Source organism: Phocoena sinus, chromosome 19 (genome assembly GCF_008692025.1).
Source record: "Phocoena sinus isolate mPhoSin1 chromosome 19, mPhoSin1.pri, whole genome shotgun sequence".
NCBI lineage: Eukaryota > Metazoa > Chordata > Mammalia > Artiodactyla > Phocoenidae > Phocoena > Phocoena sinus.
This window is the reverse complement of record NC_045781.1, coordinates 1,991,298-2,062,854: the sequence shown is the minus strand read 5'-3', so window position 1 is coordinate 2,062,854 and position 71,557 is coordinate 1,991,298. Positions and strand designations below refer to the sequence as shown.

The window sequence follows — 71,557 nt, the reverse complement described above, 5'->3', positions numbered from 1 at the left end:
GGACCCGGGCTCCTTCTCCACTTGTCCTGGACGGAGTCCCCGCCACCCCTACTACTGACACCCCAGCCTCCTCTGTCCCCTCCAGTCTCCTCTCCAGTTAGTGGCCAGAGAAATCCTCGGACCTGGAGTCGCCCCGCGGCTCACGGGGACCTGAGCATCCCGACCGCCCTCAGGGGAGACGCGGGCTCCTCAAGGGGCCCCACCGCGGGCACCACCGGGTCTCAGGGGCTCCTAGGCAGCAGCTCCTGCACCCCACTCCCCAGAATTCACCCGCGCATCCTGCCTGGGAGCGCCGCCCTCCCCGCGGAGACCCCGCGGCGCCATCCCGCCGCCCCCCGCCCCGCGCTGCGACCCCGCCGCATGGCGCAGACCCTTCAGAGCTGCAGCCGCGGGACTGACCTCCGGACCCGGCTTCTGGCTGGGCCGCTGGGCAGGAGCGGGCAGGCTTGCTCAGTGCTTGTCCTTGGCGCCCGCGCAGAGCTGGCTCCGGAGATGCCCGGGGACGCGGTGGACAAACTCGCGCGAATGAACAGGGCTGAGCTGCTCAGCGACACGCACACCCCCCAACCCCCGCCCGCAAACACAAGTCAGGTGGTTAAAACTGTCTCTGACACCAGCACAGGCGCCAGCGTGTTCGCTGCGATTCCGTTAATAGTGGGGAGGGTCGGGGGCCTCTTCGTCCTCGTTCGTTAGGGAAAGCAATTTAGAAGGTCGCCCTGGGCAGGGTTTTAGTGGTTGAGAATTACTTGTGCAGGAAATAAGAGTACGTAGTATTTCTAAACTTGTTCTTCGAATATGAACAAACACACACCACACACGGAGGAACACATGTATGCAGCCTGTGCCCTGGACTCAAACACGAAATATCTTTTACACTGTGCATCACAGTCCCAATAGTTCACCATTTTCCCTCCTTTTTCTAACCATTCTCACACCTCCACCCGTATTGATTTCAGTTTGGCATCTATACGAAGCAAGGTCAGTCACCTTTCTTGTCAAGGATGTCATGGCAAATACTTTAGAATTCTGGGCCATCGGGTCTGTGTAGCAGCTACTCCACTTTGCATGAAAGCAGCCCAGACGTTAGGTAAGGAATGGGTGTACTTGTGGCAACAGCCCTTATTTACACAACAGGCTGCGGGCTGGATGACCAGAGTCTGCCCATCCCTGACCTAGAGAATTTTCTGTACCAGACCCTGCAGTAGATAAAGCCAAGCTGCTCTCTGGCAAAAGGGCAGTTTGAGCAGAAAACTGAACGGGCATGTCTTTAAAAAAAAAGAAATATTTTATGAAAATAATATTGAAAAAATATTGTAATATTGAATCCTGTGAATTGAAAGAGCGTAGTATACAAATAGGCACATAGTCTTGAATTTGGTAGAAAATTTTAAACGATAGTGTTTTGAAAAAGCTCATGAGAGCCTCGCTTTTATCTCCTATAAAATGGGGATCATATTAGTTCCTATTTCCTAGGACTCTGGTGAAGGGTAAATGAGATCATCTAGGTAAAGTGCTCAGCACCACACCTGGCAGGTGGGAAATGCCCAGGAAATGTTAGCATTTATCTACATTATCAGTAACCGACTGGTTAATCTGCCCCAGGCAGAGGGGTTGTCCTGCGGGCAGGGCACTGGCCACCCTGAGACTCAAACTGCCCAGAGGACCGTGCATGGAGCCAGGAGTCTCCAAGAGCCACTGATAAGATGCTCTGTCTGGCTGTGCTTCTTCAGTCTCTCACAGCACCAAGCCCACATCTTCACTTTCTGGGGGATACAGTTTGTGATAATTCTGATAGCCTACGAGATCTAAAGCAGTCCTGAGACAGACCCTTCTGTGCCCATGGAAATGTTCTGTAACTGCAGTGTCCGGTATGGTAGCCCCTGAGCACATTTGGCCACTGAAACTTGCCTGGAGAAGCTGAGAAACTCTGTTCCGAATTTTATTTATGTTTGACTCCTTTACGTTGAAGTAGCCATATGAAGTTCATGATTACTTTGCTGTGGGCAAGAAAATTAAAATGAATTCCTTCTCAAATGCAGTTTCCCATAGTATCGCTATTGACATTTGGGGCCAGAACATTCCTTGTGCAGGGGCTGTGCCTGTGCATTGGGGGAGGTGTAGAGGAACCTTGGCCCCTGCCCATTAGAGCCTAGTAGCACCACCACGTTGGACCAACCATAATATCCCTACATTGTGGAGAAGTTCCAGGAGGGGCAGTGGAGTATCACCCCAAATGAGAACGTCTGATCTACCAGAAAACTTCTGAGGAGAAATGAAGGAAAATTCCACCCACAGAGGTTCCCTCATTTTACCTGCACTGGGGGGGGGTTCGCATGCATTCCAGCTAAAGGCGCTTTCACACTGGGAGAGTTTACAGTCTTTTCCAACATGAGTTTTCTGGTGGTGCGTCAGGGAGGAGACCTGCCCGAAGGACCCCACCTTTGGTGCATGCACACGGCTTCCCTGCCGTGTGGAATTTCCCGTGATTATTAGGAGTTGGGTCTTCGGGGAAAGCTTTCCTACACTCAGGACACCTGTAGCGTTTCTATCTGGGAAGCATTCTCTGATGACTCTGAACACTTGGCATACACAGGAAGTCTTTCCTCATCCCTCACACTGATAACATATCCTCCCAGAGACTTCTGACGCTTGAGAAGGGCCACCTGGCAGGTGGAGGCTCTCTCACATTCCTGGCTTCCCTCCCAGGTGCCTGGCTGGTGAATCCTCTTGTGTTCTGACAGGTGGGAGCCGATGCAACTTGGGGATATGATCACAATCCTGCATTGTGGTAGGTTGCAAACATGGCCCCAGTTTTTTTACCCTCCCCCATGTCCAAACCTGTTGCCCCCTAAGTGCGTAGTGCCCTCCTCTTCTGAATTTGCACTTGGCCATGGAATTGCTTTGGACAAAGGGATGCTGGCAAAATGTGATTCAAGCAGAAGCTTGAAAAGTACTTGTGAAATTGGTATTTGTTTCTCTCTTGCGTCTTTACCCCTGCCATGAGGATGAACATGACCAGGCAAGCCTGCTGGAGGATGAAAGATACTTGGAGCAGGGCCAGGTCTCCCGGTGCCCCAAGAGAAGCCAGCCTGGGTGAGCTGAGGACCAGCATCCACCAGGCACCTGGAGGAGCCCAGAAACCTCAGCAGAGACACCCTCCACGACCCCTTGTGGCTTTGCTCCTGAAGTTTGCCAACTAAAGGATGCTGCCCACCATTCCGTACCACCTACAGTTCACCCCGAAAGGAATTCAGGGTGAAGACCCGGGTGAGGCACTCTATGCTCTGGGGAAAGTGGTGGAAATGGCCCTCAGGTAATTAGATGTTTTTCAGAAAAAAAAATACTATGAACCAAGATTCTTGCATCTTCCCATACTTAGAAAAGCACTAAAATCATTGACTGAGACGCCTGTTCTTCATGACCAACAGGAACCTTGTGCTGAGATGTGTGCTTGACTGCATGGACCCCTTCTCCAAAATCACACAGAAACTGACCTCCTACCTACCGCTTGGAGCAGTTCCTCAGAGCTCTCTGAGAGGCTGCTTCCTGGGCTATAGTCCTCAGTAAGTCCCCAAATACTGAAACTCACAGCTCTCACATTGTGTATTTTTACTTCAATCGACAATTTCTGTGGATTTTGTTGTTGTTGTAGTTAAGTGGCATTATTGTGTCTAAACATAAGTGCTACATGCATATTCCAAGTATTTACGCAATATGTGAAGAGGTAAGTGAATGGATGCTATGAATCTTGGAAGGTATGAATGTTGGAAGATGCCCTTCCACTCACAGTTGTGTGACCATCTGGGAAAGTCCCAGTGTCCACAGTGTGAGGTTATTACCATGATGGTTAAGGGCATAGACTCTGGAGCCAGCCTGCCTGGGTTTGAATCTTGGGTTGGCTACTTATGATCTGTGTGACCTGAAGCAAGTGACATGAGCTCTCTGTGCCTCTGTTCTCTTATCTTGGAAAGATGGATAATAACAGATAATAACAGCCATATGGTTGTGAGAATTAAATGGATCAAAATGTGTAAAGACATTAGCTCAGTGCCTACCACATGGTCAGTGCTCAAGAAATGTTCATCATTCTAAATATTTGTGTAAAAATGGAGGAGATCCTAGTCAATGGGAGAGAGATACAGTATTGAAGAGTACATTTATTCACTCATGTGTTCATCACAGCCTGGTGCCGGGGCTAAATTAACATAAGAGACCTGGTCAGTGGGGACACAATAGCCATTCCCCTTTGCTATAATAATAGAAGCTAGTAGGTGAGCACAGGATTGCCCAGCTAAGGACTGCACTTCCCAGCATCTCTTGCAGCTAGATGTGGTCATGTGACTATGCTCTGGCCAATGAGGTTTGAGGAAAAGTGATCTGGGCATCTTGAAGGAGTTGCCCTTTGAAGGACTAAAGTGTGTCTTTCCCTTCCCTCTTTCCCTCTCCCTTCCCCTGAGGCAGAATGTGGACTGGGTGTGGGGGGGTGAGCCCTCTCCAGCCAGGTGGCACAGAGCACCAAAGTTGAAGGACCCTGGCTGTCCAAATCCACCAGTTTGTAACACTTCCCCCCTGGAAATTTACACACAATCACCATCAGACAGAAATCAACTGTGGCATATTTAAGCAGCTGTATTTTGGAGTTTTACACCAGAGTAGCTCAGGAAGTGTGTTTTGGGAGCGCGGGGTCTAGGGTGGGAAGCAGAGGAACCTCAGGTATTAGGAAAGGTAGAGAATGCTGAGACAGCACAGGGGACATTCCCATGCCTTGATCTCCCGATACTTTGCACGAGGCTTCGAAGGGGAGGTGCACTTTGAACCAGGTTTCGAAGTTTCAGAAGAAGACTGTGATTCAAAGTCAGAGTCGTTCGATTCCATGTAAAAGGTGAAGCAAACACTTGGCTGGAAGGACAGAGAACAGAGACGAAGGAGTAGAATGTTAGTGCCTAGGTAGTGTCCAGTCACCCTTAGTTTGGGGGCTAAGCACGTGCACTCGGGGGCAGCCCACCTAGGGTTGAATTCCTACTTGGCCATGTACAGCTGGGGATCCTGGGTCAAGCATCCTGACCTTCCCTGGCCTCAGTTTACATTTCTATATAATGGAATAAAAATAACTGCTCTCTCATAGAGGAGTGTGAAGACTGAACAAGGTAAGCCTAGAAAAGGATCTTTAAATTTAACAATGTTTGCCACTTACTGAGAGCTGGAAACCCGTTAGCTGTGACAACGTTTGCTTTGCTGCTTTCTTAAAACCATCTGCTTTCCTAAAAAAATTAAACACTTCCTTTCAATATAAAGCATCTCCCACGGTGCTGGCAGTATGTAGCTGCAGTAATTCCTGAGAGGACTATTATTTCTACCCAGTGGTTATTATTTACTCTGCTGCATGAGTGACATGTCAGGTCCCATTTACTCCTCATGAGGTGGCCTCTGTTCTTATTTCTCCATCCTACAGATGAGGTAACGGAGGTAGGGAGGGACCAGTAAGTTTTCTCACTCTTTATGATCAGACATAGAGGCAGGGGATATCAGGCAGTCAGGATTAGAAATGAGTATATAACCTCCTCAGGGGACAGACATCTCCCATCATTCATGTGACAGATACTTATATCCCAGGCACTGTGGTAAGCACAGCACAAATGTGAGCTCACTTAATCCTCGTAGTAACCCTGTGAGGGGGGTGTTCCTACTGCCGTATTTCACAGATGAGGAAACCGAGGCTCCGAGAAGTTCAGGAACTGGTTCCGGGTCCCACAGCTCGTGGTGGCTGAGGCCGGATTTGAAGCCAGCACTGCGGCTCTGGAGTCTGTGCTCTCAGCTTCACTAGGCTGGCACTCCCGGCTGGGAGGCTCAGGGTGGACAGGAAGGCTTTCCCTCCACTCAGTGTCATCACCTGTGCAGAATCGTCCTTTCCCCTATTTCCGGGTTACCTACCCTCCATACTAGTGACACTGTGGGTCCAGATCCTTCTTGCAGGGGTCGGGGGGGACGTCCCGGACGTTGCAGGACGTTGACCAGCATCCCTGGTCTCTACCCACCAGATGCCAGCAGCATCACCCCTTCAATTGTGACAAACCAGAGTGTTTCCAGACACTGAAGGTGTCCCCTGGGGAACACGTTGCCTCTGGTTGAGAATCACTACTGCATCCCATGCTTCTGTTCTCGGGGTTGGCGAAAGGTAGGGACCTTCAACCCCTCACACTGCCATGGGCATGTGACCCAGGCTGGGGCAATTGGGGACCTGAAAGGACCAATCAGAATGGTCTCTGCTTCTAGCTTATTTGGTTCATCTACAAGTGTCTCTCCAATGATTTCTTATTAGTTAGTTACATGGAGAAATAAAATCAGAAATTATTAAGTGGAGAAGTGGGACAAGCATCTTGGCTGAATGGATCAAAATTCATATCACCAGTGATGGCAGACAGACCTAGGGTGCCTCTAGATGTGATGTCATGAGAATGACGCGGCATCACTTAGGTGGTATTCCAGAGATTATAGCTACGCTGGATCTCATTCATGGGGAAATAGTAAAAAATAAACCCAATAAACCATGAATATGGGGCGGGGTGTGACTCTGGACTTCAAAATCTTCAGTGCCATAGAGGCAAAGAAAGGCTGAGGAGATTTTCTAGCTTTAAGAGAAGTAAAGATACATTACTAAGCACAATACCTGCCCTAGACCAGACCTTGTATAGGAGGAAAAAGAACACCAAGCAGACAGCATGTAGCAAATTATCAAAACTGGAATGTGGACAGGGATAAGATGAAAGTGTGTATCAGGGCTGAATGCGCGAAAATAGAAAAAGTGCTAAAAACTGGTGAATCTGGATGACCTTTGTACTGCTTTGCAAAATCTGTGACTCTTACGTTCTCTTCTAATAAGATTTCTAGAGAGTCCTCCCTGGGACTGCTGCAGGCACTAATAGGAAACGTGTTCTTGCGAGCATCCTCACCCTGTGCCTCCCCTGACCTCTCCCCGTGGCACCCCTGGTTCCCCATCAGGGCCGCTCCAAGCTCCCCTCCCACCTGTTAAGAATCCCAGAGGCAGAGCAGACGCCTCATTGGCCAAGGTTGAGCCACGTGCCCAGCCTGGAACCAATCGTAGGGAACCTTGGCATTGCTGGCTCTGACTGGTCAGGGGCATACCTGGAGCTGGTCTGAGGATGGGATCAGATCCATCCATAGTGCATGGAGACAGGTGGTCCCCCAAGAAAAATCAAGGGTGTTAGTAGGAGAAGGAGGAATGGTGTCCAGGTGGACAAAGCCACAGCTGCCTACGCAGGAGGGACCCTTACGTAACTCATTTCCTCACTTAATCAGCCCATGTGTATACAGTGCCTAACGCTGCTTACATCTGTTCTAGGCAGGGGGATATGCCATTGAACAACAGAGGAGGTTGCTGCTCCCCAAGAACCACTCGAGTAGGGAACACAGATGATGAACACACAGATACAGGTGTGCTCTCAGGTAGCAATAATAACGCTGAAGAAACTGAGCAAAAAGCAAGGGGTTAGAGAGAAATGAGGCCAAAGTGAGCAAGGGAGGCTTCATGGAGGAGGTGACATTGGAGCAGAGGCAGGAATTAGGAAAGAAAAGAAGGCAGGAAAGAGGGCAGCATCTCCAAGAAAACCATCCCCCAGAGCTGGGGCTACATCCTCAAGGGTACAAGGGGCACCGAGCCACCCAAGGGTCTCTGCTAGGCAGAGGGGGTGGCAGATGTGCCTGAGCTCAGACCCAAGGGCTTCTGGTGAAAGGGAGGAAGCAAACAGGCTTACCATGGGACAGATCGGCACCCGTCTGGCTGACACTCTTGCATTCTTTCTGGGGGGCTTCTTTGGTGCCTCACCACGGTTCTCAGAAGGCAGGGCTGAGGGAGGAGGAAAGACTCATGAGGCCATCTTGCCCTCTGTGGCTTGAGAAACTCAGTAATAATAAGATCTTCATCATGAAACCATTGACAAGAGCTAATATGTGTGGCGTACTTGCTATGTGTGAAGCATGCTTTTAAGTATTTTACATGGATTATCTTATTTGGTTCTTCATAATAATTCTCTGAGATGGGTAGTATATTAATCCAACATTAGAGAGGAAACGACGGCACAGAGAGGTTAGGACACTTGCTGGAGGTTGCACAGCATTACCTGCAGACATGCATTAAATTACATCCTGAAGGCCCACATGGAACAGAGAGGGCAGGTCAGGGAGTGAAGGGGCTGGCGTAAGACAACAGGGGGCTCTGGAGATAGTGGCACCCTGGGGAGCCCATGTCCAGGAGGAAGGAACAGCTGATATGCAGCTGCCTATGGGGATGCCTCTGCAGGAAATGGTCAGGTATTTTCTGTCTCCTGTATGATTGTTACAGGCCACTACACATGTGACGAAATACATGGAAAAATACACATGGATTGTGCCAATAGCCATGGGCTAGTTTTGATGTTGTACTATCATCATGTAAGATAGAACTACCGGGGGCAGTTCAGGGCCCGCCCGCCCCAAGAGGAGCCAGTGGGAGATATTTGGGGTTGGGATCAGTCTTCAGGGTCAACCCTTCCTCATCAGGTCTCCCCGGGGGGCCCTCCCCACTGACACCTGCCCACAGGTTTCCACCCCATGTGTGTCTCACCTCCTTTCTCCGGCGGCTTGGTCTGCACCTCCTCCGTTTCCTGGTCCTCGATGATGCTGAGAGGTAGCATCGTGACACCACAGGTGCTCCCTATGGACAGGAGACCAGAGCAGTCAGTGCCTGGGCTGGGGACCCAGATGGCCTGGGTGTGAACCCCAGCAGCGCTCTCAGATGTCAGGTGGACTCAGACAGCTTCATCGTCTCCCCAAGTCTCCAGGTCCCCAACATCCAAGGGGAAGTGTTGGCAATGCCTCCCTCCTACAGTGGCTTCCAAGGCCCAGTGTGTGATGTGGGGAGAGTGATTGCCATGGCACCTGGCAAGGGCAAGGGCAGGGATCATGGGTGTGGGGTTTATGCCTCTTTAAGAATAGAAAAATTATGACACAAAGTGCTGGGACCCTGGAGGTGAATGTGTCAGTTAACTGAGTATCAAAAGGGCCTCTGGAGTCTGGCATACAGTAGGCACTAAATAAGTGCATTCATGGTCAGCATTCTCAGTGCCTTATTTCAGCCCTGTCCTAAGGCTACAAGATAGCTTGACCAAGTAGTACATACCAGGAACCCTCTTCCCTGTCCTCGGGGGCCTCTTTTGGTACAGGATGTCTCTCAGGACTGCTGTGAAGACGAGGGGGCCGGTCCACAGACCCCCCACCACAGCCCCTGGGGAGCGGCCAGCACTGCAGCAAGGGTGCCTAGCAGCAGGCTCAGCTGTGGGGTCCTGGGACCCTGCCTCCACCCCAGCTTTACCCTGGGCAGGACTTGGGCCAGTGTGTCTGGAGGGTGCACTGGGGGGTTCCAGCCTTCCAGTCACGAGCTGAGAGACCTCAAGGATCAAGCTCGCCAGATTTAACAACAACAAGATTACAAGAAATACACAGCAAACTGAGATTTGAATTTCAGATACACAAATCATATTTTAGTATAAGTAGCTCCCAAACACTGCATGGGACGTGTCTACATAAAAAAATCACCCTTTATTTATTTTGCCAAGTTATGTTTAAGTATAGGCAAGAAATATCTGGGACACAGTTACCCTGAAAGGTAATTCTTTGTTTGTCTGAAATTCAAATTTAAGTATGCATCCTGTATTTTACCTAACAAGCCCCGATTCAGCGGGTATTTAACCTCTTGTGCTGTCAGGTGTCCCCTCCATAAAAATAAGGACAATGAATGATTAAACAGGAGGGTTGAATACGATTAAACACATGTCAGGTATTGAGAACACAGCCTGACACACAGTCAGGCAGTTTATGTGTTGGATCCAACTCTATTGTTATTGGTGGGGAGGGCGGTTAGGAGGCCTCTTCCTCCTCCTCCTCTCCCACCCCCACCTTCCCTGCATCACTGTCCCTGCTGCCAGGACCTTCCAACCTGGCCTCTGACCTCTGATCTCCCGCAGCGCCCCTCCCCCACCCGTCCAGGCCCTGGTTCTGGGCCAGGTCTTCCAGGGAAGACAGAACCTTATGGAAGAAGATCCCCAGGTCACAGAGCTTCATGCTTCAGGGCAGCTGAGGCACAAGGGCCTGGCTGCCAGTTCAGGTGTGGCTGGGGAGTTAGGGCTGGCCCGGCAGGACCATCAGACACACGAGGACCCCCCAGGAACTTGGTGATCCCCCATCAGGGACTCACACGCACACTCCAACTCCCCATGATGTTCTCTGAAAACCTCTGAGACACCCTTGGAGCCCACAGACCTATTTTTAAAAATTGAGACCCACCAGTAGATACACACACACACACACACACACACACACGGGACACACACAACGGCAGATGCACAACCTGAAAATACAAGTCACCCTCTCCAACACGGTTCCCCTCTGGCTGACACCCTGGGCCCGCGCTACTCTCACGCAGATGCCCCTCTATGCCACCAGGACGCTCCCAGCCCCCACCTGCAGCCAGACATGAGCCCCCAGAATCACTGGAGGCTCAAAAACACTTTTGCATTTGCAATCACCTTATTCATCAGCAAATCATCGTATGTGTCCTCAGCGGACCCCCAAACGCCTCTAAAAGGCTCCCTGCCCCAAGCTGTCCACAAAACTCCCCTCTGGATTCCCCCCAGATAGTTTTCCTATGTTCTCTTTGGCCAATTCTGTACCTGGCCCCCTGACCGCCCCCCGACCATTCCAGTGTCCTTACAGCACCCCCCCCATACCTCCCGCCTCCTCCATCCAACTGCGGAGTCCCCCGTCTGCCCGTCCTACCCCCTAAAACCTCAGGACCAGGACCCGGGCTCCTCCTCCACCTGTCCTGGACGGAGTCCCCGCCACCCCTACTACTGACACCCCAGCCTCCTCTGTACCCTCCAGTCTCCTCTCCAGCTAGTGGCCAGAGAAATCACAGGACCCTGACTTTCCCCGAGGCTCAAAGGGCGTGAGGACCTGGGTTGCCCTCAGGGAGACGCGGGTTCCAGAAGGGGCCCCACCGTGGGCACCATCGGGCCTCAGGGACTCCTAGAAAGCAGCTCCTGCGCCCCATTGCCCTGAACGCACCCGCGCATCCTGGCCTGGTGCCCCACCCTCCCCGCGGAGACCCTGCAGCGCCATCCGGCCGCCACCCTCCCCCCGCAGCCCGCCCCTCGCTGCGCCCCCGCCCTGATGGCGCCGACCCTTCAGAGCTGCGGCCGTGGGACTGACCTCCAGACCCGGGTCTATCTGCGCCCCTTGGCAGGAGCGGGCGGGCTTGCTCAGTGCTTGTCCTTGGCGCCCGAGCAGCGCTGGCTCCGGAGATGCCCAGGGAATCTGTGGACAAACTCACGTGAATGAACGGGGCCGAGTTGCTCAGCGACACGCACAAACCCCCAACCCCCGACCCCGAACACAAGTCAGGTGGTTAAAACAGTCTCTGACACCAGCACAGACATCAGAGTGTTGGCTACAATTGTATTTTTAGGGGGGAGGGTCAGGGGGCCTCTTCCTCCACGAAGGCCCCCAGCCTGCCAGCATCACTATCCTTGTTACTGAGGGGTTCCTACTGGGCCTCAGAATCCGTCCCCTCCCCCAGCGCTCCTCCCCCACTGCCCAGGCCAGGCCTTCCTAGGAAAGGCACAGAGGCTCATGCATCAGAGGCACTGGGGCCTGGGGACCCCTTGGGGGTGGTTGGGGGACAGGGTGGGTCCTGCAGGATCATCAGGCGCACGATGACTCCCTCCCACGAGGTGACCTCCTGCCCAGGACTCACACTCCTACTCACAGTGGGATACTTTCAGAAACTCAGAGACACCCCTTTGGCCTCGGTGTTCTACTTGTACAAATTAAGACCCACTTGTAGATCCTCAAATACACACGAATGGGCAGTAACACAACCTGAGGTTCAGTAACACTCAGGCACGTGCACGCACACACACACACAAATGTGCATATACACACAGCTTCAAATACTGGGCACACCAGGCACACACACACGCAGGACACACATCTGCACACTTAAAGCTCAAAGGGCGCCCTATGGGACACTCAGACCACCTCTGCCTGACACCCCAGGGCCCACCCTCAGTCTCACCTGGGGACCCAACCCCCCAGTAGCCTCTCACCTCAGATGCTCCCTGTCACTCCCCTTTGGACCCCCCCAGCTCCTACTCACAGTGGCTCACTTTAAACCTCAGAATCACTCCTTCAGCCTTGTAGGCTTGAAAACATTGAGCCCTCCTAGCAGATCAGAGAGACAAATATGCAGAAATCCATCCAAAAGCTCAGCAACACCCAGTCGTGCACACACGCAGACACACACACACACACACTGCAGACACACACCCACACTGCAGTCACAGACATTCCTAGAAAATCAGAGACACCCCTTCAGCTTGCAGGCCTTTTAGAAACAATACCACCCACTCACAGATCCACACACACAAACGTGCAGGTTCAGATTCACAGAGCTCGAAACAGCAGACACCCCAGGCAGACATAGACGCGCACACACACACACACACACACACTTGTAGAAACACATATTTTCAAATACTTTGGAAATCAGGGCATAAAGACACAAACACATCTGCAGACACATCTCAAAGCTGAAAATCACTCTCCAGACACATGATCCCCTCTGGTTGACACGCAGGACCGACCCTAGGTCTCACCCAGGGCCCATACCCCAGAGGCTGCCCCTCCGAGATGCACGCCCCCGGCAAGCTCCCAGCCACCACCCTCAGGCAGGCACGGGCGCGCAAAATCGCTGGAGGCTCGAAAACCCTTTTCCAAGCGCCCTTCTCACAAGCTTCCTCTGGCTACCCCAAAAGCTTCTGGAGGGGCTTCACGACCCTCCCCACTCACCAAATGCCCTCTGGACTCCCCCCCACCCAAGTCATTTTCCTACGTTCTATTCAGTCAATTCGGTAACTAGCCCCCGACCCCCAACTGATCTACCAGTGTCCCACTCCCATACCTCCCGCCTCCTCCATCAAACTACGAAGTCCCCAGATCTGACCCTCCTACCTCCTAAAATCTCGGGACCGGAACCCTGTTCCTCTTCCACCTGACCTGGAAGGAGTCCCAGCCATCCCCTAACCCGGACAGCCCAGTCCTCCTCGGTCCCCTCCAGTCTTCTGTCCTCTCAGTGGCCCGAGAAATCCTCGGACCAGGAGTCGCCCCGAGGCTCAGAAGGGTCTGAGGACTCTGGCCGCCCTCAGGGGAGACGCGGGCTCCTCAAGAGGCTCCACAGCGCGCACACCCTCCGGTCTCAGGGGCTCCTAGGCAGCAGCTCCTGCGCCCTATTGCCCAGAACGCACCCGCGCATCCTGGCTGGGCGCCCCCGCCCTCCCCGCGGAGACCCCACAGCGCCACCCCGCCGCCCCCCGCCCCCTACTGCGCACTCGCACTGATGGCGCAGACCCTTCAGAGCGGCAGCGGCGGGACTGCCCTCCCCTCCCGGGTTGTGACTTGGCTCGGGCTTCCCGGGGGGCAGGGGCGGGGCGGGCTAGCCCAGTGCTGGTCCCTGGCATCCTGCAGGGGGTCCAGAAAACGTGCCCGGGGACGCGCAAGACAAAAGCGCGAAAGGAGCCGCTCACGACCACCGCCCCTTTCCTGTCCACATAGATACTCAGGTCCAGTGACTGAAACAGTGCCTGAAACAAAGTATAATGTTGTCAGGGTTTGAGGACTGGAAATCCTGGTCCTGCACCTCCTCTCCGACCCCAGCTTCCCTCCATCACTGTCTCTGTTGCTGGGCTTTCCAATTGGGCCCCAGATAGCCGTCCTCCCCCCAGCGCCCCTCCCCCACGAGTCTAGCCTTCTGTCCTGGACCAGGTCTTCCAGGAGAAGGGAGGTGCGGGTTGACAGGGAAGAGCCTCACGTTATGCTTCTGAGCAGCAGAGACACAAGGGCCTGGATGCTTGGGTCGGGGGAAGCGGTTACTGGGGGCTGGGGGCTGGTCCTGCAGTACCATCAGAAGCACAGTGACCCCCAGGCAAGCGGTGACCCCTCTCCCAGACGCCCACACACTCCCTGCTACTCACGATGGCATACCTTCAAAACCCCCGAGATAACGCCTCAGCCTCCCGGACCTGCTGGTAACAGTTGAGACCCACTTGTGGATGGGCACACAGGTGCAGAAACACACCCCACCTGGGCTGTCTGGTAAGGATGGTCCTTACCCTATGCCTCACTGGCCAGACCTTAATCAAATGGACGACCAGCACAATAGGTGAGAAATGCTGTCCTTCTTTCAGGTAGCAATATCCCAGCTGAGATTCAGGGTTCTGATGTCCTGGAAGAAAGGGGAAGTGGATGTAGAGGAACTTCGGTTTCTGCAAGGGTGGTGAAAACTTCCAACAGGATAAAACATATGGAAAAGAGTATGTCTCCTTCCCCTCCAGCTCTCCCCACCGTGTTCCCTCCTTAGACTAATCCCCACTGGCATTAACGGATTTCTTATCTGTGCTTTCAGAGATAAATATTTATTCATTTATTTGTATGCTTAATTATATGTTAATTTATAGGTTTAATTATACATGTATATGCATGTGTGTATATAAAAAATATATTTCATCTGCCACTAGCCACCTGTTTCTTTTTTTACATAAATGATATCCTACTATACACACTCTTGCTTTTGTTTTCTTTTTTTAGCTAAGGAATATATTTTGGAAATCTTGCCATATCAGTCCATACAGAACTGCCTCATTCTTTTTGATGGTGGTAGACTATTCCCCTGAATGACTTTACCATGATTTGTTTAGTCAAGTCTCCTAAGACTGGATAGTTGGGTGCCTTCTGGTTTTTTCTTACTAGTAACACTACTGGAATGACCTTCCTTGAAAATGTGTCATTGCACACAATTGGAAGCTTCTCAGGATAGGTTTTAGAACTGAAAGAATTGCATCAGCACGTATGTGCATTTCAAATTTGGGGACAGCTATTGCCAAAGTGCTCTATGCAAAGAGTGCCAGATGAGAACCCAACTAACAATGCATTTGGAGAGGCCAAGTCAGTATATGAACACATTTTTTATTATTTTTTTGAACATATTTTTTAATCTTTACCAACTGCTGGGTGAAAACATGGTTCGAAGCAGTTTCATTTCTTTACTATGAATTACCTTTTCATATATCTCACCAATTTTTGATTGGGTCATTGGTCTTTTTCTTATCTATTTGTAAGTGTTCTTTACATATTAAGGATATTGATCTTTCCTCTGTAATGTGTACTGAATGTACTTTTGATCCATTTCTTATTCAAATTTTGACTTTATTTACGGTGTCAGTAAAAGATTTTGGAATAAATGAATGAATAACTTAATTGACTATCAAGTTTCAAGCTTGACCTGCAGATCGGAACTCACTGGGCAGTGCCAGATTCCTGGACAAGAGGGAATGGGTGAATATTAAGGTAATTTGAAAAACCAGACAGACACGAAGGTCAATTAAATATTTGTAGATTTAATGCACACTCCCTGCGCTTGCTAAGGCTTATTTGGCTATAATTCAACTTAACACGTCCAAAATTAAATGAACCCTTATCATCCTACTTCTGTCCCTCCCAAGTCATCCTCAGCTTGGAACCCAGCACCTCCAGTGGCTCAAGCCAGAATTCATGAAGTCATTCAAGACGCCCCCCACAGGGATTTCCCTGGTGGTCCAGTGGTTAAGCCTCTGTGCTCCCAATGCAGGGGGCATGGATTCGACCCTGCATGCTGCACAGTGTGGCCAAAAGGAAAAAAAAAGGACGCCCACCACTCCTTGGTCTTCCACATCCAGTCCCTAGCACACCCTTTGGCTCAATCTTATTTATGTATCCTGAAGGTATTCAGAAGCAGCAGTCAGTTACCTTTTTCTGTCAAAGGTCTCATAGCAAATATTTTAGCCTTTCTGAACCAATAAGTCTCTGTCGCAGCTAAAAGACTTTGCATGAAAACAGCCCAGACTGTAAATAAGGAATGGGCATGGCTGTGCCAGCAAGCCCTTCTTTATACAACAGGCTGTGGGCTGGATGGCCAGAGTCCGCCCACCCTTGACCAAGAGAATTTTCTGTGCCAGCTCCTACAGTAGATAAAGCCAAGCTGCTCCTGGAAAAGGGGCAGTTTGGGCAGAAATGAAAACAGTTATACTTTATTTTTTAAAGATATAGTTTGTGAAAATTTGAACCCCGTGAAGTTGAAAAAGTGTAATATAAAAAAATAGCCATAGAGCCTTGATTTATGTTCAAAACCTGAAATAATGATCTTTTTAAAAAAGCTCTCATGAGCCTTGTTCTTCTCTCCTACAAATTGGGGATCATATTAGTTCCTGTTTCCTAGGACTCTGGTGAAGGGTAAATGAGATCATCTAGGTAAAGTGCTCAGCACCATACCTGACAGGAGGAAAGTGCCCAGGAAACGTTAGCATTTATCCAACATTATCAGCAACCGACTGGTTAATCTGCCCCAGGCAGAGGGGGGTGTCCTGCGGGCAGGGCACTGGCCACCCTGAGACTCAAACTGCCCAGAGGACTGTGCATGGAGCCAGGAGTCTCCAAGAGCCATTGATAAGATGCTCCATCTGGCTGTGCTTCTTCAGTGTCTCACAGCACCAAGCCCACATCCTCACTTTCTGGGGGCGACGGTGTGTAATAATTCTGATAATGTAAGACATCTAAAGCAGTCCTGAGACAGACCCTTCTGTGCCCATGGAAATGTTCTGCATCTGCAGTGTCCGGTACGGTAGCCTCTGGCCACATTTGGCCACTGACATGTGCCTGGCGGGGCTGAGAAACTGTTTTGAACTTTATGTTTAATTTGTTTACATTGAAATGTCTTTTTGACAGATACAGATTTCTGATAACTTTCGAATCATACCACTGAACTGGGTAAGAAATTAAAGCATTCAGATGGAAAACCTGATGACTTCATAAATTGTTAACACAAGATTAAGATCAAGAAGGATTAGTTCCATAGGACTCAGTGAAGGGATGAACATGTTTTTAATTTTTATGGCTTTTTGTCTGAAATATCACTGGCTTTTAATCTTTGTTTTCTAGACATAAGGAAGCATTTCACTTTCAACTAATTATGACAGCAGTTTGGTAAATTACACCTTTGTAAGCAGAATTGAAACATTTGTATTTTCTCTCTACCTGATCCTTCCAGCATTTGGAAACTCTTAGTATTCTTATTTTTATGACAACATAGTTATTTGCATAAGTTCAATAAGAATCTATTCTCCTTGTAACAGGACATAAATGGAAACACTTGCTTTATTACCATTGCTTTGACTGGCATGTCATATTTAAGAATATGCACAGAATCAGATATGACTAGACAGCTTTAAAGAACCAAGGTGAACTTTATGGAGCCATAAAGCCCCTTGGAAAAATAACCTGGCACCTTGCTTCAGAGTTCCCAGCAACACTACCAGGTAAATAAGGAAGGATACCTCCTAGTAGGTGGAGGAATCTCAAGACACGTTGGAGACCTTGAGAAGAGAGGAAACCACCCAAATGTGTAGATATCGCAGGTGGAGTATGACTGGTCTATGGAGAGGACTGCTGACCTCAACCTCATCTCACAACGATGCTCAAACACAGGAGAAATTATATTCAGACCAGGACAAAAAGAAGGTGGTATCAGAAGTAGACGGCTATCCCAAGATGCCAGATCTGACCCGTATGATTATTTATACTGTTTTTTGATTGTGAGGACTTTTGCATGTGAATGAAATGTTTTGCTATCATTAGCACAATCTATGCAGAGTTTAAAGATTATTCCAGTTGTTGGGTTTATGGTCAGTTACCTACATCCACTACATCTACTACTGGGTTATCTTGGCGGATTTCTCCTGAGCAAGACTCTAATTGGATAGCCCTTAAGAAATTTATTCTAGAAGAAAGAAGTTATACTTCTGTTGGGGCCATTATTTTTTTTTCTTATTGAAGTATAGTTGATATATAATATATTAGCTTTGGATGAATAACATAGTGATTCGATATTTTTATAGATTATTCTCCATTTAAAGTTATTACAAAGTACTGGCTATATTTCCCTGTGCTGTATAATACATCCTTGTGGCTTATTTATTTTATACATAGTAATTTGTATCTCTTAATCCCCTACCCTTATCTTGCCCCTCCTCCCCTCCCCAGTGGTAAACACTAGTTTATTTTCTACATCTGTGAGTCTGTTCCTGTTTTGTTATGTTCATTTGTTTGTTTTATTGTTTAGATGCCACATGTAAGTTATAGTATGGAGTATTTGTCTTTCTCTGTCTGACTTATTTCACTAAGGCTAATATCTTCCAGGTCTATCCACGTTGTTGCAAATGGCAGAATTTCATTCTTTTTTATGACTGAGTAGTATTCTATTTTGTGTGTGTGTGTGTGTGTGTGTGTGTGTGTGTGTGTGTGTGTGTGTGAGATGTTATATGTGTATAACATCTTTATCCATTCATGTGGGGTTGGACACTTAGGTCACTTCCATATCTTGGCAATTTTAAATAATGCTGCAATGAACACTGGGGTACATGTATCTTTTCAAGTTAGTGTTTTCTTTTATATATATATATATATATATATATATATATATATATATATACCCATGAGTGGGATTGCAGGATCATATGGTAGCTCTATTTTCAGTTTTTTAAGGAACCTCCATACTGTTTTCCACAGTGGCTGCACCAGTTTACATTCCAACTAAGAGCACAGGAGGGTTTCCTTTTCTCCACACTTATTATTATTTATAATAATAAGCATTTATTATTTATAGAGTTTTTGATGATGGTCATTCTGACCGGTGTGAGGTGATACTTCATTGTAGTTTTGATTTACATTTCTCTAATAATTAGTGATACTGAGCATCTTTCTGTGTGCCTGTTGGCCATCTGTATGTCTTCTTTGGGGAAATGTCTATTTAGGTCTTTTGCCCTTTTTTTGATTGGGTTGTTTGTTTGTTTTTGATATTGAGTTGTATGAGCTCTTTGTATATTTTAGAAATTAAGTCCTTGTCCATCACATCATTCACAAATATTTTCTCCCATTCAGTAGGTTGTGTCCTTATTTTGTTGATGGTTTCCTTTGCTGTGCAAAAGCTTTTAAGTTTAATATGGCCCCATTTGTTTATTTTTGCTTTTATTTCTTCTGCTTTGGGAGACTGATCCAAAAAAAAATATTGCTCTGATTTATGTCAAAGAGTGTTCTGCCTTGTCCTCTTTCAGAAGTTTATGGTTTTGGGTCTTACACTTGGGTCCTTAATCCATTTTGAGTTTATTTTTGTATATGGTGTGGGAAAATGTTCTAATTTTACTCTTTCACATGTAGTGTGTAAATTTCCCACCACCACTTATTGAAGAGACTTTCTGTTCCCCATTGCATATTCTTGCCCTTTTATGGTCATAGATTAATTGACCATACGTGTGCGGGTTTATTTGTGGGCTCTTTATTCTGTTCCATTGATCTATGTGTATGTTTTTGTGCCAGTATTATGCTGTTTTGATTACTGTAGCTTTGTAGTATAGTCCAATGTCAGTGAGCATTATTACTCCAGCTCTATTCTTTTCCCTTAAGATTGCTTTGGCAATTCAGATCTTTCGTGGTTCCATATGAATTTTAGTATTTGTTTTAGTTCTGTGAAAAAACGTCCTTGGTATTTTGATAGGGATTGCATTAAATCTCTAGTTTGCTTTGTTTAGTATGGACATTTAACAATATTAATACTTCCAATGATGAACATGGCGTATCTTTCCATTTCTTTTTATCATCTTCAATTCCTTTATTGATGTTTTATAGTTTTCAGAGTATAGGTTTTTAAGCTCCTTGGTTAATTTTATTCCAAGGTATTTTATTCCTTTTAATGCCATTTTAAACAGGATTACTTTCTTGTTTCTCTTTGTGATAGTTCATTACTATTGTATAAAAATCAACAGATTTTTGTATATTAATCTTGTAAACTTCAACTTCACTGAATTCATTTATTAGTTCTAATAGCTTTTTAAATTTATTTTTTATTGAAGTATAGTTGATTTACAATGTTGTGTTAATTTTTGCTGTACATATTGAATATAGCTCCCTGTGCTATAGAGTAGGACCTTGTTGCAATTCTAATAGCTTTGGTGGAGACTTTAGTGTTTTCTGTATATAGTATCACATCATCTGCAAATGGTGACAGCTTTACTTCTTCCCTTCTAATTTGGATGCCTTTTATTTCCTTCTCTTGTCTGACTGCTGTGGTTAGGACTTCCAATACTATGTAAAATAGCAGTGGTGAGGGTGGGCATCCTTGTCTTCTTCCTGATTTTACAGGAAATGCTTTCAGCTTTCACCATCTAGTACGATGTTCCCTGTGGGTTTGTCATAAATGTCCTTTTTTCAGTTGAGGTATGTTCCCTCTATGCCCACTTTCATCAGAGTTTTCATCATGAACGGAGGTTGAACTTTGGCAAATGCTTTTTTGGTGTCTATTAGATGATCATGTGACTTTTAGACTTCCTTTTGTTAATGTGGTGTATCACAATGATTGATTTGCAGATATTGAACTATACTTGAATCCCTGGAATAAAACCCACTTGATCCTGCTGTATGATACTTTTTATATATTATCATATTCAATTTGCTAATATTTTGTTGAGGATTTTTACACCTTTATTCATTGGTCTGTAATTTTCTTTTTTGTAGTGTCTTTGCTTTATTTGGGCCACTACTCGTATTACAAGATGGGACCCCCTCACTTAGCCAATCAAACTACTTGCTCTGACCATAGCCATAAAAATGAATCATATTTCATACAGATGGCCAACAGGCACATGAAAAGATGCTGAACATCGCTAATTAGTAAAGAAATGCAAATAAAAACTACAATGAGGTACCACCTCTCACTGGTCAGAATGACCATCATTAAAAAGTCTACAAATAACAAATGCTGGAGAGGGTGTGGAGAAAAGGGAACCCTCCTACACTGTTGGTGGGAATGTAAATTGGTGCAGCCACTATGGAGAACAGTACGGAGGTTCCTCAAAAAACTAAAAACAGAGTTGCCATATGATCCTGCAATCCCATTCCTGGGCATATAGCTGGACAAAGCTATAATTCAAAAAGATACATGCACCCCAATGTTCACTGCAGCACTGTTTACGATAGCCAAGACATGGAAACAATCTAAATGTCCATCGACAGATGAGTGGATAAAGAAGATGTGGTACTTATATGCAATGGAATACTACTCAGCCATGAAAACGAATGAAATAATGCCATTTGCAGTAACATGGATGGACCTAGAGATTATCAAAGTAAGTGAAGTAAGTCAGAAAGAGAAAGACAAATACCATATGATATCACTTATATGTGGAGTCTAAAATATGACACAAATGAACTTATCTATGAAACAGACTCACAGACATAGAGAACAGACTTGTGGTTGCCAAAGGTAGCGGGGTGCGGGAGGGATGGATTGGGAGTTTTGGATTAGCAGATGCAAGTTATATATACGATGAATAAACAACAAGGTCCTACTGTATAGCACAGGGAACTATATTCAATATCCTCTGATAGGGCTTCCCTGGTGGTGCAGTGGTTAAGAATCCTCCTGCCAGTGCAGGGGACATGGGTTCGAGCCCTGGTCGGGGAAGATCCCACATGCCATGGAGCAACTAAGCCCACATGCCTCAACTACTGAAGCCTGCACGCCTACAGCCCGTGCTCCGCAACAAGAGAAGCCGCTGCAATGAGAAGGTCGCACACCGCAGTGAAGAGTAGCCCCCTCTCGCCACAAGTAAAGAAAGCCCGCGTGCAGCAACGAGGACCCAACGCAGCAATAAATAAATAAATAAATATCTCCTCTGATTAAATCATAACGGAAAAGAATATGAAAAGGTATGTATATATACATGTAACTGAATCACTTTGCTGTACAGCAGAAATTAACACAACATTGTAAATCAACTATACTTTAATCAAATAAATTTTTTAAATGAATCATCTTTAAAAGTTACTCAAGCTCAATCAGAGCAATGAGGGAAATTTCAGTCAAAGAATATAACTTTCTGGTTTTTAGGAGGGACTGTCCCTCAGTTACAGGATGAATTTATATTGCAAATATCAGGGTATGGTCATTGAAATTTAAGGGTTTCCCTTATGTGGAGGAAAATTAAATCAGCCTAATGACTACAGGGAATTGGGCTGGGTGCTTTATGAACAATGCTAATATATCATTTCTCTTAAAGTTAGTGATTGGTATGTAATAGACAGGGACAAACGACCTGGGATATACTGGGCTGCACCTAATGGAATTTCTTGTCTTAAACATTTACTTATGCCGCTACTAGCTATATTGCTTGTATTCTGCCTATTTACAATATTGTTATTTCTTGCATTAAGAATTGTGTGACTGGGACTTCCCTGGTGGTCCAGTGGGTAAGACTCCACGTTCCCAATGCAGGGGGCCCGGGTTTGATCCCTCGTCGGGGAACTAGATCCCGCATGCATGCCGCAACTAAGAAGCCTGCATGCTGCAACAAAGATCCCATGTGCCACAGCTAAAACCTGATGCAGCCAAAATAAATAAATAAATATTAAAAAGAATAAAATAGAATTGTGTGACTGAGCCTCCAATAATATAATGATGCCTAGGTGCCTTGAAACAACTGATCAAATATATAGTTCCACGTGAGATCAATGATCGTAATAGTGTAATCCTAGATATGGGAAGAAGCAACAAGAGGGAACCATTTCCTGGACCATAAGGGACTAGTAAGATAGGTGGTCCAGAGACATGTATGGCTACCATTAACAGGGCATAGTCCAGCAAATAACACATTGAATGGGCTACCGGTTAAATACTCGCCTGAGCTAGCAACAAACCTTACTCGCGCTGAGGGAGAAATTGGCTATAAAATGCCTCCCAAACCTTGGTTGAATTTATGACCAAGAGGAAGGCACTGCCAACAAAAGAAGGTTCCCCACCACCCACTTCTACAAAAATGAAGTCATTAACCACTGCAGTTGATACCAACAATACATCTGGAAAGTAATTAAGAGTGAAGATCAGGCTGAGGTACTCTATGCTCTGGGAAAACCGGCAGAAAGGCTTTCAGATAGTTAGATATTTTCAGGAGAAAATTTTAAAAACCACTATTCTTGTATCTTCTCATACTTAGAAAAGTGCTAAAATCATAAGTGACATATGTGTTCCTTGTGAGTAACAGGACCCTTCTACCAAGCGGTGTGCTTCATTGCCTATACACGTTCTCCAAAATCACATAGAACCTGACCTCCTACCTACCTTGTGGAGCAGAGCGGCTGTCTCCTGGGCTATAGTCCTCAGTAAACCCCGAACAAAATGGAAACTCACAGCTCTCACATTGTACATTTTCACTTCAGTCGACAATTTCTGTGGATTTTGTTGTTGTTGTAGTTAAGTGGCATTATTGTGTCTACACTTAAGTGCTACATGCATATTCCAAGTATTTATGCAATATGTGAAGAGGTAAGTGAATGGATGCTATGAATCTTGGAAGGTATGAATGTTGGAAGATGCTCTTCCACTCACAGTTGTGTGACCATCTGGGAAAGTCCCAGTGTCCACATGTGTGAGGTTATTGGTTAAGGGCAGAGACTCTGGAGTCAGCCTGCCTGAGTTTGAATCTTGGGTTGGCTACTTATGATCTGTGTGACCTGAAGCAAGTGACATGAACTCTCTGTGCCTCTGTTCTCTTATCTTGGAAAGCTGGATAATAACAGATAATAACGGATAATAACAGCCATATGGTTGTGAGAATTAAATGGATCAAAATGTGTAAAGACATTAGCTCAGTGCCTACCACATGGTCAGTGCTCAAGAAACATTCCTTTTTTTTTTTGGCCATGCCATGCCACATGGGGGATCTTAGTTCCCTGACCAGGGATCAAACCCGTTGCACCTATATTGGGAGTTTGGAGTCTTAATCAGGGAAGTCCCGAAATATTCCTTATTCTAAATATTTGTGTAAAAATGGAGGAGATCCTAGTTAATGGGAGAGAGATACAGAACTGAAGAATACACTTACTCACTCATGTATTCATTACAGCCTGGTGCTGAGGATAAATTAACTTAACAGACCCAGTCAGTAGCGACACAATAGCCATTTTCCTTTGCTATAATAATAGAAGCAATTAGGTGAGCACAGGATTGCCCAGCTAAGGACTGCACTTCCCAGCATCTCTTGCAGCTAGATGTGGTCATGTGACTATGCTCTGGCCAATGAGGTTTGAGGAAAAGTGATCTGGGCATCTTGTAGGAGTCGCCCTTTGAAGGACTAAGGTGTGTCTTCCCCTTCCCTCATCCTCCTCCCCTTCTCCTGAGCCAGAATGTGGATGGGATGTGGGGGTGAGCCCTCTCCAGCCACGTGGCACAGAGCACCAAGGTCAAAGGACCCTGGCTCCCCAACTCCAAAGAATGTCTACACCTTCGCCCCGAGAGGTTACACACAGAACACCAACACGGAGGACAAATCAATTTCGGCATATTTAAGCAGCTATATTTTGGAATTTTACACCACAGTAGCCCAGCATGCATGTTTTGGGAGCGCGGGGTCTAGAGCGGGAAGCAGAGGGACCTCGGGTATTAGGAAAGGCAGAGAATGCTGAGGCAGCATTGGGGACACTCCCATGCCTGGATCTCCTCGTACTCTGCACCAGGCTTGGAAGGGGAGGTGCGGTTCGAGCCAGGTTTCGAAGGTTCAGGAGGAAACTGGGAATCAGAGTCAGAGTCATCCGTTTCCAAGTAATAGGCAAAGCAAACAGTTGGCTTAAAGGAACGAGAACACAGAAGAAAGAGGAGAACGTTAGTGCCCTGGGTAGCATCCACTCTCCCAAGTGTGAGGGCTGAGCACGTGCACTCAGCGGCAGCCCACCTGGGGCTGAATTCCAACTTGGCTACAAACAGCTGGGGATCCTGGGGCAAGCGACCTGACCTTCCCCTGCCTCAGTTTACACTTCTGTATAATGACGTATAAATAAGTGCTTCCTCAAAGGGGAGTTGTGAGGACTGAACAGGATAATCCAAGAAAAGCATCTTTAACAATGCTTGCTGCTTAGTGAGAGGGTTTTTCTTCTACTCAGTGCCCTCATCTTTGCAAAACAGTTCTTCCCCAAACTGTCCTTACGGTTTTTTCTTCTACTCAGTGCCCTCATCTTTGCAAAACAGTTCTTCCCCAAACTGTCCTTACGGTGGGTTTCTCAACATCCACACTACGGACATTTTGGGGCGGGATCGTCCTTTGCAGTGGACATCCCTGGCCTCCACCTGCTGTACACCAGCGGCATCACCCCTTCAGTTGTGACAGCTAAAGATGTTTCCAGGCATTGAAGGTGTCTGCAGGGGGGGCAAATTGCCTCTGGTTGAGAATCACTTCCTCATCCATACTTCTGTTCTCTGAGTTTGGGGAAAGGTAAGGACCTTCTACCCCACACACTCCCACGGTCATGTGACCCAGGCTGGGGCAGTTAGGGTCCTGCATCCCCTCAGCTGATGACTGGTTCACTGGTGGGCAAAGTACCCAAAATGGGCCAAACAGAATGCTCTTCACTTCTAAGATTTTTGCTTCATGAAAAATGTGCCCCAACTGACCTCTTATTAGCTAGCTGCATGGAGAAAACAAAATCAGAAAGTATTCAGTAGAGAAATCGGACAAGTATTTCTTCCGAGTACATCGGCAATGATGGCAGACAGACCTCGTGTGCACCTAGATGTGGTGTCTAGAAAAGGACAGGGCATCACTTAGGTGGTATTCCAGAGATCATAGCTATCCTGAATCTCATTCACGGGGAAATGGTTAAAAAATAAATAAACAAACAAACAAATAAATAAAACAATATGGGGTGGGGTGACTCTGGTCTTCAAAGTTGTCATAGGCAAGAAAGGTTGAGGAGATTTTCCAGATTAAAGAGGTCTAAAGATACATTACTAAGCACAATACCTGGACCAGAATGGACCTTGTGCTGTGGGGAAAAGAACGAAAAAAAAAAGGTAGTATGTAGCTAATTCACAAAACAGGAATATGGACATAGATTAGATGAAAGTGTGCATAAGGATAAAAGCCTGAATGTTACAACAGTCCCGCACTTAGGTAAGAGTATATTCTATATCTAAGGTGATAGACTGAGGAATGTATATATAAATATATATATTAGAGAGAACATGAAAATACAAAATATTAACAGTTGGTGAATTTGGATGACCTTTGTACTGCTTTGCAAAATCTGTGACTCTTACATTCTTTTCTAATAACATTTCTAGAGAGTCCTCCCTGGGACTGCTGCAGGCACTAATAGGAAACGTGTTCTTGCGAGCATCCTCACCCTGTGCCTCCCCTGACCTCTCCCCGGGGCCCCCCTGGTTCCCCATCAGGGCCGCTCCAAGCTCCCCTCCCACCTGTTAAGAATCCCAGAGGCAGAGCAGACGCCTCATTGGCCAAGGTTGAGTCACCTGCCCAGCCTGGAACAATCACGGGGAAACTTGGCATTGCTGGCTCTGATTGGTCAGGGGCATACCTGGAGCTGGTCTGAGGATGGGATCAGATCCATCCAAAGGGCATGGAGACAGGTGGTCCCCCAAGAAAAATCAAGGGTGTTAGTAGGAGAAGGAGGAATGGTGTCCAGGTGGACAAAGCCACAGCTGCCTACGCAGGAGGGACCCTTACGTAACTCATTCCCTCACTTAATCAGCCCATGTGTATACAGTGCCTAACGCTGGTTACATCTGTTCTAGGCAGGGGGATATGCCATTGAACAACAGAGGAGGTTGCTGCTCCCCAAGAACCACTCGAGTAGGGAACACAGATGATGAACACACAGATACAGGTGTGCTCTCAGGTAGCAATAATTACTCTGAAAAAAATTCAGGAAGGCAGGGGTTAGAGAGAAATGAGGCCAAAGTGAGCAAGGGAGGCTTCATGGAGGAGGTGACATTGGAGCAGAGGCAGGAATTAGGAAAGAAAAGAAGGCAGGAAAGAGGGCAGCATCTCCAAGAAAACCATCCCCCAGAGCTGGGGCTACATCCTCAAGGGTACAAGGGGCACCGAGCCACCCAAGGGTCTCTGCTGGGCAGAGGGGGTGGTGGATGTGCCTTTCCTCTGAGAACCCAGGGGACTCTAGTCAAGCGAGGAAACAAGCAGACTTACCAAGGGACAGATCGGCAGGAGTTTGGCTGACATCGTTCCTTCCGTTTTGGAGGGATTGTTCAGCAGATCATCAGGAACCTCAGAAGGCAGGGCTGAGGGAGGAGGAAAGAGGCATGAGGCCATCTTGCCCTCTGAGGCTTGAGAAACAATAATAAAATCTTCATCACGATCCTTTGACAAGAGCTAATATGTGAGGAGTACTTGCGATGTGCCAGGCATGCTTTTAAGCATTTTACAAGTATTAGCTTGTCTGGTTGTTCATTATAACTCCCTGAAATAACTACTATTATCATCTCATTTTACAGATGAGGAAACTGAGGCACAGAAAGGTTAGGGACGTTGCACAGCAGTGCCTGCAGACATGCATTAAATTGCATCCTGAAGTCTCACAGGGAACAGACAGGGAATGTCAGTGAGTGAAGGGGCTGGGGTAAGACAACAGGGCTGTCCAGGCCACAAAAAGAAGCTCCAATTCATTCAGCTCCCAGGAGACACTGCTGTAGGCTCTGAACAGGGGAGAGACAGGACGCACTGACATGAGGTGATGTCAGGGAGGTTCCATCCTGGGTGCCCCTCAGGGCTCTCCCTCCCCAGCAGGAGCCAGTGGGAGCTATTTGGGGTTGGGATCAGCCTTCAGGGTCAACACTTCCCCATCAGCCGTGCCCTGGAGACCCTCCCCACTGCCACCTGCCCACAGGTTTCCACCCCATGTGTGTCTCACCTCCTTTCTCCGGCGGCTTGGTCTGCACCGCCTCCGTTTCCTGGCCCTCAATGGTGCTGAGAGGTAGCATCGTGACACCACAGGTGCTCCCTATGGACAGGAGACCAGAGCAGTCAGTGCCTGGGCTGGGGACCCAGATGGCCTGGGTGTGAACCCCAGCACCGCTCTCAGATGTCAGGTGGACTCAGACAGCTTCATCCCCTCCCCAAGTCTCCAGGTCCCCAACATCCAAGGGGAAGTGTTGGCAATGCCTCCCTCCTAGAGTGGCTTCCAAGGCCCACTGCATAATTTGGGGAGAGCATTTGGCATGGCACCTGCAAAGGACAAGACCACGGCTAAGGATGCCTGGGTCTCATGTCCCTTTAAGAAAAGAATAGAAATATTATGACACAAAGTGCTGGGGCCTGAAGGTGCAGCTCAGTTAACTTTATATCAAAAGGGCCTGTGGTGTCTGGCATACAGCAGGCACTCAATATGTGCTCTCAGGGCCAGCATTCCCAGCGCTGCATTTCAGCTGTGTCCTAAGGCTACACTGCAGCTTGATCAAACGGTTCAGACCAGGACCCCTCTTCCCTGTCCTCGGGGGCCTCTTCTGGTACAGGATGCTCAAGTGACTGCCTCTCAGGGCTGCTGTGAAGACGAGGGAGCCGGTCCACAGACCCCCCACCACAGCCCCTGGGGAGCGGCCAGCACTGCAGCAAGGGTGCCTAGCAGCAGGCTCAGCTGTGGGGTCCTGGGACCCTGCCTCCACCCCAGCTTTACCCTGGGCAGGACTTGGGCCAGTGTGTCTGGAGGGTGCACTGGGGGGTTCCAGCCTTCCAGTCACGAGCTGAGAGACCTCAAGGATCAAGCTCGCCAGATTTAACAACAACAAGATTACAAGAAATACACAGCAAACTGAGATTTGAATTTCAGATACACAAATCATATTTTAGTATAAGTAGCTCCCAAACACTGCATGGGACGTGTCTACATAAAAAAATCACCCTTTATTTATTTTGCCAAGTTATGTTTAAGTATAGGCAAGAAATATCTGGGACACAGTTACCCTGAAAGGTAATTCTTTGTTTGTCTGAAATTCAAATTTAAGTATGCATCCTGTATTTTACCTAACAAGCCCCGATTCAGCGGGTATTTAACCTCTTGTGCTGTCAGGTGTCCCCTCCATAAAAATAAGGACAATGAATGATTAAACAGGAGGGTTGAATACGATTAAACACATGTCAGGTATTGAGAACACAGCCTGACACACAGTCAGGCAGTTTATGTGTTGGATCCAACTCTATTGTTATTGGTGGGGAGGGCGGTTAGGAGGCCTCTTCCTCCTCCTCCTCTCCCACCCCCACCTTCCCTGCATCACTGTCCCTGCTGCCAGGACCTTCCAACCTGGCCTCTGACCTCTGATCTCCCGCAGCGCCCCTCCCCCACCCGTCCAGGCCCTGGTTCTGGGCCAGGTCTTCCAGGGAAGACAGAACCTTATGGAAGAAGATCCCCAGGTCACAGAGCTTCATGCTTCAGGGCAGCTGAGGCACAAGGGCCTGGCTGCCAGTTCAGGTGTGGCTGGGGAGTTAGGGCTGGCCCGGCAGGACCATCAGACACACGAGGACCCCCCAGGAACTTGGTGATCCCCCATCAGGGACTCACACGCACACTCCAACTCCCCATGATGTTCTCTGAAAACCTCTGAGACACCCTTGGAGCCCACAGACCTATTTTTAAAAATTGAGACCCACCAGTAGATACACACACACACACACACACACACACACACACACGGGACACACACAACGGCAGATGCACAACCTGAAAATACAAGTCACCCTCTCCAACACGGTTCCCCTCTGGCTGACACCAAGGGCCGATCCCCAGTCTCACCCATGGCCCAACCCCCAGAGGCTGCCCCTCCAAGATGGGCGCCCCTGGCACGCTCCCAGCCCTAGCCCGCAGCACGCGCAGAATCACTGGAGGCTGCACAGCCCTTTGCCAAGTGTCCTTCTCTTAAGTAAATCTCCATAAGCTTCCTCAGGCGCCCCCCCAAAGCCTGCAGGAGGGGCTCCACGTCCCCCGAACGGCCCTCTGGTTATTCTTTTAGGCCAATTCCGTACCTGGCCCCCTGATCCCGAAAAGACCTCTCCCAAAGTATCCCCTCCCCCCATACCCCGGCCTCCTCCATCCAAGTAGAGAGTCCCCCGTCTGCCTGTCCTACCCCCTACAACCTCAGGACCAGGACCCGGGCTCCTCCTCCACCTGTCCTGGACGGAGTCCCCACCACCCCTACTACTGATACCCCAGCCTCCTCTGTCCCCTCCACTCTTCCCTCCTCCCAGGGGCCAGAGAAATCCTCAGACCTGGAGTCGCCCCGTGGCTCACGAGGACCTGAGCATCCCTACCGCCCTCAGGGGAGACGCGGGCTCCTCAAGGGGCCCCACCGCGGGCACCATCGGGTCTCAGGGGCTCCTAGGCAGCAGCTCCTGCGCCCCATTGCCGCAAACGCACCCGCACATCCCCGAGGAGACTCCGCAGCGCGATCCCGCGCTGCCCTGGCCCCAAACTGTCCCCGCCCTGATGACGGGGACCCTTCAGAGCTGTGGCCTTGGGACTGACCTCCCAACCTAGGTTCTGCCTGGGCCGCTGGGCAGGAGCGGGCGGGCTTGCTCAGTGCTTGTCCTTGGCGCCGGAGCAGTGCTGGCTCCAGAGATGCCCAAGGAGGCGGTGGACAAACTTGGGTGAATGAATGGGAATGAGTTGCTCAGTGATACGCACAAACCCCCAACCCCCGCCCCCGAACACAAGTCAGGTGGTTAAAACAGTCTCTGACACCAGCACAGACATCAGAGTGTTGGCTACAATTGTATTTTTAGGGGGGAGGGTCAGGGGGCCTCTTCCTCCACGAAGGCCCCCAGCCTGCCAGCATCACTATCCTTGTTACTGAGGGGTTCCTACTGGGCCTCAGAATCCGTCCCCTCCCCCAGCGCTCCTCCCCCACTGCCCAGGCCAGGCCTTCCTAGGAAAGGCACAGAGGCTCATGCATCAGAGGCACTGGGGCCTGGGGACCCCTTGGGGGTGGTTGGGGGACAGGGTGGGTCCTGCAGGATCATCAGGCGCACGATGACTCCCTCCCACGAGGTGACCTCCTGCCCAGGACTCACACTCCTACTCACAGTGGGATACTTTCAGAAACTCAGAGACACCCCTTTGGCCTCGGTGTTCTACTTGTACAAATTAAGACCCACTTGTAGATCCTCAAATACACACGAATGGGCAGTAACACAACCTGAGGTTCAGTAACACTCAGGCACGTGCACGCACACACACACACAAATGTGCATATACACACAGCTTCAAATACTGGGCACACCAGGCACACACACACGCAGGACACACATCTGCACACTTAAAGCTCAAAGGGCGCCCTATGGGACACTCAGACCACCTCTGCCTGACACCCCAGGGCCCACCCTCAGTCTCACCTGGGGACCCAACCCCCCAGTAGCCTCTCACCTCAGATGCTCCCTGTCACTCCCCTTTGGACCCCCCCAGCTCCTACTCACAGTGGCTCACTTTAAACCTCAGAATCACTCCTTCAGCCTTGTAGGCTTGAAAACATTGAGCCCTCCTAGCAGATCAGAGAGACAAATATGCAGAAATCCATCCACAGAAATACAGGCATGCAGACACACAGACACAGACACACACACACCTTGAAAATCGGAGTCACCCCCTCAGCCTTGCAAGCCTTTTAAAAACAATAAAACCCACTTGCTCCCCACTTACAAATGTGCAGATTCAGATTCACACAACTTCAAACCACACGTAACCCATGCAGACACACCCACACAGACATACACACACACACACAGCTTTCAGATAAACACGCTGGACACTGGGGCATAAAGACACAAACACACCTGCAGCTACATTTCAAAACTCAAAATCACCCTCCAGACACATGATTCCCTCTGGCTGACACCCAGGACAGACCCAGGTCCCGTTGCCCAGAAGCTGCCTCCTTTCACATGTGTGGACCATTCATGCTCCCAGCCCCCCGGACAGCCGGACACTTACGTGCATAACCACTGTTGGCTCAAAAGCCGTTTTCCAAAAGCCCTTCTCATTCCCAAAACTTCATATGCGTCCTCCGAGAACCCTCTTTCCGCAGCTCCAACGCCCCCTAAACTGCTTCAGGTATTCCCTCCAAATCATTCAACCATGCCCGCAGCCGGCCAAGTTCGTAACTGGCTCCCTTAACTCCCAACTGACCCCTCCAGGGTCCTGGAGGCCCCTTAATAACCGTCTGCCACCGCCATCAGATTAGCACGCCCCTCACATAGTGGAGACATGAGCTCCCCAAATTCAGACACACAATCGGACTCTGTTGCAGTCACACACCCACACAGAGACACACACACACCTGAGTACCCATTGACTCCACCTGTCAGACAAAAATGCACACCCTTGGGCACGACTCCGCAGAGTCAGACGCAGACTCACACAGACGCCTCACAAAGTCAGAATTCGTGCTGTGTGGAATCCCATTAAAATCTCCCGCCCTGGGACGGACAGACAAGGCCACACACTCCCCGGACCCCCGCAGAGCCACACCCCCACCTTGACACAGTCACCTGCTGGCACGCCAGTCACTCACTCACACCCACGCCCAGACCCTTCACCCTCGGAGACACAACAGGTCAGGAAGGGGTGGCCGAGGACCCGCCCGCTGTCACCCCCATTAGCGCGCAGCCGAGCCATCCCCGCTTCCTCCACTGGCCGATACAGAGCCCTCCCCGCAACACACACACACACACACACACACACACACACACACACACACTGTTCCTCTCCCAACCCACCTCCCGTCCTCTCCTGCCGAAAACTCACCGCGCGGCGTACTGTCTGCCTTCCCTCCGAGCCGAATGCGGGTGGGCGGAATTCAAACCTGGACCAAAGCGCTCCGAGAGCCGCCCACCGAACTACCTGTCCCAGAAGGCACCGCGCCTCGCCACGCTAGTCGCTCCGTGTCTGCTAAGGAGCTCGAGCCCGGGTGGCGCTCGAGGACCTCTGGGAAATGTAGTCCCGAGACCGAAGGGGGCGGTCCAGGGACGCCAGAGTGGCGGAGGTGGGAGCAAGAAGTGGCACGCCTCACTACTTTCACCCCAGCCCTGGGTTCCTGCAGATGGAGGGAGCATGGGGGGGAGGGGGCCTTCACGCTCTGCACCTCATCCCCTTACCAGGAGGCAAAGTATTAAATAGCATAGAGGTCCCTAGAGACCCTGCCTCAAAACTTCCAGCACCCCTCGGCAGCCTTGTGCAGCCAAGAGCTACGTGCATCCAATGAAAAGCAAAAAACAAAAAAAAACTGCGTTCAACATGATCACAAGTTTATGCTCATTTTATATGAGTAATTTAATAAATAGATTTAAAATAGCACTTTTAAAATAGATTGTCGTTTCTGATGGAGAAATTTGAACACGGAGTATTTGGAGATATTAAGAAATTATTTTAAGTGTAATAGTGGTATTGGGACTAGTTTTTTAATTTTTATTTATTTATTTTTGTGGTACGCGGGCCTCTCACTGTTGTGGCCTCTCTTGTTGCGGAGCACAGGCTCCAGATGCGCAGGCTCAGTAGTTGTGGCTCACGAGCCTAGTTGCTCCGCGGCACGTGGGCTCTTCCCAGACCAGGGCTCGAAAGAGTGTTCTTATGTTTTCTTCTAGGAGTTTTATGGTTTCCAGTTTTACATTTAGGTCTTTAATCCACTTTGAGTTGATTTTTGTATATTGTGTTAGAGAATGCTCTAATTTCATTCTTTTACATGTAGCTGTCCCGTTTTCCCAGCAGCATTTATTGATGCTCCATTTTATATTCTTGCCTCCTTTGTCATGGTTTAATTGACCATAGTGTGTGGGTTTATTTCTGGATTCTCTGTTCTGTTCCATTGATCTCTGTGTCTGTTTCTGTGCCAGTACCATGCTGTTTTGATTACTGTAGCTTTGTTTACTGAAAATTTTGAATCACTTGCCCCTAAGTATGAGAATTCTTCCTTCTCCTTGATTAATTCTGCTTCTGAACCCCACTAATTAATTTTTCAGTTCAGTTATTGTATTCTCTAGCTCCAGTGTTTCTACTTGGTTCATTTGCTTGTTTGTTTCTTTTTGTTGATATTCTAATTTTGTTCATGTATAATTTCCCTGGTTTCATTTGGTTGTCTACCCACGTTCTCTGGTAACTCACTGAGCTTTTTTAAAGATGATTATTTTTAATTCTTTGTAAGACAGTTCACAGATTTCCATTTCTACCATGTTGGTTACTGGAGATTTGTTTTCTTACTTTGATTGTGCTGTGTTTTCTTGATTATTCATGTTCCTTGTAGGTTTGCTTTGTTCTGTACATTTGAACAAGTAGCTACCTCTTCCAGTCTTTATGGGCTGGATCTGACTTAGAGAGATCTTCACCAGCCAGCAATTCTCAACTTGAGGCAAGAGAGAAGCCAACCCTTCAGGGAGCCCTAGTTGAATCTCCAGATATATGACTATAACACATGAGTGACTGTAGACAAGACAGCAGAAGATCCTAGCTGGGTCCAATCCAGTCTGCAGAACTGTGAGCAAATGTATGATTGTTGGTTGTTATTTTAAGTCACTAAGTTTTGGAATTGTTACATGACAAGAGATAATCAAAATAAGCAGTAACCGATCATATTTCTACTTGTTAATTAGGGCCAACCTCAGTTATCATCATAATCTTCTTTTTGCCTATTTGTCTAGTGGTCAGAGAGGGAACCCCAGAAGGCTAGGGGACAGTCTAGCTCCAGTTATATGGAACTATTGTGCCTCCAGCTGTAAAAGTTCCCTTGGGTAGTAAGAGTTCTAAATCAACAGGCTCCTTGAAACAAGAATTTGGAGATTGGATAATGAGATGCAATGGAAGGAAGTACGCCTCTGTTTTCAATTCTTTGTTCCTGGACTTTTGTCTTCCAACTACAGACAGTAGGTTTGGGGCATATATCACATTTGGCAAAACAGCTTTCCAAAGTCAGATGGTGGCTTCTCTCATTGAAGATCATGGCTTAGTTTTCCTTAGGATATACCTAGGATGTTTTTTAGGGATTATACAGGTGTGTGGGATATAAATCATGGGAAGAGAATTCCTTGGTTAACAGCAAGGTATTGAGGTTCCATTAATGTCTCTGGTTCTTCACTCCCCTCTGTCATGTGGCTTTAACTCCTTTCCTAAAGGTGGAGTATATTCCCCACCCCAAGTGACTTGCTTTGGCCAACAGAATGAGATGAAAGTGACAGTATACTAGTTCCAAGTCTAGGCTTCAAGAGGCCTTGGGTATTTTCACTTGTTCTCTTGCATTTTGCCACCACCATAAGGAGGTGGTCCACTAGTCTCAGGAGGATGGGAGTTGTCTGAGTCTCCCAACCCCAGCTATTACTAGCCGACGTCAGCTGACAGCCAGCCAATCCCCAGGCACATGAAGAAGCCCAGCCATCTCACCGATCTGATCCTAGATGTGTGAGAAATAAACATTTATTGGGTGTCATCGAGGTTTTGTGGTTGCTTGTTATGAGCATCATTCTGATGGATGACTGCTACATATGGTGCCTAAGTGCTGTATGAAACACACAGTAAGCCCACAGATGTTGAGAAGAGGCTGGTGGGGAGGGAAAGGAAAATCTAAATCCAGAACACATCACTGTTCCATTGAGGATAAAACATTGCCCTCTCTGCGATGAAAGGGGCTTGGTGTGATCAACCTACCCCCAGATGTCTGGCTGTTTGGAGGGTGGACATAGTACCAGTCCTGGCTTCATCCTCACTCATGCCTTCCCAGGGGAGGAATGAGTTAAACCAAGTGAAGAATTAGGAAGGTACAACTAGAAGATGTAGAGCCCAGCTCTCGGGAGCTGGCTTGCCTGCAGACAGCACATTACATCTTAATTGCTGTTCACCTTGCAATGCTCCCAACCCCAAGGATGAGTGTTTAGGTGCAACATCCACTGGTCCTTGGAAGGATTATTATCAACAAATGGATTATCTCCATAAGGCACAGGTGTTATGTTTAACAGAGTCCTTCCTCAAGGGTCCCTGGACTCGAGTGACATTGTCTATAAACAGACTCAAGGACGTTGTGACTCCAGTATGGTGGCCCTAGTCAGCCTCTTTTGGACCTAGACTTTGGCTTATTTTGTTATATAAACCCTTTGCGGGGGCATCACATCCATGAATTTGTGTCAGGACTCCCATCCCCCCCAGGATCCGATTACACCAGCCATGCTTCCTCTGAGAAGCGGCCCCCTTTTCAATACTCAGGTTCTTCCCATTGCCAAGAACATCAGAGAGCATTTCAACGGCTGCCCCTCCCACGGGCAGCCCCCACGACTTCCTCTGTGTGGGATGGAAGTGGTGAATGAGGAGTGTTTTCAAGGGTTTGGAGCTTCAGGGTGGTCTCAGTGTTTCCGAGTTTCCTAGACCCACCATTCTGATTGCCAGGATCGTGTTTCCCTAGGGCTGCCCAAGCTTTTCACATTGGGAATAGGGCAAGGCTATGGGTTTAAATGACCAAAGTCAGAGCCCTGCAGGTTAAAGGTAGAAACCCACCTGTACCTCTGATCTTGACACTCTTCATAGTCTTTTTTTTAAATTGGAGTAAAATTGCTTTACAGTATTGTTAGTTTCTGCTGTAGAACAAAGTGAATCAGCTATATGCATACATATATCCCCTCTGTCTTGAGCCTCCCACCCCCACCCCCACCCCCAATCCCACCTCTCTAGGTCACCACAGAGCACGGAGCTGAGCTCCCTGACGACATCCTTCATAGTCTTTGGATTTGTTTGTGACAGCTGCTATCAAGCCCTTCACCCCAGGAAGCAGGTGACTCCAGATGACCGACCATGGGCAGTACTTAAATATTTTAAGGCCACATGCCTTGGTCTTTGAGTTTCCCATTCCAAGGCCCAATACTGAATGTTTCCAAGTATCCCAATTTCCCTCAGGGTTTATTATCTCCAACCCATTTCTGCATCCATTTCTGTATCAGTTAGGACTCTTTGGGGTTATAAATATCTATGGCCAAGTAAAGCAAGTAAGGAATAGCCTGGAAGGATAATGGGTACTCAGAGAATCAAAGGAAGAACTAAACAATCAGGCCTCAGGAAGGACAGTTACCAGAACAGCTCTTGGCTATCTCTGTAGCAGGATCTCATGTATGGTCAGTGCTGCCACTGGGATGACTTCTGTGTGCCCTTCTGCTCAGGGAGCCTGATTGGCACAGGGCTCAGCCTTTGGACAGGGAAGGGGCAGGGCACTGTGGCATTCCCACAAGACTTGGTGGCTCCCAGAAAGGGGAAATGATTTGGGGCTGCTGAAAACAGCAAAACACTACACTAATAACAAAGCCAGCTCAAGTGCAAGGACGATTATTGTAATGAGGTAGGAGTTCTTAGGGAACCCAAAGGTAGGCAGTTCAGCCAGGATCCCCAAGGCACTGGGGTGGGTGAAGCACCAGGAACGAAGTTTCCCTCTGGCACGTGGCCTTGTTCACCAACACACCCAGCCCCAGCCTGTGTGACCACCCAGGTGGCCCTCAGTCCGAGTCTGACTGGACACGGGGAACCCATGGGTACCAATCAGCTGAGGCCAGGGAAGGGTCAAACCTCAGGGAATAAACATGGCAGGGGCATAGTTACCCCTGCAAGTGAGGTGCGGGTGGAGAAAAGAGTTCCCTAAATGTCCGTCAAGCAACTCCAACGACCCTCACTTCCTTCCCTTCCTAGACTTCCTTTCGTAGTCTTAAAAGAGAATTGACCCTCGCACCCTGACCGACGCTGGTGCCCCTTATCGTAGAAGGATCACCGACGCTGTGACCACCCTGGAGTCAGTCAGGCACCACCAGGGGTAACCATCTAACCTCACGGAAGAGTGAGGGACGGACACTTTAAAGAGACTCCACAACAGCAACATGTTTTCTATGTTACAGGATCATTCTTGTTTTTGAGAGAATATTATATAGGATTAAAATTTTAAATGCAGACTCAAGTAACTGAAGCATACTTGTTGCGGTTATTATCAAGTTTAAAACACTATTGGAGGGGCTTCTCTGGTGGCACAGTGGTTGAGAGTCCGCCTGCCGATGCAGGGGACATGGGTTCATGCCCCGGTCCGGGAAGATCCCACATGCCGCAGAGCAGCTGGGTCTGTGAGCCATGGCCGCTGAGCCTGCGCGTCTGGAGCCTGTGCTCCGCAACGGGAGAGGCCACAGCAGTGAGAGGCCCGCGTACCGCAAAAAAAACAAAACAAAACAAACACTATTGGAATATACGTTTTAACTTTATTCGTGCAGTTAAAAATGTGGGATCGTGTAGTACTAAAAGATCCCTTAGAAGTAACTCTTGATATATGCAATAATCAAAACTGGAATAAGATTTGTAAACTATCCCTAAAGGGGCCTAAGGAGACGCTAAGTTTTGGGATTTTTAACCACCCCAAACACTTAAAATGGACAAAAGAAGAGACTGAGAAGTATCTTATTTTTAACTTTATTTTTATTGTTGACACTATTACAGATAGATAGAACGACCACAACCATATTAACAAACCAAAAACCTGTGCACAGAAACAAGATGAAGAAAATATATGAAGATGTTAACCACAGTCTTTGGATGATGATAATATGGGTGAGTTTCTCTTCTACACTTCTGTAACTTCCAAGTCTCTGTGATGAACACATACCGTGTTTATAATGGAAATACATGTAATAAAGGTAGGTTCCCAAAACACTGTGAGAAAGCCTGTCCCAGGTAACCAAGACAAAATACTTAACTGTAATCCCACAATGACCACACACCATTTCCTCACTGCTTTCTGTGTCTCTTCCCATCTTTGACCCTCTGCATACTCATCACAAACACCGCAGTCATCAGACTGTGCACAGGTCAAGGTGTCAACAGCAATGGTTGTTGGGTGTCGGGAATATGGATGAGTTTCTTTTCTTTTGCTTTGCTGAATCTCCCCGAAGTCTGCCATAAGTATGTACTATATTTGTAATGGAAAAATACATACGTAAGATTTAGTACCAAAACACCAAAGATCATTCAAGGAATCTGAGACAAAACGTTTAACCATAATCCCATAACGACAATACTCTTAATTATTTTCCATATTTTTTTCATTTTAGACTTTATGCACATGTACTCAACGGTCATAATCACAAGCTTGTGCACTGACATGAGATGGAGAAAACAGATCAAGATGTGAACAGTAGTTGTTGGGTGCTGGGGATATGGGCGACTTTTCTAATTTATTTTGTATTTTCCAATTATTCCTCTGGGCACGTATTATGCTTGTAATGGAAACAAACATAATAAGCTTTGTTATCAGGACACTACTATAAGGAACATCTGAAAACATTAAGATGAAAGTGTTTAACCGTAATTCCACAAAGGTAACAGTTATTCCGAGTACACATTTTGACACAGTTATGATCATAAACCTGTGCACAGAAACGAGGATAACAATATAGTGAGAAGTATATCTGTCTTTGGATGGGGGGTATATGGATTTTTTTTTCCTCCACTTTTCTGTATTTTCCAAGTGCCTGATAATGAGTTCAAATTATGTTCACAATGGAAACATGATTATAAACTTTTTAGTAACACTATGATGAAGAATATTCAAGGAATTTAAGAAAATAATGCTCGACTATAAGCCTACAACACCACCACCACGACAGCTTTTGACTATAAGCATACATTTTTAAACAGTTATAACTGTAGTATAAATATAATTCTGTGTCCTGTTTTTTCCACTTAGTATTCCGTAAATATATTTCCATGTTGCTACAATACTCTCCATGATTATCATTTTTAAACAGCTGCATTAGGAGTTCACCGACAAGTTCCCTTAATTGTCCTCCTATTTTTGGCATTACGTTGTTCCTAATGTTTCACTAAGCAAAGGCTGGAACGGACACCCTGACATCTGGCAGGTCTCTTTCTGAAGAGTTCTACCAGTTAATACTGCCAACAGTGATGAACACAGGTTCACCCCACCAACGCTGACGCCAGCCCCCACCTCAGGGTCCTCCTCTGAGGCTGTGCCTCACTGTCCCTCAGCTCTCCCAGGTGTCCAACCTCGGGTCTTCACATGCAGCTGGCCCTCGCCTACACCATGCCATCAAAACGGCCCCTTCTTCTCAGAGGCCCAGGATATCCTGCTCATTCATTCTTCCCATCCTGGCCTTCCCATCCCCGCTCCTGATGTTGCTTCCAACTGCTTCCTCACCCTCCGAGGTCTGGAGACGTTATCAGGACTCCCCCTTCTTTGGCTTACTCTTTTCTGCTTCCTGCTCTCACCCTACCAACCTCCTTCGACTTTGGCATTCCTTCCAGCTGCGATATGCTCTCCCCGAGCCCTAACCATGCGGACCTAGGAGAGGGAGATTTAAACACATTTCCCCAGCAGGTACTTTAACTTTGCTCACCCAAATAATCTAGCTCTTATCTTCTGCTCTCTTAATCTACCAGATCCTCTTAAAAATTTTTTTTTTAATTTTAATTTTTTTTTTTTTCCAGCCAACTCAAAGCCAAAAAGAGTTCTTAATAGTCATTATGCAAGGGGCAGGGAAGCAAAGGGAGCACAGGTGGTCCACAGAACAGGATACAGGAAACCTCGAGCTGTGAGGTCGACTTGTGATCACACGGGCAACCAAGGCGACTAGACAGACGTGACGCTCTGAAGGATAGGTGACAACTGCTTATTTAGGGGGGCACTCTTTAAGAGGAAGGGACAGATGGCAACGAAACAAATTAAGGCTGCTAGGGAACCTGAGTCCATGTTAAGCTCGAGTTGACTGTAAAGAAAGCTTTTTTTTTTAAATGCAAGTTAGACATGGGGTTGAGGGTCAGACAGGTAAAGACGAGAATTAAGTTTCACACTAGAAAGCTCTAAGGATACTCGCCCCTGGGCGCCCAGGGTGCAAAAACTGAGTTGTAGCGGCACACACGGACGAAGCCCCGTTGCTACTTGTCGCTTAAGGCAGGGAGCGCGCAAAGGGAGTGATGAGGCAGCAGCCCCGTCCTAACTTACATGAGAGCCCCCACGGCTCTCAACCTCATCAGGCACGCGCGATCTAGGGATGGCTGCAACCACTCTTGAAAGGCAAAGACGCAAGATGCACAGGGAGAAGCTTCAGCTTTTGTGAATTCACTATCCGACAGACATCAAGTTGGTTTAAAAACAAATAACAAAACTTGTAACTATTTTTTGCATGAGAACCACTGCAAAGTACAAGGTGGCAACCAATCAATTTGGGGTTACAAAAGGCCAATCCACGTATCGTAAAGGCTTACACAGCATTAGGTTCCAAAGTGTTAGTGTAGACGAAACGGCTGAAAAGGAAGCTCCAAGTACTTCCCCTTTCAAACAGCAAAGCAGAAAAGACATTTTATCTTTCATGCCTACACCTTTACAGGAATATTTAAGAGTAAGGAACAACACAGTCAATTACTCAAAAAAATATGGATGGGATTCAAATAACGCACAATAAATCTTTCTAAGGATCTAAGATGCTTACAAATATATTCTAATTTGTTGCTCTCTTCCTCCTCCAAAAAAAAAAAAAAAAAAAAAAATCAAAGAGTACCAGGTAAGGAAGGTACCTCTGCAAGTGAACTGTAGCTGGATACCATGTTAAGTCCAAATATGAGTACTGTTTGCTATGATTTGCTATTTTATATACAGCTCAGGAAACATTCATTATATATAGGTTCCAGGAGTGTCATTTACAGATGTGGGCGATTTCCGTAGCCTTGAAAACCCCTCCAGCTTTCCGTCAATGCAATTACTCGGGTGGAAGGTAAGATGTGTGTTATGGCTTTCCCACATGCATACGCCGATGTCTGATGGGGAATTGCTAAGTCCGAAGGAGTCTCCACCTTCAGTTTCTTTCCAGGCTGAGTTGTCTGATGTTCAAAGTCAGGTGTGTATACGCCAAGGGAAGCCTCCTTCCGACATCATCATGGGTTGGTTCCGATTATCTGTAGTTCAGTAAGGGTCCAGTCCTAGTGAAGGTTTTCCAACCTTGACACCCGAGTCCTCAGCCGGTGTGGGTGTTCTGGTGCCTGGCCAGGGACAGGCGGTCAGTGAACACCTGCCCACAGACGTCACACTTGAAGTACTTGTCATCAGCCCTGCCACTGTCATTGCTGCTGGTGCTGGCATGCTCGGTGTAGTGGGAGCTTTCCCCGTAGACACTTCCAGGCTCGAATATTATCACCCTGGCATGGGTTTTCAGGTGCTCACCGTAGGCTGAGTTGGAGGTGAAGGTCTCGCCACACTCCCTGCAATCGTAGTAGGGCTCTTCCACTTGGATCTCCTGGTCGTCACCTTCCTCTTCTGGGTCCTCGATCCCTGCACCGTCCGGCTCATCCGCATCTCCCTCTGGCTCTTCGGCTCTTTCCTCTGGGTCTTCGATCCCTGCCCCATCTGGTTCATCAGCATCCCCGTTGGGCTGTTCGGCCTCCCCGTTGGGCTGTTCGGCCTCCCCATTGGGCTCGGCGGCCTCCCCCTCCGGCCCCTCGGCCTCTCCGTTGGGCTCGGCGGCCTCCACGTTGGGCTCGGCGGCCTCCACCTCCGGCTCGGCGGCCTCCACCTCTGGCTCTGCGGCCTCCGCATTTGATCCCTGGATCCGCAGAACTTCCCGTGGAACGAGGACGTTGGCTTCAACTTCCTGGGCGGTGGCTGCCGCCTCCTCTTCCTCGAGGTGCAGCTTCTGATGCTTCGTGAGGACTGTGTTGTGGATGAAGGACTTGCCACAGTCCTTGCACTCATAGAAGGGTGAATCTCTCTTGGGGGGCTCGGTGAGGAAGGAGGTATGGACGAAGGTGGCCCCGTAGTCGTAGGGCTCGTCCTTCTCGTGAATCCTCACGTGCTCCCGGAGGTCGGCCTGGCTGGGGAAGGATTCTCCACAGGTCGCGCACTCATAGTGCTTGTCCTTGGCCTGGTCTCTCTGAAGGTCTGTGGGGGCCGAGCCTGGGCTGACCGCATCTGTGCTTCCCTGGCCCTGCTCCAGCAGGCTGTCTCCAGCGTGGACTCTCATGTGTTCGCTAAGGACAGAGCCGTGGATGAAGTCTTGTCCGCACACTTGGCATTGCAGGGACGTCCCAGCAGGAAGACTCTTCTGTGGGGCCCGAGGCCGCTGCGGGCTAATGACCAAGGGCTGCATAAAGGGCTCATCATACCTCCTGTGGCCGTAAAACTGGTCTTGCTCATGGATTTTCTGATGCTCGAAAAGGAATGAGCTATGAACGAAAGATTCCCCACATGCCGGGCACTCATAAAGCTGCTCTCCAATGTAATCTTTCTGATACTCACTGACAGAACGGGTGTGCATCACAGAACGCGCGTACTCGCGGCTGTCGATGAGGTACTCTCTGCCGTGAACCTTCTGATGGTCCCTGAGGTCTGTGCGATCCACGAAGCCCAGCCCACAGTCCTTGCACCCATAGATGGTGTCTTCAGGCTCATCCGGCTCGTCTGGCCCTTCCTGCCGAGGCTCTTCCCGTCGAGGTCCATCAAGGCCCACACCCTGAATCACAGCGCCTCCAAACAGCTCCCCACCATGGAATTTCTCTCGGGCATAGATTTTCTGATGTATGCCAAGGTCTTCAACAGTGGCAAAACACTCCCCACACTCCTTACATTCATTGCGGACAGGCTGTTCAGCGTAACTGGTCTGAGCTGGGGGTTCAGCGTAACTGGTCTGAGCTGGGGGTTCAGCGTAACTGGTCTGAGCTGGGGGTTCAGCGTAACTGGTCTGAGCTGGGGGTTCAGCGTAACTGGTCTGAGCTGGGGGTTCAGCGTAACTGGTCTGAGCTGGGGGTTCAGCGTAACTGGTCTGAGCTGGCTCTTCAGCGTAACTGGTCTGAGCTGGCTCTTCAGCGTAACTCATCTGTGCTGACTGGCCCGCATAACTGGTCTGAGGATCCGTGGAGGCTATGCTGCGAATGACAGATCGTATGTAGTTTTCACTTCCAGAGGGCTTCTTTCTATCATGAATCTTCTGATGCTCAGTGAGGTCAGAGCTATGAACAAAGGACTCTCCACACTCCGGACATTCGTAAAACTTCTCTCTCGGGTGAAACGTTTGAGGTTCCCCAAAACGCAGGGAGTGGATTACAGAGGTCTCATAAATCCTCCGCTCGAGGTTCTTCTTCTTAGCACGAGCCTTCTGGTGCTCGCGCACATCCGACTTGGGGACAGATGGTTCACCATCCTTCTTCCATCCACTGGGGCCCTCCCCAGCGAGACTGTCCTGAGATACGGTGTGGGACGCACCGTGCACGAAAGAGCCCTTGAAGATGTTCTTACCCCCTGCATAGGGGCTCTCTAGGGCAAGGGTCTTCTGCGGCTGGCCACAAGGGTCTGAGAGGTAAGCGGAGGACTCCCGCTGCTCGTCACAGCCAAGGAGCTCATTTCCACCGCGACCACGGGGAGGCCTGAAAGCAGCTAGGCTGTGGATGACGGACCTCTCATACCCCTTTCTTTCAGAGGTACTCTCCCCAGCGTGGACTTTCCAATGTTCGGTGGCACCCGAGCTCTGAACGGTCGCCTCTGCTATCACTCTCGGTTTGCTGTGACTTTTATGAGCCCCAGGGAAGGCTGAGCTATGAATGAAAGACCTCTCATAGGGGTTCCTCTCGTAGGACAGGGCTTCCCGGCTGTCATCAGGATTGGAGCTGACAGTGAATGCCTTCTCGTCTTCCTCGTCCTCAGGTGGCCTTGTTATAGTGTGACTCTTCTGCGATTCGGGGAAGGACACACCGTGAATGACAGACTTCTCGTACCCCCGGCCTTCAAAGAGGTTCTTCCGAGAATGAATTTTCTGATGCTCGATGAGGTCTGAGTTTTGCCTAAAGGCATCTCCACCATCTCTGAAGTCGTAGGCCTTCTCTGTTGGGTAGGTTTTCTGGCGTCTTTTAAGGGACTGACCAGGAATGAAGGTTTCCTCACACACTTTGCCCTTGTTTTCAAATGGGTTTCCTCGGGTGTGGATCTTGTGGTGCTCTTTCAGGGATGCGCTGTGATGAAAGGTCTCCCCGCACACCTTGCACTCATACATTTTCTCTTTCCCATACATCTTCTGAAGCTCGTTAAGCGCTGGGCTGGGTTTGAAGGCTTCCCCATGCTCACTACCTTTGTCATCTCGGCCATGGGTTTTCTGGTGCTCGACCAGGGCAGAACTATGAAGGAAGGTTTCCTTGCACACCCTGCACTCATAGAATTTGTCCTTCCCATATATCTTCTGGAGCTCCCTGAAGGTTGGGCTGGGCATGAAGGGCTCCTCGTGCTCCTCGTCCTTACACCCCGCAAGGCAATCTCTAGCGTGAATTTTCCGATGCTCGGCCAGGGCGGCGCTCTTATTGAAGGGTTCCCCACACTCCTTACATTCAAAGCGCTTCCCTCCGGTCTGCCTTTTCTGAACCTCACTGACGGCCACACTATGAAGAAAGGACTCGCCGTACTCATACAGATTCTCCCTGGTGTGCGTGATCTGATGCTCCACAAACCCCGAAATCACGCTGAAGGACCTCCCACACTCATCACACACATAGGGCGTCGCCCCAAAGTCGAAGGGCTGCAACTGGGGGACGGGCGGCGCGCTAAGGCTGCTCCCGCTAGCGGCCTTCCTCACCTCGCTGCGCTCAAAGGGCCGCTTCCTTGCACCACCTCTCCGACCGTGCACGGAGCCCTTCCCGTCTGTGTCAAAATGATAGCGCCTTTTTCTCTCAAGAACTCTCTTTCTGGAAACAAGGTTTGAGTTTAAATTAAAGCCTCCTCCCCCAAAGGCATTCCCTTCATGGCCCCTCTCCTGAATCACCGACTCCCTCTTGTTGAATGGAACTTCCTTCCAGTCACTGTCTGGCCTCCTGGGGAACCTCTGCATCCGATCGCTAGGTTCCCTTGCCCTTCCCGATTTGGAGTTGCGCGAAACGTCCTTGATGAACTTTTCCATTATCACCCCGTGGGAAGATTCATCTTCACAGATCCCCCGCCGATGGGCTGACTTTTTGGTTTCAGGCATAGTTTTCAGACCTGGAAAGAAATCCCAAATGTAAATGCTCCCTCGTCCCTGTACTTGTGCAAAGTAACACTGGGACCTCCGTGATGGTGGTGTGAAGATAAACTGTAAAATGCTTGTATTTTTGTGCATCAATTGTGTATCATCATGTATCAGTGTGTACGGACGGCTCCCATCTCACTGGTGCAAGCGCCACTCCACAGGGCCTCGCGCGCTCACCTCGACTGGTGCTCGGGTAGGCACTTCTCTTTGACCGTGATGAGTGGCCCTGGGTCATGTGCGAGTGGCCGTCGTCCTCGGCAAGCTGAACCCCTGTCCACAGGAAGAACACAACATCTCACACTCGAGTTGGGGACCAAGACTCATCACCATAAATGATGTCTGTCTTTCTCTCAGCCACGAAGTGTGAAGGGGCCCATATCCAAGCCCTACCACGTCTTCTGTCTGCAGTCTCATTTCCTTATTATTCATTCCTCAGCCTCTGCTGGACTGAATTTTAGTTAATTCTCCTGACTCCACCTAGAAGTTTGTACAGAGACCTCCGAGTGCCTTCTAAATTTAGTGCGTTCTTTTCAGTCTTCCCCTTCTCATAACCACCTCCTCAGTCCCGACATCCTTTCACTGGGCTTCCTGGCTCTCCTCCTACTCGTGCCTGTTTTCCCCACCTGGTCTCCAAACATGGGAGCTCCTCAAGGCTCCACTGCCCACACAACACTCCTGCAGAGCCAACCGCCTACTAGGACCTGAGCCAGATGTCTTCCAGGGGAATCCAAACTGGAACTTGGAACCCCATCCGAAATGAGTATTTAAATTTCCAGGGTCAGCACTCTTGGGGGCAAGAGTTGTCTCCTGGGCTCCCTGACCCCACACTATACACTCTTCCCCCAAAGCCAGAGGATTCGTAAAACACAGCCTCATCGTTTACGCCTCTGCTGGGAGCTGCTTGAGGGCCTCTGACCCGAGTCCACACACACTGCGGACCCTGACTCCGTGCAGCAGCCTGAGGGGCCAGGCCGGGAGAGCAGCGCTCACCCAGCGAGAGCAGCTTCCGGTAGTTCTCCATGTTGTCCTGAACTGGGTTCTGGGGCTTCCGGTCCTCGGTGAGGGCCACCACATCCTGGTACGACACCGCATCCTGCAACAGCAAATGCACACCTCTCCTCAGTGGAGTCCACTCCCGTGGGCGACAAGGACAGGACAACGCTGGCGGCACGGAAGCCACACACACACGCGCACATGGTGTGCAGCAAGTGCTCACACCACTGGGGTTCCGAATGATCCAAGTCAGGTTCTACCAGGGACCTACTTGGCACCTACCTTGGTGCTACACTCTGAGGAAGCTCCCAAAGACGTAGGACACATATTCCTTGCCCTCATGCAGCTTATCATTTGTTTGGAGAGAAACAATCAGAGAACAGTAAACAACAAAGTGGGGTGCAGAGAGTCAGCACTAAGCGGCTTTAGCGGGGGGACAGCTCAGGGTGGGCTGGGACGGTGAGCAAAGACCGCAGAGGCCGTGGGTGGGGTGGTAAGTGGTGGTGGGACTCTGGCCCGGACAGGGGTGGGAAGCTTCAACAGGCTCAGTGTCAACTGCACGCAGTGTTTCCAGACACCTGGTCAGCAGAGTGACCGGCTTCCATCCCCAGGCCCGCTGTGTCCGCCTCCGCCGTACACTGTGGGCCCTTCTGGGTATGGACAAGTTCTGAAGAACCCGGGGGTGACCTTAAGCACAGAGCACCTTCCTCTCCCAGCTGCCTTTTCTGCTTTGACGCACATTCCCTTGCAAAGCATCTTAGGAGTCCCCACATCACGCGGGACAGCCTCCTGCACAGGACCTCACAGGACCTCTCCTCACTGCTGCACTAGAACGTCACTAGTTTTGGGGAGTCGTGGTCCCAGGGAGCCTGGAGACAGACTCAAGGAGCGAGGTGGAGCTGTGGGAAGCCCGCAGGCTGTGGGGCCAGAGAAGACTCCAGGGTCAAAGGAGCTTATGCACCGTTTACGACCGAGCAACCCTGGGAGCAGACGTCTTTCCAAACCTCAGGTCCTTCACCTGTGAAATGGAGAGAAGGGCATCGGCCTGCCCTGTAGCACTGTGGGAGTGGATGTCCTGCGATGTGATTTGTTGTTTAAGCATGGAGAAAAATCGTGTAAGGGAAAGGTAAATTGTTGTCACTACTGAACTATTATGTAAAGATATTTTGATATTAAATTTGCTACAGTTCTGGAAAGTGGCACAGATATTACAGCTATGCACAAATGCACACACACACACACAAAAAGACACAATCAGGTGCATCGCCTACTGAAAAAAATAAACAGGCACAGGCACTGGGGTTTATGAGGAAAGCCTCATTTGTAATACAACTGCCAATGTGCAGTGATTAAAAAGCAAAGAGCCACCCCCAAAACTAAGCAGAACTTCAAAAATGAAAACTCTTACTAGGCCAGGCCTTAGGATTTTTAGGACAACACACTACAAAAGATCAGGAAGCACTCACTGCAAAATTGGCTGGTACCACCACCGGCCAGAAAGCTAGACTACACCCTTTCTGGTGGGAGCCTGTCTCCTCCTGTCAGAGGGCGGCTCCCCAGAGCGGGCACCCCGCTGTGCTCGGGGGCGATAGTGCCTCCATCCTAAGGCCTCAGCCCTGGATTATTGCAAAGCAGGAGAAGCCCGCTGGGAGCACAGATGTATTTGTGGTGGGAGAGGGAGGGAACCAGAACTCCTAACTTGCGGGCTGCCAGAGAGCAGATGAGGTCAAGAACCCGGGGGGCTGAGGGTGCCAGAAGGGCACCACCCCTGGTGCTAACAGAGGCCAAAGGGTGATGGCAAAAGGGAAGGGGCATTTCTCATGTATTTCTCTCCGCTTGCCTAATCTGAGTAACATAAATGTAATGTATGTTAAATTTTGGACTACGTTGTTGCTAGGAAAGAAAAATGCTGCTTTGACTTAAATTAAGTTGACCCATTCAAGTGGGTAGCCCTAAGCAGTTGTTCTCTTTGTATCTGTGATCAACCATGGATCTAAGGTGGCACAAGCCACCGCCACGTTCCCTGTTACAGATGCTGTCCGGAGAACAGCACCCACACTGCTGCATCCTCACATGACCTACACACACGAACAATGCAGGCTGAAGGAAGATGAGAACTTTGTTTGTTATTTCTACGACACCAAGGTAGGAGGAACCAGTGGCTTCCAGACCTCTGGACCACACACAGGGGACCAACGCTTTCCAGTAGCGAGGACGGGCATTTGAAAAGCAAAATAAGACACAATCCCACTGCCAATCTGCTATCACCTTCATTTCATAAGAGTACTTTAACACCCCCAAATAAGGACACCCGCAATTCCTGTTTTCCCTGAAGATGAGTGAACGCTTGGTCCCAGGCTCACAGAGCAGTTAACTGGAAACCCCTGACATCCATCACTTCGTGGGGGCAAATGCACACTAAAGAGGTTTCTTCTTCAGAGTTTCTACGATTTAATGTTTTTATCTGGATTCCTAAAATTTGGTCAATTTGGTTTCTCCAAATAAGAAACCAAAATTAGTGACAAACTAAGTGTGTCCCACACATAGAGGCCTCTCCCTGGGACAAGGTCATAACGCACATCTGGAGCACCGGGGTCACCTCCGACCCAGCCCACCCTCCACATCCCTCCCTCCCTTCCACATCCCCTCCCCCATCAGTACTGCTGCAGCAGAAGCTCTGCTTTCAGTAACGGGATGCCATCCCCCTCCTTCTCACACACCTGCGCGTTCTGGCTTGCCTCCAGGACACAGGACAAATGACAAGAGTTTTGGGGGTAGAATTCAGAGCCCTCTGTCACCTGACCCCACCTTTCAAACCCCGCCACAGGGAGCACCGTTACCGCATCTCGGGGCACTGGGGAGAGACAGCACCTCTGCCCTTGCATTCCACCCACTCTGGCTTTCATCCGGTGCCGCTTTGGGGCTTGTGCCGGGCTCTCCTGAACACCTGGGATCCCCCACCCCAGGGGGCACCTGGCCAGCTGCTCCTGTCCCTGTGACAGTCCGCTACCCTGTCTCTTCCTTAAGAGCGAGCTGGACAGCCAGCGTCAGGAACAGCATCTCTCTCTACAGAGACTCCCCGCATGCTTGCTGAACACCCTCCTGTTACAAGACAGGAGGCTCCCAGGACGGGTCCCGCCTGGTCACCACCACGCGCCCAGGGCCGCAGGCTCCGCACCCTCCTCCACGCTGCTGTGTCACACGTGACCCTCTCTCTCAAGGCCCGTCTTCCCTGTACCCACAGCCAGTGAGTCCCACAATGCCTCCCTCGTGCCAGGCATCGCACTGCGCCCTTTCTATCTACGTGTGACTCTCACCCATTCCTCACAACAGCCCGCCCACTTCACAGATGAGGAAACCGAGGCTCGGCTTCGTTAATGGTCTGAGGTTGCACAGCTAGCAGGTGGCAGAGCCAGGCTCCAGACCCAGCTCTTCCAGGCCCCGGGGCCTTCTGCTCTCCCCCCAAGTCTGCTCTGTGGATGTGCAACTTTCCTGGCTCCCTACTGAGGACCAGAAACACCTGCAGGGTTGATGGGCTTCCCTGGCCCAGGAGGAACAGCCGCTGCGGATGACGCACCACGAGACACAAACACTGAGCAGAAAAGCGCTCCTCTGATCCCGTGGATGAACCAGAAAACAGGCAGCAGTTCCCCAGCCACCAGTCACCCCTGGGGACAGGACAGCCTCCTGGGGAGTCGCTGGGGCTCTCCCCAACCCAGGTAGGATTCTAGCGGGCAGATAACTCAGCCTCTCGGGAAAGAAAGGCATCTCTGCCATGAAATGAAGACAGCCTTCCTAGAATGAGTAGAGACCTAAGCATACCTGTGATCTCGTCTCGTAATCCATCACAGAGTCCCAACGTTTGTGCTCTCTTTCCTTTGCAAAAGCCACTTTCTCCATCAGAGGAAGGGAAAGATCCCGCTGATGAAACCCTGGAAGACAACAGGCGTCATGAGGGAACAAGGCACAGTCAACCTGGCACGCGCAATGGGGAGCAGTCGGAGGAGGACCTACTGCTCCTGGGGCTCCGGGTGTACGGCCAGCGGGCCCGGGACTCCAGGCCCCTGCCTCTGCCCTTCCGGTGCTCCCGCTCGCGGGCTCGCTCCCAGTCTCGGTCCCAGTCCCGGTCACCTGAGGAAGCAGATATTTCAGGAGCTGACCACGTGCCCTGACACGAGTGCGCTCACTTCACGTGCACATACCCCTCTGGAAGGGATGCTAGGAGACGGATCCCGAACAGGGGTCCCAAGTGCAACCCGACACCCGGGCCCCGGACCACTGTTTCTGGGGGCCTCGCCTAGGTGGGCCTGGTCTCAGTCAGGGCTAACACTGAGCTGAGGAGCTGGTTCCCCCTTCAGGTTCTCCTGGTCTCCCCAACTCCCACGTGGTCAGGTCCACGTTCGGGAAAATGGACTTCAGACCCTCCACCGCCTCGCTTACCCCAGTCAGTCCTAATGTGCACGTAACTTTACCCCAAAGAAATGAAACACCCACCTGCCCCAAAAGCAACGTTCCTTCAAAAAGTTCACCGAAGAACCTTTACCAAATAAAACAGCTTTGGAGGCAAAGGGGTGATGAACTCTGCCCCTCCTGGGAGGCTGTGGACACAACCTGAAACAGCCTACTGCAAAATTCACATAGCTTTAAACATTTTCTCTCATCATTAAGAGAAACAGTTGTATTTCACTCCACACACGTGTCTGCTCCGATGTAAGAACGACTCCTTCCATCCTCACTGATTTCCTTCCCCCTCAGACCTCTGAGCAGCAGCCCTGCCCCAGTGAAGTCCTGCGCGGCCTGGATGGCGCGGCGACCGGGCTACTCACTGCAGCAGGCGGAGTGTGGCGGCGGGGACTCTGCTGCCTTCCGGCTCATGCTGCCGTCGCTGTGGGCGTCACTGCTGGTGTCGTCTGAGAGGGCACCACACACGACTTAAGGTCTCGACCGTGCTCGCTCGCCGGTCCCCTCTAAGTAGCCCCCCCGGGTGGCCCCCACCCCTTGCTGCAGTGGTCAGACCCTCTCGCCCCGCCCTCCTGCCCCTGCTGGGCAGGAACGAGGCTGTGACCCTCCCGATGGCAGCGCCAGGTACAACCTGCTGGGGTGCCCCCTGCCCCCGCCCCGGTTCCACAGAGCCTGGGCCAGGGCGCGGTGTGTGCAGGCTCCCTTCCAGTCAGAGGCCCATGGTCTCCTTCCCTCTCGCATCCTAACCAGGAGGGATTCTGCTCCGTGGTGACACGGGGCACCAGCTCTCATTGGGCTGTCACAGCTGGGGAGGGAGGTGCAACTGGCACGCCGTGGGCAGAAAGGCCGGGAGGCCACCTACGTCCTATGGCAGGGCAGTCCCCCACTCCCCGCGAAGAGGACGATGGGCCTAGAACATCAGGGGCACGGCGCAGGGCACCCCAGGGAGCTCCACCTTCCTCTCCCACTCACCTTCCGGTTCGTACATCTCCTTGTAATTTTCCAGCAGAGTAACGAGTTTCTCGCAGTTCTCTGGCTTTTTTGCACGCACCCAAGGCTTGATCTTTTCTGGAAGGATGGTCAGGTACTGCTCGAGGACCAAGAGCTCGATAATCTCCTCCTTGGTGCGAGTCTCCGGCTGCAACCAATCGAGGCAGAGGTTTCGGAGTTTGAGCAGGGTCTTCCGAGGCCCGACAAATTCCACGTAGAGGAAGTTCCGAAACCTCTGATGAAAGAATTCAGAGTCAGTGGCGGCTTCTCCTATGGCGGCATCCGGCTCCTGAGACAAGTCACTGTCTAGCTCACACAGATTTGGGGCCCAAGACCTCTTGGGTTTGGTGGCAGACAAGTACTTTGGAGGCAGCATCTCTCTAAGGAAAATTTTCACTGGAGGAACCCAACATGAGTCAACAGGAAAGACGCGGCAGCCTGGGACAGTCAGTACTCAGGGACCTGCGGATCGTAAGGAGACATACACATGTCCCAGAAGTCGAGGACCGGGCAGCAGTGTGGGGCTGCCCGACAAGGGCACCAACAGTGTTTTGTGAACAGGCCAAGGGCAGAAGAGAGGCATCAAACCCCAACACACAGACACATGCACAGGCAGGCGTTAAAGCACCACACACACCCGTGTGAGGAGTGAGCTCTGCTACTAACTGGTTCTGTGACCCTGGGCCACACAGCCCATGTCCTGCAGTCTGTTCCCTTATCTACAAAATGGGAACAACAGACCTACACCCCTTCTAGAACTGTGAGGCTTAAATAAGCCAATACACCTAAAAGGCCTAACCACCCAGCACACAGCACATGGGGATGCCCAAGGTGCTGGCCATTATTAAAATGGGATGTCGGTATTTTTTCTTAGCAAAAATGGAAAGGGGGTCGTGAGGGGCTCAATCCTGCCATTTCTGAGCATTTCTTCCCCTAACATGGTTGTTAAAACAGCATACAACACGTGAAAGGTAGAAGACCACATAGAAATGTTACAAGTGCTCAGCTCTGGGTAATGCGATTGCAAGTGCTCTTAATAATTTTCCTGAACCCGCGCTGCTGTTAAGTTAAAATTCAATGAAATTAAAAGTTCAGCTCCTCTGTCACACCAGCTACATTCCAAGCGCCAGTGGCTACCCTACTGCACAACACGGAACATCTGCCTCGTGGGGGCAAGTTCTATTGGCCAGAGTGGCTGGACAGCATCTGAGTTTGCAAGAAAGCTCAGGACCCCTGCGTCAGCAGTGCCCACCCTTCTGAGAAGCGTCTGCCCCACAGCCCAGCCTTGGGCTTGTGCTAACACCACGTCCTCTGGGAGTCTTCGCGAGACTCACTTCCTCTACTAGCGTTCCAAGCACTTGCTGCATTTAGTCTTAAATATTTGAGCTCACGTGCCTATGCCCCCACTGTAAACTCTGGTAAAGGGATGAGAGACGAACTTTTCCATCACTGGAAGAGTCAGGTATCAACACTGATAGAGCATGTTGAAGATAATGTACGCAAAGCCATTTTAAAATAGGTTTTAGACACAGGCATGCATTCTTACTACAGGCCTGCAGAAGCACAGTGCAGTTTCTGGGTTAAGCTCTGCAGCACTGTTTCCAAAAGAACACCCTGGCGTTTCACTCACCCTCACCTGCCCACTTTTCTACCCGCCCCTTCCCGGTATTCCCGACAAATAGGCATGGGAAGCACTGCGCGGCATATGTGGAGCTCTCTTACAGCGCTGCCTAGCACAGAGGGGGACGGTGAGAGGAAGTACCAGTGAACCCACAGAAACCCTACACAGGTGATCAACACCTATTATTCATATCAATGGTGAGAAAGTGATCAAGCGACCATAGGGCTTCTTCACACCCCTGCACATCCTCCTGCTTTTATCAATCTTTTCAAATATCTAGCTTGCCTCCACAGAACCAGCTTTCTACTTTGATAATCCTCTGTATCATTTATTTCCTTACTTGTCTTTTAGTATCTGCTCCCTCCCTTCTTAAGAAAACTTTTTAGACCAAGTATAAAAGCTGATTTTCCATTTTCCTTTTGTTCTAACGTAACCAACTAAGGCTATACGTTTCCCTTCACCTAAACCATTTTAGTTGCATGTGGTTTCTATTATGTAGCCTTGTTATTAGTGGTCAGCCACAACTGGAGCAAGAAAGTAGGCAATACAGGAAAGAAATCTAGGTTTGGGTGAATTAACTTACCTGACAGTTTTGTACTTCTGGCTTTACTTCCAGAGAAGAACAAAACCACATGCAGCAAAAATTCTTTTTGTTTTAAAAGGAAAAACCAGTAAGTTAAAAAGGATTTTTTTTTTAATGTCTAAAGAGAAAACAAAAGGTGTTTCAATTATTCAGTCTCAAAGTAGCCTTCATCATTTGGGCCTGAATGCAGGGGACTCTCTCCAGACAGTGGTGGGCTCCGCTCCGCCCCGTGTAAACTGCCCTCCCACTCTCTCTGCATCATCCTCTAGAGCTTCAGCACCAACCACACAGATGCACCTCCATTCGGAGACCCTGCCACTCCTGCCCTGCCTGCCCTGCCCTCCTTGATGACAGACAGGACACTAGATACCACCCTGCTGGGCAGGGGAAAGAAAGGGCAAGCGTCCAGTCTCTGGAGAGCTGATGAGACAGCTGGGACAAGAGAACACAGTCGAGTTTACCCAACGACTGGCTAAGAGGGACTGCCGTGACAAGAGCAGGGCCCTCAAAAGCCAGCAGGCCTGTGCGGGACAGAGGGGCGGGCAGGAAGCCCAAGCCTGCTCTGTGGCATCCAATTCCAGAGAGAACTCCAGTCCCCTAGATGACAGCAGCCCCACCTCTCAGAGGCCACAGGACACCCTTGGGTATGTAAATCACCTGTTTGGGAATAGGATCCTTTCTGGAACTTCAGAACAAGTGTTCTTATCCACAGGAACAGAGTCAAAATGCCAGGGACCTGCAGACATTTTAAAGAAATATATGGACAAATAAACACAGAAGAAATGTAAAGAGTGTCAGAGAATTCACTCTCCAAATGGCTGTGGACTGAGATAGCATTGGGAGTGAGGCCTTATATACCATATTCAAGAAAAGGCCCATTCCCATGTCATATAGACCAACCAGAGACAAGAAGCAGAAAGCTTTCAAATTTTCTTTATGAGACCAGAATAATTAAAACATCTAAGACAAAGAGAGCACTAGCAAACTGCAGACCAAACTCACTTATAAAAGCAGACATAACAGTCTTAACACTATGACTAATGAACATCATTCTACAGAGTTTCAGCCAATTACAAGAAAATCTGGGGCGTGAACAAAGAAAGATGTAAAATTATCACTCTCTTATGTAAGACCATCCACTCAGATATTGCAAATCAGTGGAAACAGACCTTATAATAGTCATAATAATTTAGTAAGAAACCCATTTATAACAGACTCCCTAAATATGGACCGACAATAACCAATTTGAAAAAATGGGAAGAACTCCATTGTAAAAATACAAAAGATTTAACAGAAGAAGACAGCACCCATAGGAACAAACTTATACATTATATTGCAATAGAAAAGGCAATAACCAGAGAGACACAGGATAATCGTGGAAGATATACGGATCTAGCATATGAAAGCTCTAAATACCCCCTATACTACCTAGTGGAATTTCAAAGAATATAAATGTTGGGGAACTTGACAATGGTTCTAAAGTTGACCTGGAAGAATTTCACTTGGATCAATATTTTGAAAGTTCATACATCAAAAGGCCAACAAACCACACACAAAAAAGAAGTATCTTAATATAATCTCAGGGTTAAGAAAGTTCTTTTCTAGTATGATGCCTAAAGGCAGAAAGACGACAAAAAAGTAACAAATGATGTTCTTGTCTATACCATCAAAGCCAAAGCAATAAATCAACCACCTAAAAAAGCACCAAAAAAGACAAGAAGACTGATTCACTTAAGAACTGTAATATAAGTTTACTGTATGTACACAATTGAGTATGTAGAACTCTATGAAAGTGGCATTAAAAAATAGTAAGGAATGTATATAGATTACTTCAATAAATAATAATGGTAATAGGAGATCTAGCCAATCATTCACTTGGGGAAAGAGGTCACAACATATATGAAAATGCTAAAACTAAGATCAAAATAAAATAAATAAAAGATTAATTTTTATAATCCTGGAGCAGGGACGGGATCTTCTAACCTGACAATAAAATTGGGAAACAGGGACAACTTTGACTTTGTATACATACTTCTCTAATCACATTAATTTTTCTTCCCACTAGGCATGTGTTTGAAGCATAAAGCACCAGTAGGTAAAAATTATACTTAAGAACTGTAGGCTTAAAAAGTTTGATAAGGAAGCAACAATTTTGCTAAGAAAATATAAATATTTGGTAAACCTGACTCAGGAAGCAGAGGAAAATCCAGGGAAGAAATTTAAAAAGATGAAATGACCGAAGGAGCAACTTCCCATAAAATTTCCATGAGTGAAGTATTTACCATGTTATAAAAACCCTTCCAGAGCACAGAAAAGAGACAGAGGACTTCCTGCTCATTGATAATATGACCATGTGAACACTCATAAATATCCTGTCACAAGGTAGATGCCAACTTGTATGCTGAAAATTCACCTATTCCTTTTCTCAATTCAAATTCAGGACTAGAGTCAACAAATGTGATCTCTGTTAAATGTGCTCAAGATTTTCTGACCAGGCCGATGAAACAGCCCTTGGTCTGCAAGGGCTTTGAAAAAGAAAAGATTTTTAATAGAAAAACCTGAAAAACAGTTGGACCTTACCTACTCCTTCCCACAATGGCAGAGGAAATTCATTTGAGAGTAAGAAAGGGCCTTGGGAACAGAATAATCATAAAGATAGATAACATATATGTCATGTGAAGAAAAAACTGGATACACATATCCTGCAAATTTTATAAAGGGCAAATTGGTTACTTATCAAAATTAAAAAATGTAATATCCTGTCCTATTAACTCTACTATGAATTTATCCCAGAGATATGTAATGACATATGTGCAAAAATATATTCATTGAAGTACTGTTATGACAATGGGCAAAATATGGTATGTTTATATTATGATTATGAAACCTTTTAAAATAATGAGGCAATTGTAAATAAATGGATATGAGACGACCTGACCTCTAAGGTTGTTAAGTGCAAAATGGGACACACCAATGTGCATAGCATTCTAAGGAATTATAAAAACAGATGTCATTTACTTAAACGATTTCTGGAAGGACACAGAAGAGACTGTTAATAGTGATTAATAGTGATTGCCCCTGGGGAAGGGAACTGGGGGCCAGGGAAGGAAGGGCGACTTAACTTTTTCATTGTATATTCCCCTTTTGTTTTTATTTTATCATGACATGTATTACCTAGTCAAAAAAATAAATTCACAGTTAAAACAAAACGATAAACAAAAGCACTAGTGGAGGTCTTTCGAGACCGTGCTGCCCACTGAGTGGGTGCTGGCAGCACTACCACCTTAACGCTGAGGGGTCTCCTCCCCTCCCTGCCCACCACCCCACCCCACCCCCACCCTGGTCTGAGTCCAAGGTCACACCCTAAACTGGCCGTTTGCAGATATGATAGGCAATTTAGAAAACCCCCAAAAACCAACTTTGAAACCCCTCAGACCCAAGAAGTACTTAGGGAAACTGCAGCTCCAAGCTGAAACAGCACTCACAACTCTAGCAACTATTAGTACATAAATGCAATGCCATTCGCTATCCTGGCAATTCCACTTCTGAACTCGAACTGACAGACCTATGTGCCCATGAGCACAGAGACACAGTTCACAAGGGTGTTCACAGAAGCACTGCTTACAAGAGTGAAGAACAGGGACAGGCAGGAGAATGCTCGAGCAGATTCAATGGCAGAGACCACTGACTGCTACGCAGCAGACGTGAAAATAAAAACGGTACACATTTTCCACGCTATAAAAACTAATCAGAATAAAAGCAAACCAGAAAAGGAGGGGGAAAAATATTTTGCAACATAGATGACAGTTAATAGGTCTTAGAAAGCAGTGAGAAAAAAGTAAGTGGCTCCTCATGAAAATAAAGAACATTAATACACAGTTCATAAAATTAGTGATAGGAGCCAATATCTGTATCAGAAATCAAAGAAATGTAAAATATTATGGTGAACACTTTTTACGCTTACAAATGGGCAACTATTTCAAAATAAAAATCAGTGTTGGTGGGAAGCTGGCTGGTACAAGTGTGAATCCTATTTCTGGATATCATTTTGGCATATATCTAAAAAACATTAAAAATGCCTATTCCTTTTGAAACAGCAAGTCTCCACTTAAGGACAAAGACAGTCAAGTAGATAAAAATATAAGTTAAAAAAAAAAAAGCTACAAAGTCAGCTTCCCACCACCACTAAGTCCTTGTATGTACATCTACTCTCAAATATGTTGCAGGAGTGATGTTAGGTGACATAACGTCACCCAAGGAGCACATCCGGGAACGTGCTATTATGCAATGGCGGCCCTAACACAGGGCAGATCGCTGCACATCAACCAGAGGCAAAGCAGGGAAAGGAAGCACTGGTCAACGTTCTCCTACAGGCTTACCTGACTGCAGGTGGCCCCTCAGGAGGAGCCGAGTGACCCAGCCTTCAGCCCCGACTCACCCTGTCCTCCGCTGGCAGCCCAAAGGGCACCCAGGAGTGAGGCCAGGTGCTGAGTTAGCACCTGCCAGGGCCCCATACTCACCTCACCCTTTGGAAGACCCAGGTGAACTCCTCCTGTGACAGCGACTCTGGCCAATCGGAAGCATAACTGCTCTTCCCACTTCGCCCCCACTTCCCCAGTCCAGCTCCTGCCTCCATGGCAACAGCCATGCCTACCACTGAAGAGGACAGAAGATACGTGTCGGGGGTGGCTGAGAGGAAGAAAGCATCAGGGAAGAGTCATCCACGGGCTTGCCTGGCATGACCAAAGGCAGTGTTGAGGCCGAGGGGGATGCCTGTCCAAGGACGGCCCAGAAAGGCCATCACAGAATCAAGACGTGCTGGGGGATGCACAGCCCAACAGAGAAAGGGAGCACCTGTACTTATGCCAGGCCTCAAAGTCCCTGAGGCAAGGACTACATCGCCTTTCTCATCACTGTATTGTTACCTTCACAGGAATGGCACGTAGAGGGTGTTCAACAAACTGTGTTTGGGTTTTTTTCTACTTAGATGCAAAAACATTTAAATCCAATCTAGAAAAGTCTAAATAGTAGCCCTTGACCATGAAAGGTTATTCCAGGAATACAAGGATGATATCCCAGTAAGGTAGGCTGTTATATAAGGGATTAGAGGGGGAAGGGGATTCCATGAGCACTGTTGCACATGACAGAGCATCTGCAGACTTCAACCTTTCCTTGTACGTCCCTAGCAAAGAGTAAGACTAGGAGACCATCTAAACACAATGAAGACTTATCTCAAGTGCAAGCAAGCATTAAACACTAAAGGTAGGGAAGCCCTCCACCATACCCACCATTCAGCACTATTCTGGAAGTCTTAGCTAATGCAACTGATAAAAAAGAAGTGAAAGGTATAAATGTGGAAAAAGCATTATTTTGAATTCAAAAACCTTGGCAGTTAATACAGCAAGAAAAAAAATTCCAGGAATAGCAAAATAAATAAACCAATTCTCATTAATAAATTCAGTGAAGTATTTGCAACTCCAAATAAAATTTTTTTAGTGTACAGAAGGACACAGAGCAGGTCCTAAATAAATGAAGACATGTTTTTGCACAGGACCATGAAAATTGTTGTCAATCCTCCCTTGAATATAAGTTAAAATCCAAAAAAATGTGGGAGTTTTGACAAACTGAGAATCCAGTTTCTCCAGAAGACTAAATGTACAGAAACATCAAGACAATTCTGAACAAGAAGGTATGTGTGCAGCAAGGGTGGGGGATTGTCTGTAAAGTGACCCAAACATATAAGAACATAAAGTATTCTTTCCAACACAAGGATGGGGGTGCAATGATAAATACACTGATGGAACAAAATACACTCCAGAATCTGACTCGTGTGAAAGTATATACACATGTGGGAATTTAGTTTATAGTAAAGAAAGACTTTTAAATCAAGAAAAGCATTAACTGTTTAAATACGAACTAGGAACTTCCTTAGGAGTAAATGATAAAGGGTCTTTTTAAGGAAAGTGGCAAGAAAAATCAGCCAACACTTCCATTTCTGACCAGCTATTTGAGTATGGATTTCTAAGAAGGTTGGAGCAGGCCTCTGTCTGACATTAGGAAAGACCAATAACATCAGTGCCGGTGTCTGGCCTCTCCTCCAAGAAATTCGGTATTTCATCTTTAGAAGGCAAAGGCCACTAAGGCCAATGACAAACATACTTTGTTTTCAGAAAAGTAAATCATTGCCTTCAAAAGACAGCATTCCTCCAAAATTTCATCATGCAAGAAGAAATGAAAACAGATAGAATCTTTAAGAAAATGTCATGTAACATTAAGTCATGTTGCCAAGAAACTTTGTAGCTTTATTTTCTGATTACAAACATAGAAGACAGTACAACATTCAAACATTACAGATTATCCAACGTAGAAACTGCAAGCCACATCCAGTGATCACATTTGTTCCTATACTAAACCTTTTAAAGTCTGTACATATAACATCTTGTTTTTACCAAAATGAGATCATACCAGGAGTTCTGTGTGTATTTTTAAACCTAGTAATTTTTTTTTTTTTTTTTGCGGTACGCGGGCCTCTCAGTGTTGTGGCCTCTCCCGTTGCGGAGCACAGGCTCCAGACGTGCAGGCTCAGCGGCCATGGCTCACGAGCCCAGCCGCTCCGCGGCACGTGGGATCTTCCCGGATTGGGGCACGAACCCATGTGCCCTGCATCAGCAGGCGGACTCTCAACCACTGCGCCACCAGGGAAGCCCTAAACCCAGTAATTTTTGATAGACATCTTTCCAACCAGTACATATAGATTTATATCATTTTTTCTAAAGGCCACATAGTCTTCCATTCTATGGATATACCAGTTTATCTACACTTGATGGAAATGACCAACGTAAAAAAGGTCCAAAGCATTAAATGAAAATACAAGGGCATAAAATTATACAGCATATGTGGCATTCTTACCGCAAATATACTCATTTATATGTACACAGAAAACAATGAGGATGTCCACACAATGGAATAAAATGATGGAGATGTATTTATACAGAAGTTATTGTAGATGTTGTTAAATAGCTGCACAGTATTACGTTCACACACACAGACACATGCATATGACGGAGACTGTAAACGTGATGGGCACGTGATACGAGCTCGCCAGATGGCACACCACGCACTCCCCCACGACCAAATATTACTGCCTAACACCCCACATACTTCACTCTGGTAGCCTGAGTTTGAAGTGTTAGTGAATTGGGCATGATCTCATTTACGTAAAAAAAACCCAAAAAACAAAAAACTACATAGGTACTTAAACGTATGGAAGTACATACAAAACCAAACTGGAAGAAAACTTCCATAAAAACTTGTATGAAGACCATGCGTAAAGCAGGGAAAATCGAAAAAATAAATGATTAATAAAAGATACTTCATTTTGCATTTCAACTTAGAATGTTATTTTAAGCTCACCATCAGAAAAAAATACCTGAATATAAATTTGGAAGTTCAGCTGCTGTCTGTCTGTCCTCTCCTCTGCGCCAGTCACTGCGCATCAGCACCCCCTCCCCTGCGTGGCTCCCCCTCCCTCTGACCACCCACAGTGCTCCAGTGGAGTCCTCCACTCCCCACACACCCTTTGGGCCAGAACACCACTGCTGGGGCGCCACACCTAGAGCCTGACCTCACTGCCAGCTGTCCTCTCGGTCTCACTGTTCACACTCAATTCTGGCCACGTGGCAAACCCATCAGCTTTGTTTCCAGGCCTGGAGGTGGGCTCTCACACACCCTAGTTACTGAAGCTCCCACATCTCCCTCCGCACTCTCTCTGCAGCAGGAGTCCCAGCGTGAGTCAAGTAGTACCCAAGGGCAGGATTTTAAAAGCCAAAGGTCTGACCACATTCAGAGGATGGGGGCGAAGATGGGGACACTCAGGGACCCAGCCTGACTCTGGTCGTAGGGGCCAAGGGAGGCCACTAACTCGAAGGAGAGGAGACAAACAAGGACAGCTGGTCAGAAAAAGGTCTTACCCTCCACACCGGGCAGAGGGGCTTACAGGGTTCCAGCTGTTCTTCACCCTCCAAAGACCTGTTCTTAAATACACGGGACATCTAAGCATGAAATGTGTGTGTCGTAAGCACTGTATGCAGAGTTAGTTTCGGGCAAGAGCTGGACCCCAACCACAGGGCAGTGGTCCTGCCTGATGGACAAGTGTTGCCACTGTGGTCCATGTGGAGGTGTTTATGCCATTCTCTGAGTATTTTACAGCCCTTTACTTCTATTTCATAAAAATGCATAGAAAACAAAAGCACAGTCTCACAATTAATTCATCTGAGACAAAGATGGAAGTCGTCAGGCACCCCTGCCACAAGTCGGGGGGTCTTTGGCCTCAATCAAAGGATCAGTGGGTCAAGTGTTCAACTGAACTGGAAGGAACTCAACTAGTGTTGGCTGGAAATGTGGCCGGATGTGTAAGGAGAGGTAAAGAAATTCTGTGGCCCCCTGTGTGACCTCAGGTTCCCCACATCCCACCACGAGTGAGAGAAGCTCATGGTCTCTTCTCCAAGCCCGTCTCTACTTACTTAATTTGGTGCCGCATCATGGTACACCTAGATTCAGCCCCTCTCTCATTCTACCTACCTCATTAAAGGGGGCTGGAATTGAGAACTTTAAAGTCACGAACCGAGGAAGTTACTTTCTTCGCTTCTCAGGGACAGCAGGGTGTGCGGTCTCTTCTCTGCTCTTGTTTGCTCCTTTCTCCTGCCTCTTTCTGCAAACCGACATTCTCTCCTTCAGCACCACGTGGAGGAAAGTGCTGTCCCAGCCTGGGCCCGCCTCACCTCCCAGCTCTAGCAGCTGGGCTAGCCCGTGCCTCTGCTCACACCCACTCCGACATTATGAGTGCACACTACAGCTCGATGCCTTCTAGGGTGTGGTTCTCAAGACTGGGGTGACTGGGAGAAATGCACCAGCCTTTCCGGGGTGGGTATTTAGGAGGTTTGTGGCTCCCCAGGAAACAGCCATCCAGGAAGCACGCCAGGAGCTGTACTTTGAGAACCACTGCTCTAAGCTGATGCGTCCAGTGTGGTCCAGTCAACCATGAACAGGTACATGTGGACAACAGAGGCTGTTTGGGTAACAATTTCACAGGGGAATGTGAGCATGGAGTAAACAACCACTGCCCCTACCATACCAGCCACGACTCCACCCTCTGGACTCTCAGGTGGCTCCTCGCAGATAATCGCCACGTCGCCCTGGGCTTACCTCCATCATATAAACTGAGCACTTACCACTCTGCAGCAAAAGTTCCTTATCGTTGTCCATTCTGGAGGAATTTCCCCAAAAATTTCAAAAAAGAGGAAACAGTAACTTAAGAGTTTAGTTTTATGGTCAGCCCCCAAATGATTCAAGAAAAAGAGTTACTTTAAAGAGATAAAACCTCTTCTGTGCCAGTAGGACATATCTGACCAATTTTTACATCAGTAACTGGCTGATCAGATTTTTTTTTTTTTAAAAAGGGTGAGGGCATGAAAAGGCAGACCACAAAGCATGGTTCATTTAACCATCTATAGGAGAGAGCACGCTACTCTGGTCAGACCTAATGTGAATGGAGACTGGGGAGAGCGGGGGCTGCAGACAAGGGGCTTCTGGTGTCCTGGTGACCCTAGCAAGAGCTTCACTGCAACCAGATGGTATCCCCAGGTGACCTTACAGGCCAGCGCTACCAAAGCTTTTCCACATCCTCTCACTCTGATTCCATACTCACCAAGCGAGCTCTCACTATGGCTTCCTTTCCCATGTAGGTCTGCCGACAGGGAGAGAATGTGCTGATCATGCGTACTTTTGAATATCTGGGTTCCTGTGGTAGTGCTCTTCCACCATGAATCGATTACCAAGATTGAGAAAACAGGAACGTCGTATTTGGTCACACTATTTTCCGACATAAACCAATAATTCATTATGGCTTAGCTTCGTTAACATGGATCTACTGATGTAAGATGAGTCCTCAGGTGAAGTAGGGCCTCTGAGTCTCCAAAGGCTTGAGTGCCAGACACTGCACTGCTGTCTGAAGCATTCACCAAGGCCAGAAAAAACCAACCCACCCCCGGTGGCTCACTGGGACAGCATGTTAATCTTTCCCTGGGTGGTAATATGCCATCAGCATGGCCACCAATCTTGGTAAGCATGTTTTCTTACTCTCCACTTAACTGGAGTTCTCATTCAACAGACACTGAGACCAGGGATTATGTCACTCACTTCCGGAGACCCAAAGTCCAGCACGATCACGTCCCAGATCAGGCACAGTATCAATGCTTGCTGACAGAATGAGCAATATTTGGCTATTTTGCTCACTTCCCCCCATGATAAGATTCACTGAGTATGGTCTGAATCAGTCAGCAAACCATGAACAAAGAGTACAAGACCTACTGAGTCCCCTTCTTCAGTACCTCTCTCAGATCCATCCAATTCACTTATCCCTCTTCTGTGACCCTAACCCAAGCCACCATCTCTCACCCAGATGCGAAGTGGTCTTCCTGGACCCACTGTTTCTACCCTCCCCTTCTGAACCCTGCAACCAGATGATATTTTTAAAACACAGATCTGATTATCATGGTGCTGTCATGGCTTCCCATGGTGCTTCAGATCAAGCCCAATTACCTACCACGGATTGCAAAGCCTTTCACAGTGCAGCTCCACTTTACCTTTTTCTCATCTCAAACACCATTCTTTTCTTTCCTTTGTTCTAGGCTTCTAGTCTAGGCTAGATCCTGGACTCCCAGCTCCCTTAAGACTGCTCTTCTCACGACACACTACCATCCACCACGCTTCAGGGCTCAGCCTTAATGTCCCTCACTTTCTCAGGGAGACCCTACATGGCCTCTCCCAGATTAAGTTAACTGCCTGAAGTGAACCTTCTCTTTCAAAGGCATGAATCACAGAATTATTTTTTCAATGTCTTTCATTACCCAAAAGACTATGAGCTCCAGGAAAACACTTCCTTTTCCACTTGGGGCCATGTCTGATAGATGAATCAATGAATTTCTCATGTTTCTTTATTCACCCAATAAGAAAGAAAGGGCAGGCCTGAAGGAGTAGCTGAATGTTGCGAAGACCAAGGAGAATTTGGTGAACACGTGACCCACCAGAAGAGCCTGTGCATTCTCAGAGAGCACACAAGGGTGCTCGTGTGGCCATACGGAACACGTGTACAGTAGGAAAGTGTCAGGTTGAGGAAGGATGTGCTCACTCCAAGGATGGGTGTGGCACTGCGAGGAGGGAATTCAGCTCACCTGGACACCGCCACCTAGCGTTTGGACCTAGTCCCTCTTCCTCTTGCAAGTCGTCTCGGAGAAGGGTAGAGCTGGGGAAGGAAAAGAAAATGTGAGCCACCGAACTTACTTCCCAATTACTGAATTTCCAGGCTGGAAATGACCCCACACAGCTGCATCTTTGCCTCCTACAGTGGTAGAGGTAAAATGATACCAAGAAGAACAGCTTTTCCTCCCAGGGTGGAAGGGCCATCGGCATTGCTCCCTGGGGTGTATGTTGTACCCTGGCTATAATCATAGCTTTTTTCCAGTGAGGGTATGTCAATCGTGTGCAAGCCAATCTCTGAGTGTCTTAGAAACTTCTCTAATAAGCAGAGCAAAACAGTAAAGACTTGGGATTGAGAAATCCTATTTAAGACCCCAATCTCCCACTTATTAGCTATGCTGCACTGGCCATCCCTCTAAAGGCAAGGGACACACTGCAGGTACAAATTGGAGGGAAAAAACGGCTAAGAAGGTAGTATTATTTACTGCTAATTACATGCCTCATACAGTGCTTTTTAGCACCTTACTTTTAGCATCTCTGTTAATTCCCACCACAACATTATTTTCTACTCATTTCACACACAAAAAAGCAGAGGCTCAGAGAACTCAACCTCAGAACTCATGGCAATTACAGATCAACTAACGTCTTTTTGGAAAACAGTAATCTACAGACATTTTTCATGGAAACCTTGTGGAATAATGATATAGGCACCCCTTAGAAAGGTGAGTAAAACTCCAGTTCTGCCATGCGATAGCTAGTGATGCAATGCCAGAAATTTTACTGTGCTGTACACCTAAGTAGCATGAAAGACTAGCTTATATTACAATCTTAATGCTATTATCATCAACATTACCAGTAGATAATGGTATCATTACTGAACCTTACACAATAGTTGAAGTTGTCAACATGATCCCCGTGGACGACACTACATGTTTCAAGCCCCACTGTGCCTCAGAGCATGCGTTCAATCAATCAGAGGCCCCGAGGGGGATGCACCTTCAGGACTATGGCTCTGGTTTATGTTAACGCTATCAGTCATGGGCAGATATATAACTAGGTCCGCCCACAAACAAGGAATCCAGGGCTGCTCCCTCTCGCCCCGCCCCTCCCAGCCCCGCCCCACCTGCCAGCCTCTCCTCCGTCCCATCATTTCTCATACCACGCCTCCCTCATAACCCTCCGTGCCCCGCATTCTCCAGGCTGTCTACGGGATTGAGGCCTTTTCCTTCACGTCACCTCCCACCGCCCTCAGAGCCTGCCACCCTCTCCTCCGCCTTCTCACTTAGATCCCCCTTTCCCCAAATCTATTAAAATTCCCACTTTCCTACGTGACCCCCGGCCATGCGCAGTTGAAACCCGTCCCACAGTCCCAGGGACAAGGCTCTGCACGCCCTCCAGGGAACACGACGCCGTCGCGCGGCCGCCAAGATGTGCCGCAGCGGCAAGCAGCGGTCCACCTGGAGCCTGCGCAGCGAAGACGGCAGGGTGAGTTCCATCTCCCAGGACGCTATACACAGCCCGCCCCGCCGTCCTACTGGCTGTCAATATGGCGCATGCGCAGAAAGCAAGGGCCGCAGGGCTCCACAGCCCCGTCCTCGGACCCGCCCCCTGTAGCCGGCCCAGTGTCAGTCAAGATGGCGCCTGCGCAGTAGACCTCGGCTGCCACCTGTCGGCTGGCAGAGCACTAGGTGGGCAAGGGTCTGCAGCCCCTCCCTCGGGCTGCCCCTGCAGTACCACCGTCATTCAAGATGGCGCCTGCACAGTAAGCTTCAGCTACCACCCCTAGGCCAAAGTACACAGCGCTAGATGGGAAATGGTCTGCAGTCCCCTGTTAGTCATACAAAGCATAAAAGCCCCTCCCTTGGGCCCACCCCAGCAGACAACACCGCTGTCATTCAAGACAGCGCCTCCACAGTAAGCCTTGCTCGCCACCTGTCAGTCAACAAACAGCACTAGAGTGGACAAGGCTCTGCAGCCCTCCCTCGGCCCGCCCCCTGCAGCCCCACAGTAGTTCAAGATGGCGCCTGCGCAGTAAGCCTTGGCGCCACCTGACGGCCAACAAACAGTGCTAGAGTGGGCAGGGCTCTGCAGCCCCTCCCCTGGCCCGCCCCCTGAAGCTCCGCCCTCATTCATAACAGTGCCTGCGCAATAAGCCTCGGCGCCACCTGTCGGCCAACAAGCACTGGATCAGAGTGGGCGGGGCTCTGCAGCACTGTCAGTCCCCAAAGACGGCCCGTGGCCCCACCCCCTCAGCCCAGTAGACAGGGCACCTGCGAAACACGGCTGGGCGGCACCCCCCGCCCCAGCCCTCCCCCCCCAGCCAAAAGATCTAGCCAGAAACATCCCAAGGTGAAAGCAGTCCAGGAAGGCAACGACAGGGGAAGGGGTGATGCCCTGCAACCCCCAGACCAACCAAGGAGAAACAGCGGGCACAATGATAGCCCGTAGCCCTGTCCCTCAGGACAGACAGCTCTCCAGCAACAACAGTGTCGGCAAACCGTGGGCCACATGGACCCTGCCGATAAAACAGCCCCCCAGTCACCAGCCGTCGCCCAATCTCAAGTCAGACCTCAAAACCTACGCTAGTCAGGGTGGCACGTCGCGGCAAGCGTCCGCGGCAAGCATCAGCAGCCAGGCCCGTGACCAGCAAAGAAGGTGTGAGGTAGCAGGACCCCCACAGCCTTCAATCACAGCAAAGAACACAGGGCACCGCTACCCTCAGCCCCGCCCCTGCGGCCACCCAGCCAAGACCAGGCCGCGCATGCGCAGCGAGCCTCAGCCGCCCCCATCAAAGATGGCGCTGAGGTAGGCGGGGCTTGACCAGTCGATCTCTTTTGAGACCTGCAGTCAAGACCGCCCTTGGCCCCACCCCAGCCCGCACCAACCAATCAGGACAGCGCCTGCGCAGCCACTCTTATCTGACACATCAAAAGTGACGCCAAGGTGGGCGGGCCCGCAGTCTGTCACCGCCCAGAGAAAAACATTCTGCAGCACGACTGCCCTCAGCCCCGCCCCTTAGCTCCTCCTGCCGCCACTGCGGCAAGCAAGCCCCGCCCCCAAAGACCGGCAAGGATGCAGGGGCGGCCGGAGCGGACCTGGCCAATCTGGGACCCCGTGGGATGGGGTGTCCTCTGCAGCCCCCCGACCAAGCTGAGGAAACGGGAGGGCGGGGCACAGGGCGGGGGCGCGCTGAGCCTTCCCGCGCTCGTTAGGGATGGCCCGCCACTTCTCCGGCACCCACCCCAGCGGACTGCGGTGACAGGAGCCCGCGGCCTTCCCGCCCCCTACCCAGGACGGCCAGCCATCCCTGTCCTCCACTATGCCCAGGAAAGGTGGCACGGGAGCCCCCACCGCAGACTCCGGCCGGCAGCGCAAGATGGCGCCGCTGCGGCAAGCGCGGCAGCCCCGGCCCGCTGACCAGGGTCCCGAGCCTGCGGCATCCCATCCCCGCGCACCGTCCAGACGCGGACGTGCGGGCCGAGGCGGCCGGACTCACCTCGCCACACCGCACCTCAAGGCACCGCCCCGCCCCTGGCCGAAAGTCAGCCACGGCGCAGCCCGTGCACAGTCTACTGCCCCCACACGGCCCAGGGCACCCGGCAGCGCCACCAGCCCATGGTGGACATGTCCACTCTTCCGCCCCGACCTCGTCCTCCCGCGGCTCCCGGCGTCTGCACTGAGCCCCGGCCCGCGACTCCTTGTCAGGCTCTCCGCAGAGGCGGGGCCCCGGCGCGGGCAAATCAGAGGCAGCGCTACGCGCCCTGGGCCCCCTCGCCACGCCCCCAAGCCCTGCCAATCAGGCCGCAGTTGCCGTGGCGACGGCTTGGCGCGAAGGCAGTAGGCTGACGTCAACGAAGCCAATGCTAGGGGCCCTGAGGAAGGGTCTGGAAAAGGGGGAGGGGGAGTGAGTGTGCGACCCCCAAACAAAGAAGGGGGGTGACGCAGAGAAAGGCCCGCTAGCAACTCCCAAACGCAAAACCTCTGAAGAAAAAGAAAAAAAAAAAAAACCATACATTTGTCTAAGAAAATGAAAATCCGGCGGACAAAAATACGTATGTTGAAGTTAAAGACAAACGAGAAAGTGGGAGACGAGACTTTTCCGCCTGGGACACATGAAAGATACGGGGCTAACTTCCCTAATAAACGAAGACCTCTTGGAAACCGATACGGTAAAGACCAAACTAAGCCAGAAAATTGGGCAAAAAGGGAAGAAACTGGCAATTCACAGGAAAATACAAATGGCTGACAGACCTACAGGACAAAACTCACGACCTGACTCCCAAAGAAACGTAAAACCGAGAGCCCGGACCAGCGCGGTTTAGCGGAGGCTCTCCTGAGGCGGCCTCGCGCGTCGCCGCCTGGGACAGGCTGGGTCAGTCCCACCCGTGGCCACCCGGACCGTCGGCCGTGCAGGGCACACAGACGCGTGAGGAAACCCGTATGCGGCGGGAAACGACGAGGTAGCGCCGCTCGGGACGAACGACGGCCGAGGACTCAATAGAGTTAGTCACTCAAGTGGCCGAAGTTTGTAGACATGACCCGGTAAGTGTTTTCATTTGTTTGTTAAGGATGAACACACACACAGGTAAAACCTCTGGGAAACTGTACAAGAAACTGTTAGCCGGTTACCTCTAGGGAAAAAGGATGAGGGGAAGGAATATGGAGGAGGGATCTTTCCCGTCTCCAGTCCATACTGTTTGAATATCCTGGCCAGAAATATGCATTTCTTTCCCAGTAGTAGAATCAATGAATTTACAAAGAGCTCACTGATGCACCCTTTGATCCAACTAGTCCACTCTCCAGGAGCTAAGGGAAACGAACTAAACTAAGAGGTACGAAAGATTATATGCAGGCATATTCACGTAGCATTTTTTATTAGAAAAATGTACTCTGCGGAAGAAATAAATTGTATTCTGGCAAAGCCATACACTGCAATTTTATGTGGCCAATTAAAATGTAATTTTTTAATTTTAAAGGAAAAGATTCATAAAATACAGTTAATTACAAAAAGCAGGTTACCTAAGCACAAAGAACATGATACCCAGATTTAAATTTTATACTTAATAAGTATAAATATTTATAAATCAGTGGTTGCTGGGTACATTAAGAACTACTGGCTTTTGGGGTGGGGGATGTTTGAAACTCCCCAAGTCTTCAGCAGTCTCTTCTCACCCAGCAGTGCCACATAAACATAAAATCTGAATGAAAACATTGTGTTTGCTCTGTACCTTTGAAAATTATTCCCCGGGGGCTTCTATAGAAATTCTAGAGGCACCACTAGAAGTGAATGTGGTACTACCTTTAGGTCAGAGGTTTTCAAATCTGGCCACACATTAGGATCCCCTGGGGGAGCTGTCAAACATTGCAGGTGCCCAGGGTCCCAGAGAGGTGTTTGTTTTGGAGCTCCTCAGGGGATCCTCAAGTCTGGTTATGGTTTAGGAGGTGATTTTAATGCAATCTAGGGACCCCATCCCCTCTCTCCTTCTCAAAGACCTCTATCTGCAACACAGCTTTTTCTCTGGATCCCAGGTCGTTCATTCCCATCAAACATCACATGCTCTCAGAGCTTCTCCAGCTACTACCCCTTTTCTCAGCACTCTCTCCCTGCCCCCACCAAAAAAG

At 48.9% G+C, this 71,557-nt stretch overlaps 2 protein-coding genes and 1 long non-coding RNA gene across 16 annotated transcripts in view; all 3 read right to left on the bottom strand.

Annotated features, from left to right (window-relative positions):
- The window catches only part of LOC116743723, a 13,013-nt gene extending 12,512 nt beyond the window's left edge, over nt 1-501 (bottom strand). The window contains exon 1 of the mRNA XM_032612601.1: nt 400-501. The gene's annotated coding sequence lies outside the window, so the exon portion shown is untranslated. The remainder of the gene's footprint in view (nt 1-399) is intronic.
- A 13,786-nt stretch (nt 502-14,287) lies between these two features.
- LOC116743727 lies at nt 14,288-27,990 on the bottom strand. The gene is made up of 3 exons (XR_004346866.1): nt 27,907-27,990; nt 27,186-27,277; nt 14,288-14,332 (listed from the first exon to the last, which is right to left on the bottom strand). It is a non-coding gene; the product is annotated as an uncharacterized LOC116743727 (long non-coding RNA).
- A 10,446-nt stretch (nt 27,991-38,436) lies between these two features.
- On the bottom strand, nt 38,437-69,610 carry PEG3 (paternally expressed 3). Of its 14 annotated transcripts, XM_032612519.1 has the most exons (12): nt 69,432-69,589; nt 65,911-65,981; nt 63,303-64,491; nt 55,337-55,415; nt 54,680-54,742; nt 52,458-52,937; nt 51,851-51,934; nt 51,039-51,155; nt 50,847-50,956; nt 47,022-47,124; nt 46,209-46,301; nt 38,437-46,003 (listed from the first exon to the last, which is right to left on the bottom strand). In XM_032612519.1, the coding sequence occupies exons 6-12, from the start codon at nt 52,849-52,851 to the stop codon at nt 42,006-42,008; spliced, it is 4,899 nt and encodes a 1,632-aa protein (XP_032468410.1). In that variant the 5' UTR covers nt 52,852-52,937; nt 54,680-54,742; nt 55,337-55,415; nt 63,303-64,491; nt 65,911-65,981; nt 69,432-69,589; the 3' UTR covers nt 38,437-42,005. The 14 variants fall into 14 exon arrangements, with proteins under 14 accessions (XP_032468410.1, XP_032468416.1, XP_032468409.1 ...); XM_032612525.1 differs by having other exon boundaries at nt 52,458-52,710; nt 59,200-65,981; nt 69,432-69,610; XM_032612518.1 differs by lacking the exon at nt 63,303-64,491 and having other exon boundaries at nt 69,432-69,610.
- Nucleotides 69,611-71,557: the final 1,947 nt, after the last annotated feature.

Coding starts and splice junctions, on each gene's coding strand:
- PEG3 (XM_032612518.1), bottom strand. CDS start 52,851: ATGCTGCCTCCAAAGTACTTGTCTGCCACCAAACCCAAGAGGTCTTGG. Junction 51,156..51,850: donor GCCACACTCCGCCTGCTGCA/GTGAGTAGCCCG, acceptor CTGCTTCCTCAG/GTGACCGGGACTGGGACCGA. Junction 50,957..51,038: donor CACCCGGAGCCCCAGGAGCA/GTAGGTCCTCCT, acceptor GTTGTCTTCCAG/GGTTTCATCAGCGGGATCTT.